This window comes from Leptinotarsa decemlineata, unplaced genomic scaffold (genome assembly GCF_025532065.1).
Source record: "Leptinotarsa decemlineata unplaced genomic scaffold, Ldec_3_MD MMD2_tig00003150_RagTag_RagTag, whole genome shotgun sequence".
NCBI lineage: Eukaryota > Metazoa > Arthropoda > Insecta > Coleoptera > Chrysomelidae > Leptinotarsa > Leptinotarsa decemlineata.
Genome location: NW_027412580.1, coordinates 1 through 54,063, shown reverse-complemented (window position 1 = coordinate 54,063; position 54,063 = coordinate 1). Strand labels below are relative to the sequence as shown.

General features: G+C 36.0%; 1 protein-coding gene and 1 long non-coding RNA gene across 2 annotated transcripts; both read left to right on the top strand.

Annotated features, from left to right (window-relative positions):
- Positions 1–10,785: 10,785 nt before the first annotated feature.
- On the top strand, positions 10,786–38,834 carry LOC141483156 (acetyl-coenzyme A synthetase-like). Its single transcript, XM_074177601.1, is given in 9 exon segments — positions 10,786–11,046; positions 13,212–13,445; positions 18,643–18,951; positions 28,721–28,854; positions 30,658–30,847; positions 32,531–32,615; positions 32,618–32,719; positions 37,530–37,729; positions 37,731–38,834. Coding segments are annotated over 9 exon segments (1,746 nt in total). The 5' UTR covers positions 10,786–10,800; the 3' UTR covers positions 37,977–38,834.
- Positions 38,835–46,782: 7,948 nt separating this feature from the next.
- Positions 46,783–51,225, top strand: LOC111518075 (uncharacterized). Its single transcript, XR_012465940.1, has 2 exons — positions 46,783–47,013; positions 51,021–51,225. It is a non-coding gene; the product is annotated as an uncharacterized lncRNA (long non-coding RNA).
- The last annotated feature ends 2,838 nt before the right edge of the window (positions 51,226–54,063 follow it).

Sequence of the window (54,063 nt, the reverse complement as noted above, 5' to 3'; positions counted from 1 at the left end):
ACACAAAGGATTTGCGGATTCATGTTTATATGAACATTTCATTCTTAATATTACCTAAAGAATCGTCTGTTGAATTCATGATAAATACTTAGTTAACACCCTGTATGGTTTACTTGAACTATAATAACGAACGCACTGTTCGACGTTGGTTTGCAAAATTCAGGAAGATTTCAGCCTTGGAGATGAGTAATCCAAGACTCTGATGGAGACTGACCCATCACGAACGGTGCGGTGCGAAGTTTGTTCTTGTTTGCTTTCGCGCAACCAAAACGATCCTTTTTTGGATCAGATCGTCACATGTGATGAAAATTGGATCCTTTGCGACAACAGGAGACGTTCAGGACAGTGGTTGGACACCGATGAGCTACCCAGGCACTTTCCAAAGGCGAAAACTCATCAAAAAAGTCCATGATTTCTGTTTGATGGTCAGCTGCTGATGTGATTCTTTGCAACTTTCTGCAACCGGGCCAAACCATCTCAGCGGAGTCCTATTGTGAGGAAATGGACGGAATGTACCGAAAATTGCGTCAGCAGCAGCCGGCACTGGTCACTGGTCCTCCTCGACAACGCTCTTCCGTACGTTCCACAAATCACCATACGATAATCAAACGAATTGAGCTTCATAGCTGTGCCTTACCCACCATACCCCTTAGACCTCTCCCCAACGGACTACCATATTTTCAAGCACTTTGATGAGTTTCTCATCTATAGAACCTTTCCTAATCAGGACCAGGTGAAAGCGGTCTTCGTCGACTTTATCGAATTCCAAGGGTTCAATATTCATGCTGGCGAAATTAATTGACTAGTGTTACGTTGGCAAAAGTGCAACGATTCAATGAAACTTCTTTCTGAGAATAGTACAGCGAACGCATCACGAGAGGCAGCACTAGTAATAGGGACAAACATAAACTATTCACATGTTAAACAGTGTTATTTACGTAATATAAATTTATTATTTATTTATTATTCAAAAATATAAATCTGATATGAAAAATTATTCTGTGCCAGTAAAATTCCAACAAAACATTGCTGTTTTGCGAATTGTACCTACGTCGGATAATCGATATCCGGAAGGAAACGTGTTTTTCATACTATATATTTATAAAACCTCATAATAATGAGGTTCGATGTAAGAAATTGATACATGCTTTGAGGAGAGTGGATTTGACAGTGCAAAAAATAAATAAATATTCATATGTATGCTCTAAACATGAAATAAATAGTGAATTTTTCAAAGTTAATTACCATTGATTAGAATGAGATATAACCTGAATCGTTTATTGAATTATATTCATTTATTATATTTAATTGAATTTCTTTCATTAACATCTATATTTTATTCATATTTCACTCGGAAATAAATCTGAAATTCATCATTATTTTAAATTTCTTTTATTACAGTTTGAATCGACCGCTACTCTTTTACTAGAGTCTGTATACTAACCTGTCTATCAATTCACTTTTTTCCAGTTACTTTAAAATTACTTACTATTTACTTTACCATATGTTTATATGAGCGCTGTTAGTGAGTGATTTTTCGTACTTCTAGTCTAATCAACAAGTTCAAAAACATGAAAAATAGAGATAAAGGTCCTAAAAATATGAGCGATAACTAATTCGATACGGAATCACCTCTAGAAAAATGGTTTGGAAGGATTTTGATGCAGGTAAAAAATTGCAATTGTTATTAACAAAATAAGATTAAAAAAAATGGTATTTAGTTTTTCGTTAATAACTCAAAAAATATTATTATTTAAGCAATTTTGAAAAAAAAATGTTGAAGAGGAGGAAATTTCCGATAAAAATGTCCCGACTCCCGAAACTCTATTTCCATTATTCATAATTTTAATTTGAAGTTGAAAATAGGGTTCCGCGCGGCTGTTACGGCATGTGCGCGCTGCCGCTAAAGAGAGTTTATCAAAAGAAATAATTTTTTATAACACAAAATGTCATTTTAAAATTTTGAAAAAAATCTAGTATCTTAACACTTGAATGAATCGAGTTCCGTAGAAAAAAAGTTCTATAACCATTTTCAAAAAAGTTATTCAATTGTTAACTAACAATTTTTTCCCAATCTCCTTTGGCATAAATAATGGGATAAAAGGTATAAACAATTGGCCTATAAATTTTAAACTTCGGGGAGCCCTTTTGATATATATATATATATATACTCCATACGATCCTGCGATAAAAGTTCATAAAAATTTATTAATTTGTTAATTATGATTTTTTATAACTATTGCAAAATGAAATATCTAAAAACTGTTGATAGATTTTTTTTCAATTAATATTTAGCTATGTCTGTTTTCACATTAAACAATGGCCGTTATTAACATAGGATATGAATTTTTTACGTGATTTGCTTATTAAATTGTTTCAAACAAACAGAGAAATTTAACATTTTTGAAAAAAATTGTTTTGCTTTTTTGTTTTCTTTTAATTTCAATTTCAGTTTAGAAATAAATTTGCTTTTACTTACTATTATTTAATTATTTATTAGTTTAACAATTTGTTATGAACAAATATTGACCAGAAAAAAATCATAACAGCTATATATAAAAAAGTGTCATGATTTTTTTTCATTATATTACTTTCTAATATCTATTATAACAATTGAATAATGAATAATTTTTCTGCCAAACTATTTAAAAATGTAAATTATGATTTTTGAACACAAAATTATTTCTTAACTAATTATTTGAACAATCAAAATTCAAAAAATCGATTTTAAACAATTAAAAATTATGATTATGAAATAATCATAATTTTTGTTTTTAAATCATAATTAGACAACAAAATAGCAAAAACAAATTTTCAAAAATATTGAATTTCTCTATTTTTTCAAAACAATTTTAACAAATTACGTAAAAAATTCATATCCTATGTTAATAACTGCCATTGTTTAATGTGAAAACAGAAATAGCTGAATATCGATTGAAAAAAAAATTATCATTAGATATTTCATTTTGCAATAGTTATGAAAAATTATAATTAAAAAATTAATAAATTTTTATCGCAAGATCGTATGAAGTATATATATCAAAAGGGCTCCATGAAGTTTAAAATTCATAGGCCAATTATTTATACCTTTAATCCCATTATTAATACCAACGGAGATTGGGAAAAAATTTGTTAGTTGACAATTGAATAACTTTTTGAAAAATGCTGATGAAACTTTTTTCTACGGGACTCGATTAATTCAAGTGTTGAGAACATACTAGAATTTTTTCAAATTTTTAAATTGACATTTTATGTTATGAAAAAATTATTTTTTTTTTTGATAAACTCTCTTTAGCGACAGCGTGCGCATGCCGTAACAGCCGCACGGAACCCTATTTTCAAAGTCAAATTAAAATTATAAATAATGGAGATAGATTTTCGGGAGTCGCGACTTTTTTATCGGAAATTTCCTTCTCTTTGACGAGCTTTTTTTAAAATTGCTTGAATATTAATATTTTTTGAGTTATTAACGAAAAACTAAATATCTTTTTTTTTATCTTATTTTGGTAATAACAATTGCATTTTTTTACCTGCACCAAAATCCTCCAAAACCATTTTTCTAGAGGTGATTTCGAATCGAATGAGCTATCGCTCATATTTTTAAGACCTTTATCTCTATTTTTCATGTTTTTGAACTTGTTGAATAAACTATTCAAGAAAACTCATTTGCCCTCATTTCAATTAAATTAAATAAGTATTCACTGAGGTATTACAGTTTGAAATGGACTCATGAAATGGCACATCTAAAGGGTTGTACAGATTGAACAGGCTTGAAAATCTGTTTAAAATCTGTTTTTCCGTCAACCAGCTGTTGTACCCCTATGAACCACAATCCTCACAAGTCAAAACTTATGCGAGCTAAGGATTAACGAGGTCTTGCCTTCTAACGTGTTATTCCTTTTAACTTGTGATTCCTATATTGAAAATTTCAAATGATGAATATCGAAAAACCATAGAATTAGTGACATTCCTGGATCAGTAGATGAGAATGAAATAAATGAAAAAAAATATTAGAAACACTGAAAAGAATTGATGAAATCCATGAAATTAAAAAGTTACATGATTTTGAAATCGTTAGAAAAGAACCTGCACACTCACAAACATATAATGATTTCAAAGTGGATTCGGATATGTTATCATCAGTTCAAGGTCAGCTGTTACTATTTTTTAGTGTAAAAAATATTTAAAGTAAAAAATGAATAGATCTTTGATGAGAAATTCTATAAATCCTACTCAAAAGTAAATTAAATAACCTCTTTCGATCAGATGGAATTGTTTATTTGAAGACAACACACCTAAACAAGAAGTTTCAAGTTATTAATTCAATCATCCTGACGTAAAACCATTATGAAGCAAATTTTGTCGCAAACAAATCTATTGTTTTCAATATTTGAAATATATGAACTGGACACTTGACACGATCATTTGAAGTAGGCAATATCAAAATTCTCCACTTCAGCTTGAGTAGTTTGCGTCCACAGGAATAGGCTCATTTTGCTCAATAAACAACGTCAGTTCTCTCTTCTCCTGTAAATCTATTCATATACAGTGTCACCATTAAAGTGCGCACCATATGGGTGCGCGAAAAGTTTCAATGAAGTTTAACTTCGGCACTTGTTTGTGCTTTAAATTTAACTCAAAATGATGCGGCCAACTGCGACCCAATGACGTTCAGTGTTTGTCAAATTCAACTTTTTTATTGAAAAAAATTGAAAGAGTGCATTTCTAGATCGAATTTAACAAAAAGTTACTTGAAAAAGTTGTGTCTACGGTAATTTCATATCCATATGCCAAATTTTATGCAACTAGAATAAAGTTATCATTTTGCTTATTTTTGACAGATATCCCCTTCATTTTAAAAAACAAGTTCAGTTGATTGTCATCAATTCATGTATACATAACAAACTCTACATGGAGTTTAACTTTTCTGATACATTTTTACTCATACGGACATTTTTAGAGAGAAATTAAAAATTTGCTATAAAAATTTCAACATGACTGGTGCAAAGTTTCAATCACTTGGCTATTCACACTATTCAACAAATTATTGTGGACAGAAATAGAAATGAACGTTCTTGAAAATTTTGTTGTTTCAACTAATCCGACATTCATTACAATGCAATCGTCATATCTTCTTCTAATATTCAATACAACTTTCCTCAGTTGTTCTTTTGTTGCACAATATGCAGATATTCTGATGCGTAGTTCTGGACTTTTGCTTCAGAGTACCCAAAAAAAGTTGCGGTATCAGGTCGGGTGATTTTGGCGGCCACTCAATATAAGGACTATTTTGACCTATCCATCGATTTCCATGATTATTATGCAGTCATTCTCTTACAATACAGAAGACACATCTAATTGAAACTTCAAATTCAGTCCGGCACTGGTAAGTTATGTATTGCGTCCCAAAACACATTCCTCAAAAAGTCTAAAAATATAATTCCATTCGGATTACTTTCGAAGAAAAACGGACCGATAGTCTTATCATGGATTATTCCACATCGCACATTCACTTAATAATAATATTGCCTTTTTGTGTACCTTGAATTTCGGCACGAGACTACTCCATTTGTAGTGAACGTAGCTTCATCACTAAACAAAATTGATTTGAAGAAGTTTATATCATTCAAATATTCTCTGAAAAAACAGAATTCTAACCTTTCCCTTTTTTCATCTCCTCGTTCCAGAGTGTGTAAAATTTGTGGCTTGAATGGTTTGATTCTCTCTCCTGATATTTTATCTAGGGATATTTAATTTCAAACTAGCCATTCGCAAGTTCGAATGAGGATTATTACGAAAATATTGCAATATTTGCACAACATTTCTATTCTCACGATGTGGATTATTTCTATTTCCGAGCATATGCCTCGATACACAACCTGTTTCCTTAAAAACAGAATGTATACGGTTCACTGTACTGCTGCTCACTGGAAGTGAGCAGCAGTACGGTGAACCGTACTGCTGATCAGGATGTCTTATGAAATTTTCTGGCAGCAATATGTCCGTCAAGACGCACAAGTTCAATTTTATCTCGCTCACTCAGTTCTCCCATGATAAATCACTAGTTCCTACCATTTTGCAAAATATTTTTCTTACTAATCGGGTATATTCTGGCGTTACTGTTTCAATACAGTTTCTGACAGCAGCAATAATAATCAACAAAAGTAATTTGTTTCCAGTGCTAAATGAAAAGAGCGCGATTTTGTATATCTGCACGGTGTTTCACGGCCAACTAACCAAGATTTAAAAAACATTCAAGAGGTGTGCAGTTAACATTCCCTCTTGATAAAATGTGAATGTTGATTCGACCACAGAATTATTAATTTTGAATATTTTTTTATGAAATTTTGTATACCATTTGAGAGGGTACCCAGTCCAATGGTGATTTTGAATTTTTTCCTAAAAAATCGCTAATTCCAGTTTTTGTATTTGTAGAAAATGATATTTGGTCCCAAAGTATAGTTTTTTGAACTTCACAATTCAAAATGAAGTTCTTCGAAATCGAAGAAAAGATGCAAATTTTAGGGGGGTGTCCCGCTTTCAAGTGGGTCACATTGTATATAATTTGAAACGAAATTGCAGAATATTCACTAAGCCCAAAGAACTTTTCTCGAGAATGTGCTTGTAAACCAATATTTTCACATTCGGCTGAAGTGTTCGACACTGTATTGTTTATCATGTGTTTTTTTGGAATCGCGACTTTAAATACCGAAATTTTGACTTTAATCCCCAAATTGTGACTTCAACCTCGAAATTCCGACTGAAACTCGAAATTCCCGTTTGAAACTGAATATTGGTGTACCACAAGGTACGGTATGAGGGCCAGTACTGTTTCTAGTGTACATAAATAGTATTTGCAGAACAAACCATTTCCAAGGATATAAAAAATAAGTGACGCGGATGATACGGCAATAATATTTCAAGGCAACACATGGAATGAGACCTTTCTCTTAGTCGTATATCATTTACAACTAATTGGATTTCGGCTTAGTAATAACAACACACTTCCGAACCCCTTCAAATATTCCAGCAGTTCATCACATTATTCAAATTTTCTCAAATAACTTATTTTGTAATTGTAATTTTGTAATGTTATCCAGAACGGTGCTGATGATACTAATGTCTCATTCCGAAACTTCGAATACCGCCATTGAGGATGATGGTGTTTTATGCAAGTGAAATTTTATATCGTGACTCAAATATCATATTACGTAGCGTTCTTGTGAATGATATTTGATTCTCTTCCAAACAAATGTTTGGAGTACCAACTGAATGAGAAAAAGAAATTTCTGTATAATTCGAAATTCGTATAGAAGTACTTTTTCTTTGGTGTCATTTAGTGAAAGGCTTTTTATTCCAGTTTGTATCTAAAATCAACTTCTACGCATGATCTACACATGTTTGTGAATAGTTTATTTTGGATTCAATTGCTTCCATTACCTCTTCGGGAGTTTGTTTTCCACATGTTTTCTGTCAATATGGGAAAGTAGAATTCCAAAAATCTTTCCCAAATACTCATCTATGTTTACTCAATTGTTGAGAAGAGTACAAAATACCTACGCACAGGTTTACGTTTGAGGTTTCGTAGTTCTATTATAATAAATACCTTTTGTAACCTGAAATATATCCATATGTGAACAAATAATTATTATTCTTCATCCCGGAGAGTTATTTCGGACAGGCTCCTTTTCTCAAGGCCCACAAATATTCAAAATATCGATATTTTTCACCATTTCAATTTTTTTTTTCTGATGATATTCTACTTATCGGGGGCTGAAAACTCAACGAACTTATTGGATTATTGGCTTATATTTTCCTGAAAAAGTCAGCACTTCTCGTCCCTAAGAACGGTTTCAATAACTGTGCCGAAGATACTCAACCGTTTTTGTGGCCGTGGTCTGCAGCTTTTTATGACTGACGATTCGTCTACTTCCGCAGTAGACATTATCTAAGAAGATGAGGTCATGGTCGAAGTGATGATCGAGTTGGTGTTCTCATTGTTCCCAACGCAGAAACCACAACGCTGGAATTGTTCCCCGGTTTTATATCATCATAAGTAGGTGTGGCTCGGTTTCTCTCAATTGGATTACCTGACTTCGTTTGTGTACAATCAAGGACAGGTAGCCAGATTTTATCAATGTTCATTGCGTCTTCTTTTCTACTTCTTCTTTTCGTTTGTGTACAATTAAAAACAGGTAGCCATATTTAATCAATGATCATTACGTCTTCTTTTCTACTGAAATATTTCCTGTGTTTTTGAATTTCTATTGTCTCTCTATATTCTCTCCGATAGTAATTTTGAATTTCATCAAGTATTACTGTATTTTCGAGTAAGATAATGTGAGTGCATTCTTGTTTCAGAGTATGTTCGGCTACAGCTGATTCAGAGGGACATATACCTACCTATAGTCCTTTTCGTGATCCCAAAATAGACCGACCCGCAGCTGTAACAATCCGATATGCCCCGGGTGTTACTAAAGGTTCTCTGGGGTCCGTAGCTGACCTTGGTTTGTCTCTGATAGTCTTCATTGGCCTAAATATTGGTTAACGAGCCTAGCTGCGATTACTTTGGAGTTATGTCTCCTGAGTCGTATAACTTGCTCAAATTCTCCTTCACTATACCCATTTCCTTTGAAAGTATTTTCAGGTAATTGAGGTTCTAAGGTTCACAAATAAGTCGTGCACTCTCAATCAATGTTTCAATCACCCTTATCTTTTGTTGTGGCAGATGGTTAGGTTTGTTTGAAGGTGGTTGACAATATTTCGTGAGGCATTTCATTGGATCGGACTTCCTTTGTCTAATATGAAATAAATTGAAAATTAAAAGATTCCAAGCCAAGTCACTTCATGACTTTTCGACTGTTAGTATTCACAATCGTATTCGGGTGATAACTGGACTTATTCCTCCGAGATCAGACTATCTATAGGTCATTCGAGTGCTTTCACCTATCCTCTCTACCCTCTCTCCGCTTCATCGGGAGCTGACCGTTTGGCGGGAGATGGTCGTGTTCCGCTTGATTATAGGTTTCCATATGTTGCGTATTTCTACGCTAGCTCGGCTAAATGCGTTGTTGTACATGCGGCCTCTTTGAATTTTCTCCTAAACCAGTGTTCCTCCTCGAGGATGATTTCAGCTTAAAACCTCTTGCTTTTATGTTGATGAGTCCAAACATGATCTGCTATTCCTGATTTGCTGGTTTCTCTTCGCTGTGTGTGCTCGGCAATGCGAACTTTCAATCTGTTTAAAATCTGTTTAAAATCTGTTTTTTCGTTAACCAGCTGTCGTACCCCTAAGAACGACAACCCTCAGAAGTCGAGACTTGGGCGAGCTAAGGATTAACGAGGTCTTACCTTTTAACGTGTTATTCCTAACACGGGTTGGACGATAGCAAGTGGAGATCGATCGTTCAGACTAGGGTTTGAACCACCGACCAACACGGCAGTCAATTCGAGTGAGTGAACAAAGCACCCACGCCGAACCGCTTGGCTACCGACCAACCGATGAAATATGGCCTCTTACTTTCTCCGATGTATGATTCTCCGCACTCACAGGGTATCCGGTAAATGCAATTCTTGTATTCGCAGTCCGCGTTTGGTGGCCTGGTTTTCGTGAGGCTGCTACGAATTGTGTTCCCAGATCTGAAGCAGGTTCTGATGTTATATTTGAACTCAACTCTTCTTATCCTTTCCGACAATCCTCTGATGTAGGGAAATATAAGTACTGGTTGTGGCGGCTTTTCTTCCTTGTGATTGCTTGTATTTCATTTCATTGTAGTTTCAGTTTTTTTGCTTGATACAATTGTTATTTTTCAACTAATCTTTTTTGATTTTTCATAGTTTTTTCAGGGATTGATTTCAAATCAATTTATATTATATTAGACAATGGAAGTCTGAACTGATGAAACGCAAGTAGAATCCTTGTTAAGGTTTTTGTTCAGGTACCTGTTTCTGTGTGTAGGTTTTCTGTATACTCTGTGGTCCAATGTACTATCCTCACGTCTTTTCACAAGAATATCCAAGAAGGCTAAAGTCGCTTTGGTTCCTCGTTCCATTGTGAAGTGGATTTTTGCAGCAGCCAACAACATGGTTTCACGGCCGCTTACTCCATGGCCCGTTTTTCTAAATTTTCCATGAAAAAGTTTGCCACCACCGGACTCAATGGACTACTCGTTGCCGTACCATCCGTTTGTTCGAAAAAATACCATTCGAAATACTAGTAAAGAAATGCCCGAAGAAGCTTATTGTATGTCGAAACACGTGTTGCGTTTTTGTAAAACTGTTTAGTGAAAATCCCACAATGAAGTGTTTTTTGAATACGTCATTCAATTTCCTCTGACCTTGTAGCAATCAATCTGCAGTCTATCTCATCCGAATCTATGAAAGCTATTATTAGTATTTCTTTGGGGAGCAAATCAACTTTTTCGGTTGTCTTCGTTATTGTACTTCTTTCAACTGGTATCTCCGTTCTCATCTTCAGAATCCTTCTTTTATATGGCTGGTGAAAGCTTCAACAGTCCCTCGGAGAGGCGTGTGATGATCACAAGTCACAAAGGATATAGAATAACGTGACGACTATCTACTTGTTGTCTGCTTCATTCATTTTTTCAATGACGGTTGGTAAATATTCAATAAAAATCTGTGAAATTAGATGCTTTTACCTGCTGTATATTTTGTGGATGAGCAGCACAGAATAGTATCTGATATTGAAACATTTGTCTTGATTCACTGAGGATTATCGTGTGAGTGAGCAGGATACTATTCAATTTGAATATTTTTCTCTATCTAATTAATAAATCTTTCATGAAGTTCAATAAAGTTTTCAACGTTAGTTACCATACTTTTATTTCCAGGGAAGGAAACCATCCTGATGATTACAGTCGCTTGACTTACAAAAAGCTGTTGGAAGAAGTATGCCGCTTCGCTAATGTTTTGAAAAGTAAGGGTGTGCAAAAAGGGGATAGAGTTGCCATATACATGCCCATGATTCTGGAAGCTGTGATAACGTTCCTGGCTTGCGCCAGGATAGGAGCCATACATTCTGTTGTGGTGAGATATTTTGTTAAATTTCTGGTTTGTTATGCACTGTTTGAAACCTTTGGTGTAGTAATGAATATTACTGGATTTTTTCTCAACACTAAACCGTTATTTTGACACATCCATACGTGTTTCGATCACCAAGTGATCATCTTCAAGAGGCAGATCAAACTTCCTTATTATTTTTCTGATTGATTCAGCCGTTACTTAATGAAGATCCATAGTAATTTCAAAAAATACACCTCCCGATTTGATCTTCACAAACTTTATTTATCAATTTATTTATTTATTTATCAATAAATCACTTGAAAAAGCTACTGTGCTAGAGAAACTTGTTGTGATATATTGTTCCATAATCTTCGCGAGATATTTTGATTCCCATCTTTGAGCATGTAACTGCAAGTTTCTTTCACTAGTTCGGACTTCCATTGTCTACTATATAAAATTATGTGAAATCCCTGAAACAACTAAAAAGAAGAATTAAAAATGAGATAGCTGAAAATAATAATTATATTAACCAAAATAAACCTGGAATGAAATAATAGTGAAATAAAATACAAGTAAAAATAGAACAATTGAATAAATAAAAATAAAGAAATGAAAAAAGAAAGAAAATAAAAAGTGAAGAGATTCCAAGTCACGTTAGTTCACGACGTTTCGATTGTTAGTATCTACAATCGTCTTCGGGTGATGACTGGACTGATTCCTCCGAGAGATGACTATTTATAGGTCGTTCGAGTACTTTCACTTATCCCCGTTTTCCATTATCCGCTTCCGCTGGCTTGGCTGAATACGTTGTTGGACAACAATGAATGCGACTTCCTTGAATTTTCTCCTAAACCAATGTTCCTCTCTGTGCAAGATCTCAGCTTGAGACCACTCGATGTTGTGTTGATGGGTCCAAACATGGTCTGCTATTCCTGATTTGCTGGTTTCCCCTCGCTGTGTGTGTTTCTTGTACTCGGCAATGCGAACATTCAATGGCCTCTTAGTTTCACCAATATAGGATTTTCCGCACTCACAGGGTATCCGGTAAATGCAATTGTTGGAATCGCAGTCTGCGTTTGGTGGCCTGGTTTTCGTGAGGCTGCTACGGATAGTGTAACCGGATCTGAAGCAGGTTCTGATGTTGTACTTGGAACCAATTCTTCTTATCCTCTCCGATAATCCTCTGTGTGTAGAGAAGTGCAAGCACTGGTTGTGACGGCTTCTCTTCCTTGCGAGGCTCCTGCTGTCTTCTAGCCAAAGTCTTTTCTACCATCGCTTTGGAGTAGCCATTCCGTTGAAGATCATTTTTGATGTTTAGTTCCTTCTCGAGACCTTCCTTCGTATTACAGAGCACAAAAGCACGGTCTAATAGGGTCTATTAGACCAAACGCGGACTGCGATTCCAAGAATTGCATTTACCGGATACCCTGTGAGTGCGGAAAATCCTATATTGGTGAAACTAAGAGGGCATTGAATGTTCGCATTGCCGAGCACAAGAAACACACACAGCGAGGGGAAACCAGCAAATCAGGAATAGCAGACCAAGTTTGGACCCATCAACACAACATCGAGTGGTCCCAAGCTGAGATCTTGCACAGAGAGGAACATTGGTTTAGGAGAAAATTCAAGGAAGCCGCATACATGTTGTCCAACAACGTATTCAGCCAAGCCAGCGTAGAAATACGCAACATATGGAAACCCATCATCAAGCGAAAAATGGCCAACTCCCGCCAAAACGGTCATCTCCCTCGGAACCAGTGAAGCGGAAAATGGAAAGCGGGGATAAGTGAAAGTACTCGAACGACCTATAAATAGTCATCTCTCGGAGGAATCAGTCCAGTCATCACCCGAAGACGATTGTAGATACTAACAATCGAAACGTCGTGAACTAACGTGACTTGGAATCTCTTCACTTTTTATTTTCTTTCTTTTTTCATTTCTTTATTTTTATTTATTCAATTGTTCTATTTTTACTTGTATTTCATTTCACTATTATTTCATTTCAGGTTTATTTTGGTTAATATAATTATTATTTTCAGCTATCTCATTTTTGATTCTTCTTTTTTAGTTGTTTCAGGGATTTCAAATCATTCTATATAGTAGACAATGGAAGTCCGAACTAGTGAAATTCATCATGAAACATTGTCAATCACCTTCAAACAAATGCAAGTTTCTTATCTTTGTTTCAGTTTGCAGGATTCTCATCTGATTCCCTGGCCGAAAGAATTGCTGATTGCGAAGCCCGTGTTTTGGTAACGGCAGATGGGGCTTGGAGAGGTGAAAAATTACTGCAGCTGAAATCTATCTGTGATCAGGCTATGCTGAAATGTGCACAAAAAGGGCACAATGTAGAAACTTGTGTAGTTGTGTCTCATCTCTGTAGAGTAACGTCGCCTTTAGGAACGCAATATAGGAGCAACAAGGTATGTAATTGATTCCAGTACATTACACAGATTAGAAAGATGAAAGTGAGGAAAGGTCAAACAAAACAGTTCTGCTAATACATGGTGAAATGTACAGTTTTGAAAGAGCATTGTCATAGAATCGAAACAGATGAATGAAAAAATCAGTGAATATAGTTTCCCGAGAAACTACATTCGGAATATACATAATTTAGTTGAAAATGACAAGTTTTGCTCGAAGAGCATAGGAGAAAGAAAGTTCAATAATTTTTTTAATCAAACGAAAGTTTGCATATTGCATATTGCGTTTGCATTTGCATATTGCATATTGAAACTGAGTACTTAACATTCTAAAAAAATATTGATTTTCTTTTCTATTTCTTTACTTGGTGGTGAAATCTATTGAAGAGAGTCATCAAAAAATGTATTGATATAATAGTACACTTTAGTCTGTAGAAGTTTTCTCAACAAAAGTGAGTCCGGTTCGGAGACATTTATTTTTCTGGAGAAAACCGATGCCTGGGTTTCTGTGGCATTGAATTGAACCTTGTTACTTTCACCCCACTTCGAAATCACTTCTAGATCCCCATTGGGATATGCAACTTCCTGCTGTCGGTGAAAAGTGCATCTGTAGCCGATGTCCTGGAATCCAAATGGAATGAGGAGTCAAGTGTGGTATCGTCAAAAAAACAATATATGTTGTTTTCAATAAGTCGTTAATATACAATAAAAGGAGAATTGAAGACAATATTGATCCAGAAAACCCTCATACCACATAGGGTCAAAGGCCTTAGAAATATCAAGCGCAACAGTGTCCGACCGAAAGTTCGGTTTAGGTTTCGGTTTCGGTCGAGTTTCGGCAAAAAAACTGGTTTCCGTTTAGTTTCGGTTTCGGCGGCAAACCTGCCGAAACTACGACCGAAACCGAAACCGCATTCGGGAGTTCCCGCGCTGTGATCGGTCATGTTCGGCTCGTTGAATTTCATACAAGCGACGAAGACATTTTGCCGCGTCCACATGTCTAATCATGTCGTGACTCGTGAATTACTTTGTGATTTACTTTGTTTGTTACATAAATATTAAATACCTATTGTGATAGTAGGTAACAACTTGAATGATTGGGAAAGAAAGTTTTTGGCTTTCTACTACTCCATCTTGATACAAAAAAAGGAATGAGGGAATCTTCCAAAGGAAGGAAGGAAGTAATCAATTTGAAAATAAGTAACTCTATACATGGATGTGTAGATCATGCAAAGAAGTAACTTTTAGACACAAACTGAAAGAAAGTCCTCCTGAAACAGCTACTTTCATATAAACATTGAATTACACGAAAGAAAAAAATTATTTCGAAACAAATACTTCTATATGAACACTGAATTATACTGATTTTTTTTTTGTTACGTAAATATTAAATACCTATTGTGATAGTAGGTAACAACTTGAATAATTGGGAAAAAAAGTTTTTGACTTTCTACTACTCCATCTTGATACAAAAAAAGGGATGAGGGAATCTTCCAAAGGAAGGAAGGAAGTAATCAATTTGAAAATAAGTAACTCTATACATGGATGTGTAGATCATGCAAAGAAGTAACTTTCAGAAACAAACTGAAAGAAATTCCTCCTGAAACAGCTTCTTTCATATAAACATTGAATTACACAAAAGAAAAAAATTATTTCGAAACAAATACTTCTATATGAACACTGAATTATACAGAAGATACTTTTCTCTACTCAGTTTGTATTTCAAACATTTGTTGTGGAATAAAAATCAGATATCATTCACATGAGTTCTACTTTGAATGACTGATTTGAATGACCTATTTTAAGTATTATTTTTTCTTAAATAAGGGTTTGTTATGTTGATTCTAATGTCGAAGACGTTATGATTTAAAGATAAAACAATAAAGACTTACTGATTATAATAAATTTTTCTTCAATTTTCCCCCAAAACATAATCCTTGTAAGGAAATTTCAGTTTCGGCCGAAACTGAGACCGTTGCCGAAATTCGTTTTCGGTTTCGTTTCGGTCGTAAAAACCAGTTTCGGTCGGACACTAGTTATTGACTCTCCATGTTTCTTGATTGCATTACTCCAAATATAGGTGACATGCGATAGAAGTTCGCCTGTTGATCTTTGTTTCCGAAAGCCATATTGATGATCGCTCAAGATGTTAAAGTCTTTCAAATATTTAAGAATACGGTGGTTTATGGCTTTCTCCATTATTTTTGATGTCACTTATAGCAAAGCGACTGATCTATAGTTATTTGGAAGATTTTTCTTGCCCTTTTTGGGAATAGTCTGAACACGAGCAATCTTCCAACACGAAGGAAAAAACCCTTTTTTGTGAGAAAATTCGAACTTTGTTGCTATTGGTTAGTTCAATAGACCTGATTCATGTCTCGCTACGTACGAGTAGCCAGACTGTATGTCATTTTTGACTTTTTTCAATATTCATTGATAACCATGAATATTTTGGCTGCTACTGATTTGTCGTTATGTTTGTGGAGGTCGAGATCTAACAATCCTTTTTTTGGTTCCAATATAGACCCATCTACGACTAAAATACATCGGGTATACCTTAGGTGTTGCTGAAGATTATCTGGGGATCTATTAGCTGACCTTAGCTGAAGTTGGATGCAGGTTTGACTTCTGAATTAGACTATGACTAGATTAGACTATGAGACTCGATTAAAAGACTTGTTGACAGTTACGCTGATTATGAATGATGTACTATTGATGTTAATTTTCCTGCAAAAACTTCTCTCGCATGTCATGAAGTTTTTTCTGTTCCTGAAGTAGTAATTTTGATGCTGGTGAGAAATAGCACGTACCTGATTAAAAAGAGACTCTCTAAATAATGAAATGATTCAACAAAGTACCTATAAGCACATATGTATTAGTGGAAACTTGAAAACTCATTGTTTAATTTATCTTCATCGGAAACATAAAAACAACCTGTTATCTCTATCGTAACAAATTACATTCATTTAATACGTATCAAATTTATACTTATCAAAACTTTATAACATGATAATTATAAATCTGTATTTGAATAGGCATCCCGACTTTCATTCACGATTTACAGGATAGTGACTAAAGGGACAATATACAGGGTGGGACACCGAAAAAGAATCAGATCGAATATCTTCAAAACACATGTTTTCTGAGAAAAAAAAATGCTAAAAGACGTCGATTTGTAATCTAATGAGGAAATATTTCTTTCATAACCTTAATTGTCATACCTCTCCCCCCACCCCTCGGTCACTATCACCCAAACAGTTTGAATGAGGAAAGTAGTAAGTGTGACACACCATTAAAAAGATAATTTCATAAGGAATTCGTCCACGTCAATTTTCGCTACCTAACTTTCTATATTGAAGCCATCTCGCATATTACATATTATGATACTTAATTTGAAAGCTAATTTGATATAAATTCGTTGACAATGCATAATGAAATTTTTCTGGAGGAAAAAACAAAATGGCGACTCCACAGTGGCGGATAAAATTTGTAATTATGATCTGATTTGATTCAAAATTGATCAGTGGTGGTTTTCAGGGCCGAAAACTATGATTTGTTTGTCAATGCAAAAAACAATATGGTGGCTCCAAGATGGCGGACGAAATTTGTAATTATGGTCGGACTCGAATCAAAAGTAGTATGTGGGGATTTCAGGGTAGGAAGAATTTTGTGATTATGGTATGATTCGACCTGGCAACGAAAACGAATTCTTCAAAACAAATGTGTTGTGACAATAATGTAAAAACACGTCGATTTCAAATCCAAGGGTGACATCTTCCTGTCGTAACCTCAACTGTTATACCTCTCTCCTCACCCCTTGGTCACTCATACAATTTGAATACCTAACTTTTCAAATTGGCACATTACGTCACACATCAAAAAATATATATATATAATTTTCTTTCCAGCGCATTTGTATAAAAGTTTTTTTTTCAATTCAATTGATTCTTTTCAGTCATACTGGAAACTTGTAAAACCCCCATATGCCAATTTTGAATCGAATCGAACCACAATTCCAAATATCGTTCACCATCTTGTTTTTTGTATCGTATAAAACAATCATAATTTTCTACCCTGAAAATTCCCACATAATAATTTTGATTCGAATCGGATCATAATTACAAATTTCGTCCGCCATCTTAGAGCCATCATATTGTTTGTTTTTGCATTGACAAACAGATCATAATTTCCGACCCTGAAAACCACCACTCATCAACTTTGGATCAAATCGCACCATAATTACAAATCTTGTCCGCCATTGTGGAGCCGACGTTTTGTTTTATTCCTTAAAAAAATTCCATAATGCACTGTCACCGAATTTATATCAAATTGCAAATGAAGTATCATAATTTGGAATACGGAACAGTTTATTTTTCCGCAAGAGGACGCCAAAAATAGAAAATAAAGTACCGAAAATTGACATGGCCTGATTCCTCATGAAATTATACCTTTTTAATGATGTTGTCACACTTACTTCTTTCTCTATTCGAATTGTTTGGGTGATAGTGACCGAGGGGGGGGGGGGAGAGATGTGACTGTTGAGGTTATGATAGAAAGATGTTCCTCTTGGATTACAAATCGACGTGCTTTTGCCTTTTTTTTCAGAAAACATGTGTTTTGGAGATATTAGATATTCGAACTGTTTTGTTTTCGGGCCCCCCACTGTATGATAATTCTATATATGATTTAAAGCAATTCAAAGCAACACTAGCTAGTCATAAAAAGATATCCTATGATAATTTTGCTTTCAAGTGATCCATCAGTTCACATTTTAAAATTTCTGAAAAAGTACTTTGATTGTCTCTTGCTGGAAAGATAATTGTATTCCAAAAGACCTTTATGAATTAAGGAATGATAGATACGAGAAACATGTAATTCACGATTGTTTCTTATGGGATAGTCGTGGATATTCTTGACAGAAATCCAGTTCAGTACTAACAGCAAAGTCCTCATGGGGCGTAGTCTTCATTCCCTCATTCTTCAATGGAGATATGCAATTTGCATCAAGCACAATAGTAGGCTAGCACAGTAATTGAAATTGGGCGGTATATTTGTACAAATGATCATTCAAACCGAGTCACTGTTTCTTTATTCCAAGTATTTCATCTTGGATGCCCAAAATGCACATGTTATCCCAATTCATAGATTCTTTTTATTTGACTGAAGATCTTAGTAAACGTGAATGTTCAATTTTAAGACTCCTATGACGATTGGAAGAGACATATTCTGGGACGACGTAGTTCCACAAGCGTCAACCAGCTGTTACCCAGAATGGATGGAAGCCGAAGATCCTCTCTTCATGTTGTACACAAGCGGGTCTACGGGGAAACCTAAGGGGGTTCTACATACGACCGGAGGTTATATGATATATGCCGCAACAACTTTTAAATACGTCTTCGATTACAAACCTAATGACGTTTATTGGTGTACTGCCGATATAGGTTGGATTACTGGGCATACCTACGTCGTGTATGGTCCGTTGGCTAATGCTGCCACTTCAGTATTGGTAAGTCTTCCATTTATTATTTATATTGAAATATTTGAATCAATAGGCTATTCTCCTCCATTAGAATAACTTGTGATACAGTGGATGGTTGAAACACTCAGACCAAATTTTTGTGATATAAAGAATTTTCAGGCTTCAGAGGTTGTGTTTGCTTATTTATAATTTTATAGAAATACATTTTTTATAATTTGTCAAATACATCAAAAAAGTCATTCCAGATTTGTCTTATTTTTGTTCTCGTAGTCAATAACATTACTAAATATCATATCAACATCAACCAGGGGCCTTTTTGTACCGTATCTGTAGATAATAAAAATAAGAGTTACGCTTGGTTTTTTTTTTAAGGTAGACAATAAAAGGTGTACATCAAGAATAAGTTTTTGCCTATAGACAAATGTTGTGGTAACCTTCACGTAGAGTAACTATTACTTCTATATCATTTAACGTTCAAGAAACGAATTGTAACGCCCGAAGATACTATTGTATAGCGAAACAAGTTTCGCGGTTTTATCTAGTGGAAATCTCATATTGAAGTGTGTATTTTGAATGCGTTATAGTGGATTTTATCAAGTATCTGTCAGTTCTGTCATATTTGAAGTCACATTTTTTGTTTTCACAAATTGTTTTTACAAAATCTCATTTCATTTGAGAGTTTCTGATTTATATTTTCCATTAATTTTCATGTCATCTGTACTTCAATGGGTTTTATATAGATTAACTTTCATCAAGAAGCGTTATAAAACCACTCGAACAAATGATTAGTATCTCTTTTCGTGATAATAAAATAGAAGTTGGGAAACTCATTGGAACAGATAAGAGTAGTAATTGACTTCGAAAAAGCTTTGAATATGTAAATGTTTAACAGTCATTATTTATAATGATAAATCTTTAAAGTACCGTGATAACGCTGTATCTACTCAATATTGTTGCGCCACATGTGACCCATTGTACATCCTCTCAATGAGTTGTCCTCCTAGGTCATCGTCCATCCTGTACTTTCCAGGAAGGTGGACACGTCTCCGGGAGACATCTCCTTTATATCGGCAGGTGTAGGCGAAGACTCGCCGAACACACACTCTCTTATTGACGATAACTCCGGGCACTCACACAGGACATGCCTGACAGTCTCATCTTCCTGTTCACACATCCTGCATAGAGGTGTGTCCACTAGCCCCATATTATGAAGGTGTTTCCTTAGCTGACAGTGGCCAGTCAGAAATCCTACTGTTAAGCGTAGATTTTTCCTAGTCATCGCCAGATATTTTTTCGGCGCCAGCTTCCCAGGGTCGCCCAGGGTGATTTTGGCAAGATTGCATCCTTTGATTCAGCATGGTTGTGACGTTTGGCTGGTTCCGCAATTGTCGAAGTCATCAGGCCGTAAGTCCTACCGGGTCCTAAAATTCTTAGTCCAGCCGCTTACTTGGCTAAAGAGACGGCAATGCGTCTCTTTAGCCAAGAGAGCCATAAGAGCCATTAAGAGAGTCATAGTTACGACCGCACCGGGGGGCCTGGGGGGCCGGTTAGGCCCCCCAGACGTACCCTGGCAATGGATGCGATCGGGCGTGGAGTGGTGGATTTTCGGGAAATCCTTGCGGGTACCGCCCCTCACCCCACACCAACAGGATTTCGCAGGGCTTCCTCCCGCTCACCGAACCCGGAATTGCTTCCTTACATCTACTTAGTGTGGCTAACCAAGAGACAGGACCATCGGCAGCGTTCGACCGAACGTTCGTACAAGTTAACTACGCTCTTCTTTCGCCAGAGAGTGCTCGCGTCGCACACCTGCCCCCGCCAGCCATGCCAAATCAATTGGGAATATGGTCCCGGAAGTGGCCGGCCGGGGTCCTAACCTCGGATACTAGTAGCTCCGTCCATCCGGGTTCCGACACCTCAAGCGTCTGCCTTGGTGCCCTCCAAGGCTAGACTCGGATACTAGAGCCCAGAAGGACCGCAAGCCCCGACACCTCGAACGCTTGGATCCGTACAGAAGCAGGCGAGGATCACGGAACAGCATAAGCCGTCCAGTGCCTCATAATGGGGCTGCAATGCACCCATGAATGGATTACCGCAGCCCTGTATCCCTTTACCCGCTAGCGGAGCCGCTGCCCCTAAGAGGCCAACGCCAGTTGGAGATGAGGCTCACTAGCCTCCAGCCGCGAGCGGGCACTCACCTCCCCCCTAGAACTCATGTTAGGAAAGTTCCCTTTCCAACGTTTGATGAGTAACCGTCGAGGACTCTCACGAGCATCCTCTACCACACATCATATGTCGAAGATGTCGCGCCCATTACCCGTATAGGTGCGGGATAGGGCGGTTCATCAACGACTTTTGGGTGTACGCCGTGTGGTCTGCACCGCATACACTTACGTTACCCCAAGGGGCACTCATGTTAGGAAAGCTACCTTTCCAGCGTTGGATGAGTAACCGCCGAGGGCTCTTGCGAGACACCTCTACCACACATCTAGCTTGAAATCGGCCAACGCCTGTTACCCGCAGATGCGGGATAGGGTAGTTGACCGATAACTTTACTGGGTGAGTGCCGTGTGGTCTGCACCGGAGGACTGTCAAACACCCATAAGAGAGAGACAGTGACCCCCCGCCACTCTGTCGTGCCCCTTAACCCACCTCAGGAAAATGTTATTATCTACCGATGCTCTGACTCTAGTACTTGGGGGCACTCTAGTACCTACTAGCCCTGAGGTAACACGTTGTCTGTTCAAGGGTAATAGGGCTTGTCTGCTATCAGTGCAGATTATGTTTTTGCAGAAATTTCTTTTCTGGTTATTTCTTTTGTGGCGATTGAGATACCAGCCAGTTGTGTTTGGACCACGCTGTTATTTTTCCCATTTCCCACTTAATCCTTAATCCACTCAGTGATCTGGAGTACACTCCACATCCTGAGCCTCCTTTGGTTTTTGAGCCGTCTGTATATATGCGTATTGCATTTGTAGCATCTGTTTTATTTGTATTTTGTAGGGTTTATCAAACACAAGCCTGGGTTCATTTGCATCACTGCACATTTGCATTCGTACTTCGAGGTTTACACCAGTGTAAAGACCTATGTGAACTTTTGAATAATTTTTACGGGACGCGAAACTTTCTGTTGATTAGTTTAATTTCTCAAAAGAAATTGTTTTCTGAAAGCATGGACAAGTGTTCCAGTTATTACTAAAATCTTCTACCACAGTCTGGTAAGGAAAATTGCTCCTTCAGCTCTACAACTTATATTGGATATTGGTGCCTTCAAAGCGAAACCGTGAATACGCTCCTGTAATAACTAGTAGGTTATTAGTGGCCGTTGCTTCCCACTCGAACGCATTTGGTCAGGATCTTCCTATCTAGATTGACAAACGCTTCGTCGGGGGGTACTGTGGTCTTGCTCGAAGGGAGACCTTTTCATTTTTTTTCACATATACAGCCCCCTATATGTGGCTATCCGAACCACTCCGGCCTGAATATCGGCGTGAATGAAAGACTCTTACACATTTCAAGAATTACCACAAAGGACTCACACAGTACAATACGAAACCCCACGATAGCACATGGCATCGGCGCACCTTCTTTGTGGACGGACGTTGTTAGCACGTTTGTCCACTACCACGGCCACCACAAAACTTCTAGCAGATATTTATTCATCGCAAATACTTATTTCATTTATACATACTTAATAAATTCATTTTCACGAGTATTGTATGTAAATATTCATAAGTATTCATTATATATTCTAATATATGGTCAACTTTTTATGGAAAATATCTACTAGGAGAGAATTAATCAGTGACATCAAAAATTTTGTTAGGTTAGGTTAGGTTAGCAAACGACCTCCTCAGGAAGCTATCAGAAGAAGGCTTTCGTTGCCTAGGATATGCGGACAATCTGTCGGTAGTCAGAAAGGGCAAATTTGCCAGAGTTATATCAGAACGCACGCAGGAGGCTCTCAATATAGTCGAGAGGTTGTGTGAGTATAATAATCTCTCACAAAAAAAAGTAACCAGTGGACTGAAACCAACGATACTCAACGAAGCGGTGAATCCATTTGCCACCGGAGTCAAATACTTGGGGGTGACTTTCGATCATAGACTTACGTGGAATCTTCACCTCCAAAAAACAGCCCATACGGCCACGATGGCCTTGAGAATCTGTCGAAGATTGTGCGGAACAAACTGGGGACTGAATCTTAAAATTACACTATGGTTATATACTAGGGTTGTTATACTTATTATAACATACGAGTATGGTGGACACGAACAAAGACACGGCTGACGACTAGGTGAATTTCATTTAATAGTTGGCATACCTGAGTGTCACAAAAACCATGAGGATCACCCCAACTGCAGCTCTCGAGGTTCTCCTTGGCCTTTCACCAATACATATCCATATTTGAAGAGGAGCCTCAATGATGATACACAGGCTGATGTAGAAACCAACTCCAATAAGCCAGTCGCACGAGAAAGAAAACATGAAGTTGTACAACGAAATGAAGGCCACCATTTAAAGCGGAAAAAGTTCAGAAACAGCTCAAACATCCTAGTAGAAGTAGGATCCGGCTCATACGGAGCCAGAGCGAAAACAAGAATTGCTATCAGCCTCGAACAGAACGCAAGTGTTTCAGGCAGAAGTTGCTGTTAACAAACACTACGTAGGAGACTTTCCCAGAAAGAAGGTTTGGAACAAGACTATTGTCATTTCCTTTGACAGCCAGGTAGCTGACGCTGAGCTCCTAGGCTCTTTTCGCGACTTGTAGGGAGCTGTCTTAGCGCACTCAATGAGCTAGATTCTCACAATATTCTAGACTGGATACCCAGAAACGAAAGATATAAGGGCAATGCGGAAGCGAATACTTCAACCCGTAAAGGTGCGTCAAAAGCCGCCATAATAGGTCCGGAACACTTTTGTGGGCTGGTGAAGACAAATATAAAGATATCTATCAAGCCAAATGTCTACATTGGTGTAACAAGCTTCCAGGAATGAGGCAGGTGAGAAAGTTCGTGAAGGGACTGGCCTGACGTAAGTTCTGGCAGGATGAGGAATAAACCGCACTACACGTGCTATGTGAATGTGAAGCATTAGCAAGGTTAAAAAAATATGGGAGATGTGAAAATGGAAAACCAGAGGTTATAAGCTTTATGGAAGATTCAATAGCAAGAAGTGTCGCCGTATGAGAAATCCCTTCGTGATTTTTCAGAGCCTCCATGAAAATTGTGAAATAGTGGGAGCGAGGTACGTCAAGGCTGCATCTATATTGAATCCGAATTTCTCCCGACCCGATGTGGGACGACCATCGGACGACATCGGAAGAAAAACAAACACTTACGTTTTAAAGTAGGTATCTTCATTGGAAAGAGTAGTCCGATACGACAATAAACGATCACTACCGATTAGTTACCGACGAGTAGTCAAATCAAAAGTGTTTGTTTTCAGTCCGATCTTTTATTCCGACAGAGTGGTATAATAATGAATAATAAAATTGATAAAAAGTTTTTGATGATTCTTTTGAGAGGTGAGCCTCGCTTGCGTGACCAGCGAAGCAAGGATTACCATAATAGTGATATTAAGCCTAAACTATGGGAGATTATTGGGGACCAATTACTGGTAAAAGGGCTGATGCATGCTCTGAAGTTAGACTGGCCAGTTATGTCGTTTTTATGCTTTCAAGAATATAGTTAAACGTTTCCATAGTCATTCGATGGTGGTTCTTAAATTTATCCGGGTAGTTTCTTATAAGTAGAGAAGTTTTGAAAAATTCCCCTTCAGATTGATCTTCATTAAACTGATGCACCTATACGTCTCTTATTGAGGAGAACATTCTTTTCTTGTACAAGCCACCACAAATAATCATCTTCAGAGTCACTCATAATTACCCCCAAAACACAACTTCAACTGTTAACCTATCGGGTCCAGTGTAGGCAGTTACAACGGACGGCATCGGACCGCGGAGCGTCTGATGGTCGTCCCACATCGGGTCGGGAGAAATACGGATTCAATATAGGTGCAGCCTAAGAAAAACAATGACTAGCTGAGCTGAGCTTGATCAAGCAGAAACAAAAACGTAGAGATTTCGCTAAAGATTCATTTATTGTATGGAAAATCTTATATTTCTACCAAACAATAGCACATAATTTTGGCACCTAACCATATATAAAGTCAATTCATTTCTACATAGTTACAAATATCTGTATCAATTGTTACTTGTGACGAAAGTTGCACATGAATATTCCAAATATTCTCGATGTTAATAGGTCTGCATTCATTAACTTTTCATTCGTTGAGTTCAAATATTTGAAAATCCGTAAATAACTTACTATGGAATGTAGGAAATCACCTTGAACCCCATCCGCCTTTTAATTTGTCTCCACCGGAACTTTCCTCGGATCTCTTTTGATGTATGCCTTTTGATTGTCATTACATATGAATTCCCGTATGCACTAAAACATATTTACTACGTATGTAGCACTGTGTTACTTTTCAAGCTGAGGCAACACCTCAACAGTTCTGGAATTGATAAGGAACACGATTTTGGTAGACGATTTCGACCTTGATCCACTTTTATTCTGACCAAATAGTTCGTTTCCTGGTGATGGGGAAATAAACCGAAATACTGTTGATAACCTGAGAGATATCATTAGATGAGTGGCAATATTTGAGTGAACCATGGATTTGAGCATAACCTCACAAAATTTAAAATGTGTTCAATTTATTCCAAAAATATTTTACGATGATTTGGGTCATGAAGTCATGAAGAAGAATTTCCCAGGAAAATTTTTGAAAAGTAAACTGATGCCAAATATTTTTGAAGGAACTTGATGCAAGTAACATTCCTGAACTGTTTATACCCCTGTTCCAATTCTGCCAAACGAAGAGAGAAAGAGCTTGGATTCCTCTTGACTCACATGACTTATATGATACAACTATGAACTGCCTAATAAAGTACTGTTCCCGAGCAGAGAGGACTGCATTCTCCGGGAAGAGGAAATGTTAAGAGCAGATAGTTGCTGGTTCACAGATGGGTCACTTTCCGGTTCTGGTGCAGGTGTTTTCACTCGCAGACCCAGGACAAATATATCAACCTGCCTAGGAACCTATGCGATTGTGTTTCAAGCGGATATTTACGCTATTGAATTGTGTGCGAAGAGATTGGAAGAATCCAACTACAAACACAAGTCAAATAAAAATATTCTCGGACAGTCAAGTGGCGTTGAAGCTCTTGGCTCCTACCAGGCAACGTCTAAATTGGTAGCAAATGGCCAAAAGCGACTCTTGTCGATAGGAAAACGTAACAAATTGTGTCTGGTCTGGATTCCTGACCATACTGGCCTGGAAGGCAATGAGGCTGCTGACTCCCTTCCAAAGGAGGGTGCTGCAAGCAGCTTCATTGGACCAGAACCTGCGATTGGCATCGCTTTAGGCTTTGTCAAAGATTGGACATCTGAATGGTTAGAAGATGTATGGACTTCTGACAGAATCTTTCAGAATTGGCTCACTCCAAGGCGTTCATCCACCCTTGAAAGCTTGATACCAAACAGTTGTAGGACTTCAGTAGGGATGAACTACGATGTCCAACAGGCGTAATTTCAGATCACTGCCATTTTAATCATCATATACAGAGACTCGGACTGTTGGAACACAGTGTGTGTTGCCTCTGTTTGGAAAATGATGAAACAGCAAAGAATATACTTTGTGGCTGCCCCGTTGTGAACTAAATCAGGTTTTTAGAGTTCATCAGAGCCGAACTCTTACCATGTGACTTGAAAGTGTGTGTAGGGGTGAGGCACAATAAACCCTTTCGGGTTGCGGTGGAGGGTCGAAAAAACCCACTCACTTTGGACCTAACCTAACATGATATATCTGTTTGATCGCGCGAAGTTCGACAGGTTCAATTCATCCGTTCTTTGAGTAAGGCCATTAAGGCAAAATATGACAGTTCAATGGCTATACGAGTTCGCTTTGAACAGAAAATATGACATGACACTAAAACCTGTAGAAATAACAGTAACTCAACAAATTATATAAGTTGTAATGATCCACTCACGATTAGCTTATTAATTATATTTTATTCGAAAACCGACAATTGTGCATAAGAATTGTGAAGTGACTTCATGGGACGGTTACGCACAAGTCTAGTAAAACTTGTAACAAATTGAAAATATGAGCAATTAATATACTCTAACGCTAGTTGCACACACACCGATTTTGGACGGCCGATTTTGTACCGGTCGTCCAAATTCCAATAGTGAACCATATGTGGGAACAAGACCTGGCACACCCGCCGACCGGTGATCGTCGCCGGTAAAATACCGGTGAGCAGCCGTCCACTGCCACTGAATCGCCGGCAGTACCGGGAAGTAGTGGCGTACATAACTAAATACACTCTTGCATACTCACCGGTTTTTACCGACCATTCCAGTCTCGAATGCTCGGTGAAATTGTAGTTACTATGCATTAACTTCGTTTTGGTAGTGCGGGCTAATTACGACAACAAATCAACTGATTGTTTGACCGATAAAAATCCGTTACGCGTTACGCTAGTTGCACACACACCGATTTTGGACGGCCAGTATAAAATCGGCCGATATTTTATTGGTAGCGGGTGCTTGCATACTCACCGAATCTTTATCGGTCAAACAATCAGTTGCTTTGTTGTCGTAATTAGCACGCACTACCAAAACGAAGTTAATGCGTAGTAACTACAATTTCACCGAGCATTCGAGACTGGAATGGTCGGTAAAAAACCGGTGAGTATACAAGAGTGTATTTAGTCATGTACGCCACTACTTCCCGGTACTGCCGGCGATACAGTGGCAGTGGACGGCTGCTCACCGGTATTTTACCGGCGACGATCACCGGTCGGCGTGTGTGCAAGGTCCCGTTCCCACATGTGCTTCACTATTGGAATTTGGACGACCGGTACAAAGTCGGCCGTCCAATATCGGTGTGTGTGCAACTAGCGTAAGGCGATACAAAATTCAAGAGTGACAGGAGAAGCCAAGCGGCCGGCTGGGCCTGTACCTTTCATATATTATAAATGGGTATTTGGGAAAACCCACCGAAGGCCCAAACCGTAAACCTTCAAGAAAAAGATTGAAATTTCACAATAATGTAAATATTTTCTTTATCTTTCAAATAGGCTTTACAACATAGTTTCAAAGAGAATAATGAGAAGATATATTGCCAAAAATTCACAGTTCTTAGGGCAGAAAAGATTGAAATTCTTACAATTTTAGGATTATATGAGCCTGTCTGGACAATTGTATTATTTTATTGAAGTGACTGATGGCCAAGCTGCAGGCCCTCAAGCCGTGAAATTTCCAATCTGAGTTACTTCAAAAGCTTATGAGATATAATGTTAATTCTAAATTATTTCTAGCGACGCAGCACATAAATTGAATTTTCAAAACCTCTTTTGTATCATTACTACTCTGTTCCAATAATACAACTTGTAAAAGTCAGTTCGTTCAAAAAGACAGGCAATAACGAAATTATTCTGAAGTAAGGATTGTTAAGCTAATAATGAATTTATGTGTTGTTCTATGGACGCACTGTATATTATTACTGTATTATGATTTGAATGTCACATCAAACTTTTCGAAGGTTAATTTTATGATAGAACCGTTACCCCAACAGATTTCGAAATATTTCAATTTCTATATTATAAGGATAAAAGGATAAAATATTTTTGTAAGTTTTATCATCAAGAAAAAAGTTCCGTTCCATTGATATAATTCCATAGTCTTTGACCTATTTTCTGTAGATGAGTGTGTTTTTTTTTCAGTATGAAGGCACTCCATTTTATCCAAAGAACGACAGATTCTGGGTAGTAGCTGATAAGTACAAGGTGAATCAGTTTTATACTGCCCCAACAGCAATCAGAACATTGATGAAGTTTGAAGATGATCTAGTCAAAAAGTGAGTCAAATGTTTACTCAATTTCACGGAAGAACAGATTTCTGGTCCGATTCTGCCCTATTTTGAATATTCAATCTCTAATTGTTATACTTGAAGCCATAACTCTATTGTCTCTTGCCAATATTTTTTTGATAACAAATGACCTAATATTTTGACTAAAATTCCGTCGTCACGCATTTTTCATAGATCAATGTTCAGAATACATTGCATGCTACATTAAAACGTTGTGATTCATTTTATGAAATATTATGGAAAAGTAATCGTATACATAGGAAGATTTTGAAATTTTGACAATATCTAATTGCAATGAAGGCAAATTGCTATCAGTTTCTTATCACTTTTTACACGTATATTAGCAGATTCTAGGTAAATTTGAAGATTATTCCTACACAAAAATCTGAATTTTTTTTACAAATTTGGGTTTTCATCACCAACAGAAAGTTTTTTTGGTCTGCAAAAGTTTGCAGAACTGAAACAATTCTATATTTCTTCTATGAAAGTCAATAAATTATAATTAATTAGTTGATAAATAATTGAATAGGGATTATATTTTGTTCGAGTGAGAGAGAGAGAGAGACATGTATAAATACTATCTTCAAATTCAGTAAGAAAAACTTCTGTGTTGACTAAACGTGAAGATAATTATCAATGAATATTTCGACTTATGTTTAAAAGTTCAGCTACCAAGCAGAGCACATGAATATGACAAGTGCGATCTTGCCGAAGAGTCGTGATTGTATCAAAGACGAACGGATGTGTCATCTCGGGTATACATCCGTTCGTCCTTAACATCATCACGACGTTTCGTCAAGATACTAATTGCTATATTCATGTGCTCTGCTTGATAGCTGAACTTGAAACTTTTGGATTTCAAGTTCATTCTTTCTACCCCTCATCGGGGTATGGGGATGTAACAACGACCCTCCACAATAGAATCTGGACAATTCCTACTGCAAAATAACCACGTCCCTGGCTAATATCACGATGGATATTGAACTATATACGACAAATATTTCTGTAAATTTCTCCACGGAGAAAAGTCTTGCAGATACTTCTTGTTTTTCACGTTTTGGGGTGTTTTACCTCATCAGTGCAGGGCAGATACAATCAAGACAACAATGTGCCCGGGACTCGACTAACTTCATCGTAGCTTGACCGTTGATACGAATCCTTTATCTAAGACAAAATTTCTTGAGAATATTGACTTCATTTCGTGAACAAATCTCCGAATGGGGAAAATATATTGAATATGCCAAAACTATAATAGAAATGAAAATCAGTCAGATGGTGGTGTAGAGGAAAGATACAAAATGGTGAGAAGATGATTATTCCGACTTATACTCCGAGACATTTGCTTCGATTCGAATATACAATGTCCATCGTAGTATTAGCCGGGAAAGTAATATTTCTGAAATTTTTTGAATTTTCTCAATACATCTGTGTCTCTTCGAAACAAAGTCATCAAATTGATTCTGATTTCTGTTCGAACTTTCTATTCGATTATTTTCGATTTTTATAATCTTTCTGATTCACTTCGTCGTCAAAACTGTTGTGAATAGGTGGTTTTTGATCTGATTTTCGTATCAATAACACTTTATGAATGAATATGTAACGTTCTTTGATAACTTGATAACTTTTTAAATAATAATATAACAAGTGTCCCAAATAAGATAAGAATATGTAATATACCACCTATGCCAATGTTTATAGCTTTCCATATATAGATTGGTACAGCCGTCTTATATATTTCATCCCAAAAAATAAGTTTAGAGTTGATGAATTGTACTAATTGTTTCCTTTCAGGCACGATTTATCTACGTTGAAAGTATTAGGTTCCGTAGGAGAACCAATAAATCCAGAGGCCTGGATGTGGTATTACACACTAGTGGGTCATGAGAAATGTTCAATAGTCGATACTTTCTGGCAAACGGAAACTGGTGGACACGTTTTGACTCCTTTACCAGGCGCAACGCCCATGAAACCTGGAGCAGCGGTAAGTTGTAGAATAATTTCACTTATGTTTAGAAGTGTCATTGTCTGAAATGAAATCAGAATAGAATAAAAAATAGGCAAAAAATTAAAATGGAACAATCAAAAATATAATTAAAAAAAATCAAACTAAGTTACTCCACGACGTTACGATACTAAATGGGAAACATCTGTATACCAAAATCCCACTCGCACGGGACAGTCTCTTAACCAGGAAACTAACAACCATCAATCGACTGAGAGACTAACAGAGGAATCATCAAGACTCTAGTAGACCGTGATTTCGGCCCGAAGGTCTCGAAAAGGAACTAGGCATCATCAAAAAAGATCTTCAACGAAATGGTTACTCCAAAGTGATGGTGGAACAGATTTTGGCTAGAAGACAGCAAGAGCCTCAAAAGGAAGAGAAGCCGTCACAACCAGTGCTTGCCCTTCCCCACGTCAGAGGATTGTTGGAAATAATAGAAGTATTCGGTCCAAGTACAACATCTGAACTCGCTTCAGATCCAGAAACTCCATCCATGGCAGCCTCAGCAAACGCGGACTGTGATTCTTAGAATTGCACCAGATACCCTGTGAGTGCGACAAATTATATATCAGTGAAACTAAGAGCCCATTGAAAGTTCGTTTTGCCGAGTAGAAGAGAAACACACAGCGAGGAGTAACCAGCGAATCGGGAATAGCAGAGCATGCTTGGACCCATCAATATAACATCAAGTGCCAAGTGGTTCCAAGCTGAGATCATTCACAGAATGAAACACTGGTTTAAGAGGAAGTTCAAAGAAGCTGCATATATGTTGTACAGTAGCATTCAGCCAAGCTAACGTAGAGATACGCTTTATATGGAAACCTGTAATCATACGGGAAAATGAAAAACTCCAGTTAATCGGTTAACCAGTGAAGCGGAGAGAGGAAAGATGAGATAGGTGAAAGCGTTCTAATGATCCATAAATAGCCATCTCCCGGAGGAATAGTCCAATCATCACCAGAAGACGATTGTGGATACTAAAGATCGAAACGTCGTGAAGTACCTTGGTTTCAAATCTCTTTTTAAGTTCATTTCACGTTTTATTGCTTAATATAATCGATAATTTCAGCTATTCATTTCAATTTCATTTTTTCTTTCAGGAATTTCAAATCATATTAGAATCATATTGGACAACGAACCAGGAAATTTCAACTTCACTTAGTTGAAATTTTTTATTGGCCCAAGGATACGTCACCATTCTACGTTGTTAGAATTCACAAATTCTAGGCATTCTAGGCATTTTTAGGAACCACTGTATTGAAAACTATACAGATGCCTCAAATCTATGTTGAGTAGAGTGAATTTCCCTTTTATTCTGGGTCACACATCAATAATTTCCTGAGCACAAATCAGGTTGTAATTTCCTTAAATAGATTCCATAGATACAATAACAACTCAAGTAGTTGAAAACGGAGGTAATGTCTTGAAATGAGACGAACCTTGCCAGTACCTCATTTTTCAAACTATGACCAAAATGTTCAACGAAAATTTCGTTGAATGACTTGATTTACCTTCACTTACAGTTATTGCAGAAGTTATGTAGGTACCTTATTTAAAAAATGGTTGGTACATGTCCGTTGGAAGTTATTAAAGTACCCGTTCATATTTATTCATATTTATAACGTGACTTACTATTTTTGAACTAAAATTTTTTTCCAGGCGTTTCCATTCTTTGGCGTTGAACCCGCTCTGTTAGACGAAGGGGGAAAGGAAATAAAGGGAGAAGGTGAAGGTTACCTGGTTTTCCCCGACCATGGCCTGGTTTGATGAGGAGTCTGTACAACGATCACGATCGATACGAAATGACCTACTTCTCGAAGTTCCCAGGATTTTATTTCACAGGGGATGGTAGGTTGAAAAGACTAATACATTATGTCAAATTTAGGTGCCATTCGTGAGGAAACAATTTTTCTTTATTTCAGTTAAACTTGTTTCAATCGATTCAAAATGAAAATCGAATAAGTGTGCCGATTATTTAGATCATTTGAATCGAAATGTTGCAGCGTTAATTTTTCTTCGAAACAAATGAAGGATCCACTGCAATGATGAAAAATTCCTTTCAATTATCTCTCTGAGATAATTGGGTTTCAAGTTTATAAACAGTCAAAAAATACTCAGACTCACAGATAAGGAAATATTTTTCATTTGAGTTAAAAGACATATGTATTCGTTCTTTAGCAAATAATGATCCATAGGTAACTTAAAGTAATTAAAAATTAAATAATCTGAGGTAAGTCTTGAAAACTGAGGACAGTAACGAGCAATGTCAACACTGTGCTCACCGTGGACTTGTTGAAGAAAATAAAATTAGAATATTTTCAATTAACAGTTGAATATCTAATTGCGGCATAAGGATGCTTATCATAATAGTCTTTCATTTCAAGCTGAAAAATTTTCTCGAAAACTGCAGGTTATTATACTTGTCCATGTATATAGGCAGCCTGTCTTTATAAGCTGCACCTGATAATTTCATTCCTCCCTCAATAATATACTTTTTCATAGAGCGAAGAGAAGCTGGTGTGTTAACGATACTAGATTCCCATGGACTATTACTATTACATGAGCCATTGATATTCTTTCTAGACTCACGCACATGTCTTACAGGAAAAGGGCAAGTTTTCTTGTGGTACTTCTCTAATAGTGATTTGACGATTCTCCCTAACAATTTTCTACACTTTCTCAAAATTTTAATCGGTTGTTGATATGCTGAGGCATCCAGGGCGAGCGCTAGGTTAGTTAGCTTAGGTCTGAAGTGAGTAGGTCAATTCGACCCTTCACCGCAACTCGCAAGGGTTTATTGTAGCCCACACCTATTTACACTCGACCAAATAAACCTAGCTTCTCAACGAAGCCAATCAGTTTGTGTAGTGAGTGGTCTTTCAGGTCAGATGGTAAGGGTAAGGCTCTGCCGAACTCTAAAAACCTGATTTGGTCCCCAGCGAGGAGGCACAAAGTATGTGCCCTGCTGTTTCATCATTTTCCAAACAGAGGCGTCACACACTGTCTTCCGACAGTATCTGCATATGATGATTTAAATGACAGTGACTTGTAAGAAGGCCTGTTAGACATCGTAGTTTTTCCCTACTGTAGTCCAATAACTGTTTGGTATCTAGCTTCAAAGGGTGAATGAATGCCTTGGAGTGAGCCAATCCAGGAATATTCTGCCAGGAGTCTATAAATCCATCCAGTTATTCAGCCTTTGTTTGGCAAGCGATGCCAATGACAGGTTCTTTTCCGATGAAGCTGCTTGCAACACCCTCCTTTGCAAGGGAGGGTGCTGCAAGCATTGATTTTCAGGCCAGTATGGCGAGGAATCCAGACCAGAGACAATCTGTTAAGTCTTTCTATCGAGGACTTGTGTATGACTTGTGTATGAGGTTGGATTCTTCCAATCTCTCCGCACACAATTCAATAGTGTAAACTTCCGCTTAAGTTCCTAGGCAGGTTGACATCCCTGTCCTGGGTCTGCGACTGAAAACAACTGCACCGTCACAACCGTAAGGTGTTTTTGATCCATCTGGTTTTAGCTCTATCCACATGAAAATTGTTTGCACTTCTAGTACAGTATTCGTGGACCTCATGATTAAACTTGATGAATCGTTTGAAATAAGTTGGCATCAAACCTTTGACAATTTGAAAAATGAAGATCATTGCTGAGATAGTCAACCTTTTGGTTACTGATTGCCACTGTGAAGTCTCTAACATCTGGGTTATTGAAGTATATCTATTACATTTTAGGATTAATCTCATCCCACGATTTTGAAGTTTTTGTAGAGAAGCTTTCCTGTTATTGTCTAATAGAAATAGTATTGTAGAACAATAGTCAGAATGTGGTTTAATGATACTATTAAAAACTGTCAATCTCGCTTTCAACGATATGAGAGCAGCTATTCTTGAGAAGAAAAAGAGTTTTTAGAATTTTTTTCCTGTGTTGATATGAAGTGTTCCTTATATGTTAAATTTTCATCCAATACAACCCCAATAGTATTTGAATTGTTTTATGATTTCAATTTTTGTATTTTCTATAATTAAAGTTATGTTATCTTTATCAATATTTTTTGTCCTATTGTAATTAGAAATGATCATAGCTTTTGTTTTTTGTACATTGAGTTTCAACTTATTTCCCTTCAAGTATTTCTCAAGTTTAATTAATTCTTCATTCATTTTTTGAACAGAGGTCTCCACACAATCACCACAATAACTGCCAACAGAGTATAATCTGCATAAAGATTGATGAATTCACAATTAACAGAGCAGTTGATGTCATTCATGTATAGTATAAATAGTAAAGATCCAATTACACTACATTGTGGGACACCTATATTTATCTGCCTTGTAGTAGAAAAATGGTTATTTATTTTCACAGTCTGTTTTCTATCACTCAGGTAGCTTTCCAATCATTTCAAAGCAGTTGATTCAATTCCATATGTTTTTAATTTTTGCACTAGAATACCTCTATCTATTGTTTCAAATGCTCGTCAATTGGTTCCAACTAGTAATTATCAGTTGTAAGGCTGTTTCACAAAAATGTTTACTACGAAAACCTGACTGGTTCCCTAATAAAATATTGTTAATATTTATGTGTTCAATGAGTTGGTTGTATGCTGCTCTTTCAATTACTTTCTCAACATCTAGTAACGTGTTGATTGGTCTGAAATTCATTGCATCATTTGAATTTTTGACTTTTGGAATTGGTATTATAATGGATGTTTTCAGCTCATTTGAAAATATTCCTGTTGAAAAGAATGCGTTAATAAGATTTAATAGGTGAAAACCACAAGTATCAATGGTATTTTTTATTATTTGACCATTCATAGCATCATGTATTTTACCTTCATTTTCCAGGGTAGCAATTATATTTTCAAGTTCTTTTATACTCATTTTACTAAAGTTTTCGAAGTTAGTTTTTATTTCTGGGAGATGATTGGCGGACCATTCCTTATGATAATTCATGGTATCAATTATATCACCTACACTCGATATGAAATATTCATTGAAACAGTTTGCAATATCATTTTCTGTTTTCGCAATCACTACTCTATCTCTAATTTCAAATTTCATGACTGTATTTCTAAATGCAAGATTTTCATTTCGAATCAACTGTTTTAGCGTTTTCCACATTTGTTTACAATCTCCATAATGGGAATCAATCGCATTTTCTTAAAAAAAATTCTCTTCAATCTAAGACTGTTATTAACTTCATTTCTACATATTTTGTAGGTATTCCAAAGATTTTGTTTTTCCTCCATGTTTCTACTACACAGTCTAAATTTTTTATAAGCATCATCACGATTTTTTGCCTTTAAATGCATTTCTTTATCGTACCAAGGTAAGCTATTTCTAGTATTTTCAAATGTTTTTACTAGGCAAATTTCATTAACAACTTTTTTGTAATTTTTTGACATTTTATTAAAAATAGTATTTACATCTAAGCAATTTGTTGGCCAACTGCAATCAATCAATCAATCTCAAATTTATCATGTGAAAATTATCTATGTTAAATTTTCTGTACATTTTTGAAACTACATTTATTGGTCTGTTGTTACTTCTAATGTTAATAGTTATTGTATCATGATCAGTGATTTTTGGAAATTTGTGTACTTTGGCAAAAATATTTGGGTCAATTACATAATCGATCAGTGTTTCACTTGTTAGTGTACATCTTGTTGGTTCATTTATGATTTGTTCCAGATCGTATGTCATTATTGTCTCTTGAAATTTATCTCTATAAAAGTTATTTACGAAATAATCAAAATTAAAGTCACCCACGATAACTAAGCGTTGATTTTTGTGGTAATCTCATCACACATTTCTTCAAAATCATTAATAAATTCTCCATGGTTACCATTTGGAGAATGATATACAACGCCTAGGTTAATTTTGTTATTACGATAATACCTTGTCTTACATACATTAGCACTCCACCTGTATGACGGCTTTTTGAATCATATCTTATTAAGTTGTAATTTTTTATATTCAGTTCTACTTCCTCGAAATCTTCCGTTGTCCGGGTTTCACTTAGGAGTAGTATTTTTGGATTATAACAAATAAGTTCTTCAATATTTTGATCCTTATGGGCAATAAAACTCTTTGCATTAATGTATATTATGTCTGTATGGTACTGAATATTACGATAAGCTACTGAAAATTTCTGGTTTTTTCATATATACAATATACAATTGTTGGTATATTGTTTATGTACTTTATTGTTTTGTTGGTGTGTCCTTCTTGTTTCAGTTCCTCTAATTTACCTTTGATCTGAATAAAATATTCCCTTTGTTTTTTTGTTTGATCTGCATATATGCGGATGCTTGGTATTTTTGTATGACTTTTTGCTTCTCCTTCAGAAATTTAATAGCAACCTGTTTATTTTCAAAGCAAATTTTGACTGGGCGAGTTTTTTGTTGACAGAGTGTCGGGGCCTTCTATATCGGGAAGGGTCGTCTACAGCGTAATCTATAGCTTCCCTGACTATGGTACTTCACTCATTCAAAAAACACAACTAATACATATGTAGCATATCTTCATAAAGTAATTCATGAATTAATTTTCTAAAGTGATTTCATAAAGTTATTCATGAATTAATTTTATAAAGTGATTTCATAAAGTAATTTTGTAAAGTAAACTATCGAAATTCACTTTCATTTTCCATTCACAGGGGCAAGACGGGACGCTGACGGTTATCTCTGGGTGACAGGAAGAGTCGACGACATGTTGAACGTTTCCGGCCATCTTATGTCAACTGCGGAAGTAGAGTCCATCTTGACAGAACACCCCGCAGTCGCAGAAGCCGCCGTTGTTGCGAAACCTCATCCGGTGAAGGGAGAATGCCTCTACTGCTTCATAACAACGACAGAAAAATGCGGTCTTCGACGAGAAACTAGTCAAGCAATTGAATGTTATCGTTCGAGAAAAAATTGGCCCATTCGCCCAACCCGACATGATACAAAATGCCCCCGCTCTACCAAAAACGAGGTCAGGAAAGATAATGAGGCGGATTTTGAGGAAGATCGCCGTGAATGACAGAGATGTAGGAGATATTAGTACACTAGCAGATAGTTCTGTAGTGGAACAATTGTTCGCAACGAGGCCAGAGAAAGCGTGATTCGACTTTTGTTGAATCTAGCGACAATCTAGTCCACAAATGTGCATGCATTTCAGAATAGTATATGAAATTAGTTATGTTATTTTTTTATGATCGCGTGAGTCTTGACTTTGGGGACTGATTAGTCTCCTCGAAGCAGCGGTGAAGTGAGACGTGATCTTAAGACTATCAAGATACATGAAAAAGCTAATTAGCCTTTCATATTGGCATAGAAGTCGATAACAACCTAAATAATTATTTTATTTTGATTGCCATCGGTTATTATGAAATCAACGGTGTTTGATATCTTTCATCATTTGAAATATGATAAAAAAAGTCTTCGTCGATCCCAAGAATGTTTATACCGGGTAGAAAATAAATAGTAGTTAAAAAAATATTTGTTTATTGAGCAATCAATAAAGTGTACAGCACATGTTGATAATTGAGTCATAGTTACCTACTAACTAAAAAAAAGCAATATATGAATCAGAATTTCAATTACTGTTTTTCATTTATTTTTCGTTTTTCTGGAACGTTCTCATATATTTCAATGCCCAAATGCAATACTATTTTCTCCCCAAATTTTATGTTATGATTATAAATATTATTTATTTCACCCAAATTCAAAGTTGAATATTCTCTTTTTTACGACTGAATGAACGAAACAAATCTTTGATATCAGTTTCGTTCATTGATTAAGTTGAATACTCACCCAAAAGATATCGTGGATTATATAAGTATAATGAAAGTTTTAGATATTGTAATTGAAATAATGATTTTGTTATTTCATTTTCCTATCTCCTAAACAGATTTAGTATCGATGAGTCAGCTGTTGGAATTGAATATTGTATAGAAATAAATATAGTTCATTTCAATTCAGAGAGGTATATTTTTTTAGAGAATAATTTTTAGGAAAGAAACATTTTGACTTTCTACTTTCCCATGCAGAACGATGAGGGAATCTTTCAAATAGAGGTAGCAAGCAATCTAAAAAATTAACATCATACTTATTCATACTCCCAGTTTGAAATAGTATGAGCATTTTAACTGCAGCAGTCAGTATGTCTTGTACACGGAATATTGGAGAAGCCTGAAAATGCCATTCTATAGTGAAACACATTCTATGATTTTGTAAACTATCTCATTAAATTCTCACGAAATTTTTTCTCTCTTCACACCTCTGAGAGACTGGAAGAATCCAATCTCATATTATATGTAATAATGTCAATAAAGATATTCTCGGACAGTCAAGCGGCGTTGGAAGCTCTTGGCTCCTACAGAGCAACGTCTACATTGGTAGCGAATTGCCAAAAACGACTCTCCTCGATAGGAAGACTTAACAGATTGTTTCTGGTCTGGATTCCTGACCATACTGGCCTAGAAGGCGATGAGGCTGCTGACTCCCTGCCAAAGTAGGGTGCTGTAAGCAGCTTCATCGGACCAGAACCTGTCATTGGCATCGCTTTCGGCTTTGCCAAACAAAAATTGAACACCTGGATGGCAAGAAGATTTATGGACTTCTGGCAGAATCTTCCAGGATTGGCTCACTTCAAGGCGTGTATTTACCCTTCGAAGCTTGATACTAGAGCCGTAGTCCTACCATCTGACCTGAAAGACCACTCACCATACAAACTAATCGGTTTCATTAAGAAGCTGGGTTTATATGGTCGGGTGTGAATAGGTGTGAGCCGCAATAAACCCTTGTGGGTTGCGGTGGGAGGTCGAATAGATTCACTCTCTTTGGAACTAACCTAACCTAACCTTACACCTTGAACTTCACTGCTTTCACCTGGAGAACTGCGTTTGTGTGGAATAAACTTCCTGAGAACGTTTTTCCAAATGGATTTAATCTTCAGCAATTCAAATCCGATGTGAGCGCATTAAGGATTTTCCTGTAGTGCTTGTGTTTTTCATTAAAAAAAAATCGAATACGTTCATAGTGAATTTTCATCAAGACTCACCAATTCCATCCCACAGATCTAATGTAACAATAACTATCCCACAGAAGAAGAAATTATTGATAATTTGAATCAAAGAAAGTCTCCGGGTTCCGATATGATTCCAGTAAAAGATGTCAAAGTAGTTAAATATGAAAAAAAATATCGATACATCTTGGAAACAGGTATATTTTTTGAATTGTGTAAAATATCAAAAATTTCACCCTTATTCAAAAATGGAGATCCCAATGTAAAATGTAATTATTGGCCAATTTCCATGCTTTCTATTCTATCAAAAATTATTGAAAAACTGATGAACACTGGATTATTAAAATATTTAAAAATTATTGATTTTCTTTGGAGTAGACAATATGGTTTTCGCAGGTCAAGTTACACAGAGTCAACTGCATTGGATATAGTGTCTAAGATTCAACTTCAATTAGATTCAAATAATGTTTATGGTATATTATCACTTGATTTGCGAAAGGCATTTCTCTGCAAAGTTGAACTCAATTGGCATCAATTTACAAAATTATCTTAGCAACAGAGAGCAGTATACTTATATAAGGAAAAAAAAGAGTTCATTGAAAACCATCAACTGAGGAGTTCCACAAGATTCTGTTTTAGGCTCGACTCTATTCTTTATTTAGATTAATTCTATAATAGAACTGAATTTATATGGTTCTATAAGTGTTTTTGCTGCATTTACTTCTCTAAAAATACCAATATCATTGAAAAATCTATTTTAGGAGACTTGAAACTAATATCTCTTTGGTTGGGATCTCATGAGTTACATTTGAATTTCGATAAATCTTACTATACAATTATATCCAAAAAAAATTCAGATTACAAATAGTTTTTTCTGAATTTCAATAAAAATTCGATGGAATTTAAGAAAGAAGTAAAAATTTTGGGTTTATATCTAGATCAGAATTCATCTTGGAATTCACATACCTATGAGTTGACTCAGAAATGAAATTGCACCTCTTGTAGGTATTTTTTATAAAATAAGAAATATTATTCCTTTGAAATATTTGAAAACAATTTATTTTTCTTCAATTTATTTCCAATACCTAACATCACTTTGGGCAACAGCAAATTTCCCTCATTTGAAATCACAACGGTTACAAAATAAAATCATAAAATGTATATATAAGCTGGATCAAAGAGCGAGGACCAACAATCTATATTAACCTAGAAAATTATTTGATATTAGGGGAATAAACAATTTCAAAATATGCATGTTCATTTATAATGTAAAGAATAATATAAAACATTCAGTACTATATTTCGACGAAATCAATTCAATTCATGATCATAATACACGGCAAATACAAAATATAGTTTCACAATCACACAAAAGTACACTTTGGTCAAAAATTTGTCATGGTGGAGTTAATTTATATAATAAAATACCTAACAATATAAAAAAATTGATTATACGAAATTTAAAACACAACTAAAAGGATATATCTTGAAATAAATTGACAGTTTTGTAGTTTCACATATGTTCATGTGTTGTTTTGTTTATTTTTATTTGTTGTTTAGTATGTTTTTTTTACAATTTGTATGTTACGTTGTCCCTACTATAAACATGCAATGTTTATTGGGATTGACAAATTCATTCATTCAGTTTTATCTCACAGATCTAATGTAACGATAAATATCCATGTGGTTGTTTACTACCTCCATAAAACATTGATTAGTCAGTATCAATAAATATAGATTATCATTTTTTTTAGCATACTATGATTTGTGTGATATTCATACGTCAGTTCTATGATTCAACTATTTGGTATTATCATCTGATTCGAAATAAATGAGTAAGGAACTAATGTATTTTTTCAACATTATTATCAACAACTATTTTTAGGCAAAACTGTATGAGCAGTCAAGTTTTTTTGATATTGTCAAGCAAATTGATGAACATGCTTACAATATGATGGAGTTTTCATGTATCTTGAACAGGCATATTTATTTTGTACTCAAAACAGAAAGATTTTTTGGGTTGAACCCCATTGGCAGAAATTACCTTAATGGTATCAAAAACTATATTTAAATTATATTTAGGAGATTTGGATGGCTGGTTTTATGGTTTACGTGATAGCAGTGATCATTTTTCTATTTGAAGTGAGTCTTTTTTTTTGGGTGATTACGATTATTGTATGAAAGGAAAGAATGTTATACCCAATTAAAACCATGAAACTAGTCATTTGAACAACTTATTGACGTATATGTTATATATCTATAACCCAAATATTGAATCCTCATAAAGACTCATAATATTGTCGAGCTTCTATATACCCAAATGCATAGCAATAATAAATCAAGCGCATAAATTCATGAAGGTGCATGAATAGAGAATTCACATAATTTCTTTGAGGAAGAAGATATCTGCAGATCCTTTGCATCATCATTGATAAGATGATACTCTGATACTTCATTATACTAATGTATTATTCCCATAACCTTCCATTTGTACATCAAAAAGGTTATGTTGCTATGAAGATAGCTAGAGAAATGTTCATACTCTACAAAAACAAGCTGCCATGTATACTTCTTTCCATAATTAATTATATGGACCCATTGGCAAACAGTTGTAAACCTTTTTGTGAATTCATTATCAAGAACTGATAAATCCAGCTTCAGTAAAAATGTAGTAATGAACTTTCAGTCGCTTTCTGACATCCATTTATGCTTGAATAATCATCAAGATTATTATTTATAGTCCGAAGGGCTCTCGAGTTCATGATTACATCAATATTTAAACTGAATCTACACCGTTTATGATATATGTCAACCTAGAAGTTTCAATTGACTTGTCGAAGTTAGATAATGAATAGATTCCATACTCGATTAAAGAGTTATGTTGAAACATATATTTCCAGCAAGTCCACATCAACAATTGTGAATAGTTGAACCACCAACTTTTCATTCAAGAACTCACCTAATTAGATCTGAGTTGGACAAGTGATAACGTCTCTTTCTGAAACTATTACGGAATTATTGCAGACATCAACGACGTTAATAACAAAATGCTTCAAAGCTAAGAGAAACGTAAAAAAACTGATGACTAACAGAGTTGAAGGAGTTAAAAATGATCTAAGAATCAAGTTATGAAAGAAAGAAATACTGGAAGAAAAGAGTTGGTAAACCCTCTTTACCTAATTATATCTAACTGAAATGATTTAGTTTTTGAAATATACTGTTTCTTTTTCTATTCTTGAGTTTTTCATCAAATGATAATATTATTCATTCAGTTTTTCACACTATCGGTTATCGAAACAATATAAATTTTATTTTTTTTGTCATGAACAGATCAGAGAAAGTCGAAATTCCAACGTACTCCAAAACTTTTCGCTGAAGCCTAGCAGTTAAACGAGCATCATTCCTTGATTGCATAATTTCAATAGCAAGGTTGGAATTGACAAAAGTATTATTGCCTTCATTGCACATATCATGTCATTCTCAAAAATTATATGATTGTTATATTTAATTATAAATGTCATGAATTTCATGAATGAGTGTATATAAGTATAAGAATATATGAATAAAGAATAATAATGTTAAATAAACGGTTCTATTTTCATTTCTCAACACACGGAATAACAAGACAGCTCTTTCACAAATACTCTTTCAGTAGAAACGGTTAAATTCAGGAAATCTGTGAATATAGAGTTTGAAGTTTGTCAGAGAATTTATTAAGTATTATTTAATGGTTTATAGATTGATCTTGATACCCCAAAGAAATGTTGGAGAACATTTAAAACGCATTTCGCTACATGGTAGCTTCATCAGTTACTGATGGTATCTCTTATATAACAGTAGTTAATAATAATGAATGATTAAGTCGGGTAAAACACGTAGATTTTGAATGAACAATCAGGTAGAATACAACATTATTTCTAGGAAAAAGTACAATTTTGGCCTTTCAAAATCAATTATATTCTGGCAAAACAGAAGTTGAGCTGAAGAAAACTAACTACGCCTATGCTTACCACATTTAAAAGAATAACCACGATTCCTACATGGACTACGATATATTACATACAGAAAATAAAGAACAAGTTTCAGGAAGTTATTCATTCACCATTATTGAACTTATTCTCGTTGAAATTTCATTACATAACATATTGACATATTACCTGAGTTCCTAAAAATAATATCTTTTGGACCAAAATCATTATCCGGTAATGTGGATACTGAAGATAGTAACTTCAATTCCTCATCGTATTGAGAAGTAGGTACAGTTGAAGCATCTCAGTTCGACTACATTATCGAAAAAATAACTGAGGAAGTAAAATTATAAATGTTACTTTCCTTGACTCTGGTACAATACCAGAATTTTCGAAATGAGCCATTGATATAGCTTTCGACATTAGAATTTGATATACTTATAAATGTAATTGAACTCTATGAAAAGTATTAGTCCCCAATCGCTTGATTTTTTGATGCTCCGGATCACAACTTTGGAGGGTGTATGTTGATTTGAAAATTACTCAGTAATCAGAGATCAATACTAAAAAAACGTTTTTTCGATATATTCAAAGTGACTCATCAAGTTGGAACTAAAGATTCCCCTGATTGTACTTACTCAATTGTTTTGGCGAGTAGTGGTGTCAGTGTCTCTAACAAATTTGAATTTTTTTTAGAAAATCACAATATATATAATGGAAAATGAGATTGAAAACTTCCTATGTTTCTATACCACAGTGGAGACTGATCAGGGCCACCTTCGTTCCGAAACCTGGAAAAATCGGACAGGTCTCGGCGAAGGCCTGGAGACCAGTCTCATGTATTTGCGTTGAAAACGATAGAAATACAGGCATATCAGGGACGTATCACTAGCTATCAGACCATTACATCGAGACCAATATGCATATAGGTCAGGTATATCAACAGAAATGGCTCTATGTCGGGTAACAGAAAAGTAGAACATATTTACAGAAACAAGGGAGTAATTTTAGCTGCTTTCTTGGACATTGAGGGCGCATTTGATAATTCGTCGTTAGAATCAATCATCCAGGCGTCGAGGAGAAGAGGGATCGACAAGACAAGCTGTAGGTGGATAGACTGCATGCTTAGGGAAGATTGGTATATACAACCATTATGGGGGAAACAGTCGTGGGACGGGTAGCAAGGGGCTGTCCTCAGGGGTGTGTTCTATCCCTCTGTTATGGAACTTGTAATGGACGAGCTATTATGTTTCTTGGACCACAACGGGTATAAAGCACTAGGCTATGCAGACGACTTAGTCATCTTAGTCCAAGGTAAATACAATAATGTAGTGAAGGGATGCATACAGCAGGCCCTGAATATTATAACAAGATGGACCGAAGAAGAAGGGCTTAACATAAGCTCATCCAAATCGACTATAGTAGCATTCACCAAGAGGACTAAAACGGAGGGTATCGGACCTCTAAAACTTCGAGGTGAAGAAATACAAGTGTCGGGGAAGGTTGAATATCTGAGAGTAATTCTGGATTCCAAACTGACCTGGAACCAACACTTGGACAGGATAAAGAGGAAAGCGGAGGTAGCACTAGGCAAGGTGCAAAGACTTGCATGTTTGGGAATGACGGGAGCAATGAGAACTACCCCAACAGCTGCATTGGAGACACTCCTGAATCTACCTCCTTGACACTTTGTGATGATGGGGAAGGCCAGGATGGGCCAATTCAGAATGGAAAACTCACCGAACTAAAAAAATCAGACCGAACAGAAATTTTGGAACTAGTGGAGGAGCACATATTGAATATGTGCTCGGACCACATGACACAGAAGTACACCTTTAATACAAACTTCACGACCAAAATCATAAGTCGTGAAGAGTGGAAGACCATCAGTCATTCCGAAAACATGTTTGGAAAAAGCACCTGGTATACAGAAGGATCGAAGACCAAACATGAAACGGGAGCTGGAATATAGCGAGGATAGAAATTCAAACTACAGCTATCCGCTAGGACTATACATATCCGTCTTTCAGGCGGAAGTGAGGATTATATTACAGACAGGGTTACTAACGGTCATTGTCTGCTTAGAGGACACCTGGGGCTGTACAACAGATACCTCAGGTGCAGATTATGCAACGACGGGATAGAAACAGCTCTACACATCTTATGCGAATGTGAGGCACTGAATCACAGGAGGTATTACGTCCAGAAGAATATGACGAACATTCAACACGGAACCTGTACAAACTAGTACAGGGAACGAGACTAATGGATGGGTGTCATGAGAAGATGGGAGAATGAACGCAATAATCCCAAGAGGATGCAGTGTTTTCTGGATACTTGGACTCAATGGACAAGTCAGGCAGCTCCTAAGGTACCAAAAAAAAGACCACATTGGCTTCCCGGACAAGGCCTAGGCCTCCAGTCCCCTGGCCGTTCCCCTATCCGCCACATGGGGACGCGCCCGATAGGTAGCCCATCCCACAGGTCCTTCGTAGGTTATTTTCATGAAGATCAGTTTCTAAATCACAGAAAAATTTCAATATTGAAAGAGCTTTGATTTTGAAACATTTGATTTCATGTATCTTCAATTAGTTCAAATTAGTTGGTTAGATCAGAACCAGCTTGAACCTTTTGAACCATTTGAATAATTATGTTTGCAAGTTCTGTTTGTGATAACCAATTTTCAAATAATTTTCATACTGAAAGATCTTCAACACTGGATCATTTCATGAAATGTAGATACCCAGTAAACACAAACACTTCACATTACTGCTTTTCTTATCAATTGTTCGACATACATTAGTGTCCTCAAAATGACAATATATATTTCAACACAAACGATAACTACTTGTTTTCAAAATCATTGAAGTAGGAACCAAATTTGTTTGTGTCAATAAAAGCGAATAATATGTCGCCACCAAAGGATTTGAAACAATAGGTAAGGACTTTTTCTTGCACTTCAGATATTGAGATAAGACCTTGTTGAGAAGTATAAATATATGAGCTTGATGGAGTTACTATAATTCGAATCAGATTTGAAAGAATTATAATTGTTGTCAGGTAGCAAAATGAAATTCTCATCGATTTTTTTGTTATTCACCCTTGTAGTGGTGTATATTGTATCAGCCATCAATTCTTCTCCAGTGGAAAAAAATAATTTGGAAGGTATGTATAACTTGATTTGACTCAATTCAACTTCATTGTTCCCAAAAATCTAATAATAAAAATGATTCTTTCTTATGACCATTGAAATGGAAAGTTTTCAATTTATTTTGAAATCAGTTTCGATTTTGAAATAGACTGGCACTCAATCAACATTTCACTGTTTCTGAAACATGTGGTAAAAATCTCCGAAATGAGCAAGAAAAATCTAAAAAAGAGACAAAACGACTCGTCGATTCGTTCTGCATTTTTTACTAATTTGTTTCTCATATTACTTTTCAAGTGTAACTATTCGACGGCATTTGCAAAACAATTGATAATATTAATAACACGAAGTAGTGTGCGAATTTTTCCCAAAATTCGAACTGTATTTGACAACAAATTTTTTTTATATCATCTCATCTTATGATCGAAATTGTTTTTTGAATAAAAATTCTTATTGGAATTTTTATTTTGATTGAACTGACAATATGAAATTACTCAATTTATAGAGTCTACATATTTTCCAAAGATTGTTTGATGTTCATGAATTCACAGTTGTCTCGAAGAATGGATATTCAAATATACTTTCAATGACTTTATTTTATACGGGTTTCAAATAATTGAGATATGCTGATTTTCAGACATTAAATATGGCCATTTCGAAGAGATTAACAAGAAACATGTCCTTGAAATATCATAATAATTAACCATAAGTTTTTTCTAATTCTATCAATATTATCTCGGCAGAGTTTTCTATGATCGTTGTATATTCAATTAGATGTGATTTCGTCCTAATGCCATTCTTAATGACAATAGAAAATAATATCACTTGAATCCATTGAAAACACTTTCTCCAACTAAAAAAAAAGTGTACTCTCTCTAGATGCGCGTTTCGGTCAACTCAGCATCATCAGTAGGTGACTAAAACTAATTCAAACACACGATATCACTTTTGTTTTCTGCAAAGTATACGAGGGTGATCTGAAAAGTTTTCGACCTAACAAAGTTACAAGACATTTTTTTTTCAGAATATTTTTTTTGTTTTTCAACATTGTCTCCTTTCAACTGTACAAACTTCTCCTAGCGATGCTCCCATCTCTGCTACCCATCCAAATTAGTTTTAGTCATCCACTGATGACGCTGAGGTCACCGAAACGCGCGTCTGGAGAGAGTACATCTGTTCTGATTGGAGAAAGTGGTCTCAATGAATTTAAGTGATATTATTCCTATTGTCATGAACAAAAATTAGACGAAATCATATTAAACTGAATATACAAAGATTACAAAAACTGAAATAATGATAATAGAATTAACAAGAAACGTTATTGTTAAGGTTCATTATTAAGATAATTGAAAGACATATTTCTCGATAATCTTCAATGATCAAAAACTCATTTTTTTGAACAACTCTCATCAAAAGTGACACTTTTAGGGTAGTCAAGAGTATTGAAAGATGATGTTCACAAAGTAGCGTGTTGAAAATATTTTTAGCACTAGTGTTAAAAATATTTTTAACGCGATTTTTTTCGACCAAATAGCAATAAACAAAACATAATTCTTTAATTTTCAAGGAGGTTTTATTATGAACAATAAATATAGATACAATTAAATTCTGTTACAAATGTATTATATACATTAATTACATTATTATTACTATTTATGAACATTAATATGAAAAGTACAATAAGTACAACTGCTGATTGATACCTTGCGTTGTTGAACAACTTTGTAATATATTTGAACTATCTGACTTGCCAATTACATGGGCATAAACATTCAATTCTTGAAGTGAAAAGGACGATGCTGTAACGCTGGAGCTAGCTGTTGGATAATTCTTCCAGCAATAGCCTTTTTATAAGAAATAGATCGATCGATATAACACTCAACTACTGGTGTAGACTTCCATCCCCCGTGCTTCTCAATATCCTTTATATTTTCTCCTAATTCTGCTAACAAAGAAGCAGAAGACCTTCTGAAACAGTGACCTGTATATTTCTTTGGTTCCGCGGTTCAGAAACTCAGCAATGGTAGAGGGTATTGATCCATACATGTTTATACCAACTGGGTTGGCACTGCATTTATAATTTGAGTAATTCAGAAGAAAAAGTTGATGATTGATAACAGAAGGGCTTAATGCAACGTATTTATTAAAATAGTCAATGTTTCCTCCAACAATGCAAAATGAACGACCTATTTTCGTTTTTGTATTTAGAATTTGAACAATTAATGATTTATCCATTAATTAAATGTCTTTTATCGAAAAATGGCACAGCTCTTCATGCCAGCAACCTCCTTATATTCCGAAAGTAGTATCCATTTCATCATCAAATATTTTCCATCTGGCGCTACATTTATAAATCTCTAGATTTGTTCAAACGTAAGAGTTTTTGATTTGTTGGCCTATAACTGTCATTTTTACGTTTCAAAAATGGTATTACCTTGAAATATTTGTTTGTATTAACACCATTTTTAATGAGCACACTCGACTTCATCATTGACAACTTGCTCCACAAAGTTGACGAGTTCCATATTTTTTTATTTATCTTCTAGATAGGCTAAGAAAACTGTTTTGCAGAAATTTCCTTCGAAGTAAACAATACTGAATTGAAAGGGTTATATTTTTAGGAGTGATTAATTTTTGGGAAAGAAAGTTTTTGGCTTTCTACTACTCCATCTGATACAAAAAAATGGATGAGAGAATCTTCCAAAGAAAGGAAGGAAGTAATCAATTTGAAAATAAGTAACGCTATACATTAATCACTCCTAAAAATATAATCCTTTCAATTCAAATAAGATTCCCCATGGCTGGGATTAAATCAAATAGGTGAATGAATGTCATTACGATGTGATCGATGACATAAGCAGATCAAGCTTATTCCGTGACATTCAAATCGTAATTCATGAATGAAGTGTGTGTATTTTCTATAATGTCATCCAATTTGGTACTGAAGAGCTTAGGGCAAGTGTCTTAAGGCGAAACACCGGTGTATACCAGTTAGGGTGACAGTGTTCCATGTGAGTACAATTTATTACCATTCATTCAAAGTAGAACTCATGTGAATGATATCTGATTCTTATTCCTAAACAAATGTTTGATATACAAACTGAATAGAGAAAAGTATCTTCTGTATAATTCAGTGTTCATATAGAAGTATTTGTTTCGAAAGATTTTTTTTTCTTTCGTGTAATTCAATGTTTTTATGAAACTAGCTGTTTCAGGAGGACTTTCTTTAAGTTTGTGTCTGAAAGTTACTTCTTTGCATGATCTACACATCCATGTATAGCGTTACTTATTTTCAAATTGATTACTTCCTTCCTTTCTTTGGAAGATTCTCTCATCCATTTTTTGTATCAGATGGAGTAGTAGAAAGCCAAAAACTTTCTTTCCCATAAACAATACTGTTTGTTGGTAACCAGGTGATTCAGCGTTTCTGACATGGTCACTTCACAGCAAATGCGATAACATGAAAACAGTTAACTGATAAGAGATGGCAAAAATATAATACATTTATCTATTTTATTATGAAAACAGGACAGTTGTACAAAAAAGTAAGTTTTATTTTGTTCGTGTAATTGCTCAACTCGCTATGCTGTTTTGCAAACTTTTTCACTCACAAAATGAAACCTTACTTTCCACACTCATATCAAAAATAGCTTTGAATTGAAGGGGTTATATTTTCAGGATTGATTACTTTTTGGGAAAAAAAATTTTTGGCTTTCTAATACTCCATACAAAAAACAAGGATGTGGGAATCTTCCAAGGAAAGGAAGGAAGTAATCAATTTCAAAATAAGTAACTCATCCTTGTTTTTTGTATCAAGATGGAGTACTAGAAAACCAAAAACTTTCTTTCCCATAAATAGCTATTGTTTCGGTTTCAAAATATTTCCTTCTATTTTAAACGCTCAGTTATTTGCATCGGACTCCAAACGACTGCAAAATTCAGTCATTTCACTTACTGCATTGCTCTTAATGCTCTCAATCATTGCATTGTTATGTGGTGGTTTCACTTTTTCAATTTGTTTCAGGATTGCAAGTACAGGACAACGACAAATGCTCTTTTGATGGACAGTGTAAGATATATTGCATAATGAAACATCCCTCCTATGATAATTACAAATGCGTCAATGGAAGATGCGACTGCTTTTGAGGAATTGTTTTTAATGTCTCTTTTGAAGTGAATTACATATAAGTTCAATTATCATTCATACAATACATATTTATCCATTCACATATCACTGTTTTTATTTCAAAGTTCAAACTTGTTGGCTTTGGTACCACAAAAATTCGATTGGCATTCCTCCACATTAAGATGCTTGTTGGCTTTGGTACCACAGAAAATCCGATTGGTATCCCTCCACATCAAAATGGAAACCCACCAGGGTTTCCATGCAATTTTCTTTCATTTTGTCAAAAATTTTCGACGCAACTGCCAAGATCAACCTAACTTTGTGTTGAAGTGTTCATCTATTTCGAATCTTCGTAAGAGTTTGATGCTTCCGTCAGAGGTTGAGTCACGTCTGAAGATCATCAGTGTTATCATTAGATTGACTGGTGCTTCAGCTATACTTGTTGTCTTAGAATAGTCACTCAGTTTGGCAATACAGTTCTATTCTCAGATGGTTTAACAATAATCTTTGGACGAAGTGGTTATCAGTCATATTAGGAAACGCTAGTTGAAGTTCCAGAAAGTCACATAAGTTTTGGCTGCCTCTTGAACATGTACTACAAAATAAACTAGTGAGGATTTTTCCAGCAAGAGATCTACAAACACACGACGAGATAGACTGTACGGAATCATTCAATTCAGAGCAGTCAGGAATATCAATTCTGGTTCTTTTCCTGCTCAAGTATTGAACGAGAACCCCAAGAATTCGAAACAATCCTCTTGTTTACCCAACGAGTATCTAGTGGGCTTCAAATATTGTAGGAAATCGGTTGATGGCAAAGATGATGCATACATGTGTAGCAATCGTCGTTCTAACAAAAGGTTAGGTTAGGTTAGGTTAGGTTAGGATAGAACAAATACATTCCCTAATAGTTATTAAAGAATGGATGGAAGTGGTTAAAACTGGAAATTGCCCCAAATAAAACAGAGGTGATTATCGTGCTGGGGCCAGGAAAAGAGAGGGTATAGCCTTTGAGCTGGACGGGTCGAGTATAGCCCCGAAAAAGTTCGTTAAATACCTGGGAGTGTGGCTGGACGACAAGCTAATTTTTAACAAGAACACGAGAAAGGCCTGTGAGAAAGTGGACAGGCAAACTACTGCGTTGTCCAAGCTACTGCCAAACGTAATAGGACCCAGTACTCAAAAGAGACGCCTGTTATACGGGGTGATACAGTCGGTCCTGCTGTACGCTGCGCCTGTGTGGGGAAACGCGATGAGGATTGACACCCACAGAAGAATGATAACTGCATCGCAAAGGAAAATGATACTCAGAACGATTTCAGCATACAGAACGGTGTCGGCAGAGGCTCTCTGTGCTATCGCCGGGATACCCCCAATTGACTTTTTGGTGCAGGAAAGGGGACGAATTGATGAAGCCAATGTTGAAGTCACAACTGCCCTCAAAAACGTGAAAGACTCAGAACCATTGAGGAGTGGCAGTTAAGATGGGATAGAAATAACGATAAAGCCCAATGGACCAAAAGACTGATCCCACATCTGGGGGAGTGGACGGAGTGTAGGCACAGAAGAACAGAATATTTTCTCACCCAGTTTCTCTCAGGACACGGATCTTTTAGGGTCTATACAAATAGAATTGTTAAGGCTAATGACAATCTGTGTATATACTGCAAAAACGTAGACAGCGCAGAACACACCATATTCGAATGCCATAAGTGGGCAATCGATAGACACAGGTTTGAAGTGGATGCTGGGAGGTGCCTGACACCAGATAACATCATACAATATATGTTAGGATCAACGGCGAATTGGGAATTGACCGCAAACTATGTTAGTTCTATTATGAAGAAGAAGGAAAAGGAAGAAAGGGCCGAGGAGAGAAGGAGACAGGACCAGCGCTAAGTCAGTTTTAGTTTTTACTATATATGCCGCTCATACCTGAGTATATCCGTGAGGACAGTTCCGGGTATGAGGGAAGGCAAGGGGTGGTTTTAGCCGGTACAAGTCCGGCACTACTGGTTTCGCGATGGATACCAAGCGATCAGTGCCCATGAGGGTTTCCACCTCACCAAAAAAAAAATAAAGGTTAGATTAGGTTAGGTATATATGCAAAAAGGTCTGAGATACTCTTGCAGAACGTTATTTGAAGACCTGGTATACTTACAGCAATATCACTGTACATTCTAGAATCAGTCATTCTGATACATAAAAATAAAATACTTCTGAAATACAGTACAGCAAAACAGGTGTTGCGGTTTTGTTGACTGTTGGAGGTGGAAAATCTCATAATGAAGCGTATTTCATTTGAGACCTAACGTTATGGATTTCCATCAATTATTAGCCATTGTATCATATTATATTCTACACAGTTTTTTAACACTCTTTCATTAGATTCACCTGTATGTATGTATGTTTGTTTGTTTGTAACTCTCAAGCTCGGGATCTGTATTTGACAGAAATATCGATATTATTACCTGATCTATTCGCGGGCAGATGGGCTGTATGTAAACTATTCGATATATCGACATCATCGCTATCTATTCGCAGGCAGATGGTGCTGTACTTAACCTCTTTGATATAATTCGAACTCACTTCACATGTAATTCGTCATTTGAAAAAAGTATTTTTTTTTCATGAACACGCGCGCCTGCTGCCTCATTTGTCACCCTCCTTTGCGCACCTTTGGCTTGGTAGCTGATTTCCAGGCTCCCTCTCTGGAATCGGAAAATATCAATGGTCATTTTTATAAACAATATACGGCTGATTGATCCCAGAGTTTAGATAAAAAATATAGTTCAAAAAGACTGAAAAACACGCTTTTATAGCATACGAAACTAAAAAATGAAAAATAAATATAGATTTATAGAAAACTAAAAAACAAGCTTTTAAAGAACAACGAATTAAAAGTTAAAGATATTTTTTAAGATTGAAACAATAACGAACG